The sequence below is a fragment of the Coregonus clupeaformis genome, unplaced genomic scaffold (assembly GCF_020615455.1).
Source record: "Coregonus clupeaformis isolate EN_2021a unplaced genomic scaffold, ASM2061545v1 scaf0722, whole genome shotgun sequence".
NCBI lineage: Eukaryota > Metazoa > Chordata > Actinopteri > Salmoniformes > Salmonidae > Coregonus > Coregonus clupeaformis.
Window position 1 is genome coordinate 134,694 of NW_025534177.1, and position 72,089 is coordinate 206,782.

Genomic DNA, 72,089 nt, shown 5'->3' on the forward strand with positions numbered 1-72,089 from the left:
GGAGGACACAGCGGAGTTGTCAACCGTGATGGCGAGATCATGGAACGGGCAGTCCTTCCCCGGGAGGAAGAGCAGCTCCGTCTTGCCAGGGTTCAGCTTGAGGTGGTGATCCGTCATCCATACTGATATGTCTGCCAGACATGCAGAGATGCGATTCGCCACCTGGTTATCAGAAGGGGGAAAGGAGACGATTAGTTGTGTATCGTCAGCGTAGCAATGATAGGAGAGGCCATGTGAGGATATGACAGAGCCAAGTGACTTGGTGTATAGGGAGAAAAGGAGAGGGCCTAGAACTGAGCCCTGGGGGACACCAGTGGTGAGAGCACGTGGTGCGGAGACAGCTTCTCGCCACGCCACTTGGTAGGAGCGACCGGTCAGGTAGGACGCAATCCAGGAGTGAGCCGCGCCGGAGATGCCCAGCTCGGAGAGGGTGGAGAGGAGGATCTGATGGTTCACAGTATCAAAGGCAGCAGACAGGTCTAGAAGGACAAGAGCAGAGGAGAGAGAGTTAGCTTTAGCAGTGCGGAGAGCCTCCGTGACACAGAGAAGAGCAGTCTCAGTTGAATGACCAGTCCTGAAACCTGACTGGTTTGGATCAAGAAGGTCATTCTGAGAGAGATAGCAAGAGAGTTGGCTAAAGACGGCACGCTCAATAGTTTTGGAAAGAAAAGAAAGAAGGGATACTGGTCTGTAGTTGTTGACATCAGTGGGATCGAGTGTTGGTTTTTTGAGAAGGGGAGCAACTCTCGCTCTCTTGAAGACGGAAGGGACATGGCCAGCGGTCAAGGATGAGTTGATCAGCGAGGTGAGGTAGGGGAGAAGGTCACCGGAGATGGTCTGGAGAAGAGAGGAGGGGATGGGGTCAAGCGGGCAGGTTGTTGGGCGGCCTGCAGTCACAAGTCGTAGGATTTTATCTGGAGAGAGAGGGGAGAAAGAAGTCAAAGCATAGGGTAGGGCAGTGTGAGTAGGACCAGCAGTGTCATTAGACTTAACAAACGAGGATCGAATGTCGTCAACCTTCTTTTCAAAGTGGTTGACGAAGTCATCCACAGAGAGAGAGGAGGGGGGCGGGGGGGGAGGATTCAGGAGGGAGGAAAATGTGGCAAAGAGCTTCCTAGGGTTAGAGGCAGATGCTTGGAATTTAGAGTGGTAGAAAGTGGCCTTAGCAGCAGAAACAGATGAAGAAAATGTAGAGAGGAGGGAGTGAAAAGATGCCAGGTCGGCAGGGAGTTTAGTTTTCTTCCATTTCCGCTCCGCTGCCCGGAGCTCTGTTCTGTGAGCTCGCAATGAGTCATTAAGCCACGGAGCTGGAGGGGAGGACCGAGCCGGCCGGGAGGATAGGGGACACAGAGAGTCAAAGGATGCAGAAAGGGAGGAGAGGAGGGTTGAGGAGGCAGAATCAGGAGATTGGAGGGAGAAGGATTGAGCAGAGGGAAGAGATGATAGGATGGAAGAGGAGAGAGTAGTGGGAGAGAGAGAGCGAAGGTTGCGGCGGCGCATTACCATCTGTGAAGGGGCAGAGTGAGTAGTGTGGGAGGAGAGCGAGAGAGAAAAGGAAACAAAGTAGTGGTCGGAGACATGGAGGGGAGTTGCAGTGAGATTAGTAGAAGAGCAGCATCTAGTAAAGATGAGGTCAAGCGTATTGCCTGCCTTGTGAGTAGGGGGGGACGGTGAGAGGGTGAGGTCAAAAGAGGAGAGAAGTGGAAAGAAGGAGGGAGAGAGAAATGAGTCAAATGTGGACATAGGGAGGTTGAAATCCCCCAAAACTGTGAGGGGTGAGCCATCCTCAGGAAAGGAACTTATCAAGGCGTCAAGCTCATTGATGAACTCTCCAAGGGAACCTGGAGGGCGATAGATGACAAGGATATTAAGCTTAAATGGGCTAGTGACTGTGACAGCATGGAATTCAAATGAGGAGATAGACAGATGGGTTAGGGGAAAAATTGAGAATGTCCACTTGGGAGAGATGAGGATTCCTGTGCCACCACCCCTCTGACCAGATGCTCTCGGGGTATGCGAGAACACATGGTCAGACGAGGAGAGAGCAGTAGGAGTAGCAGTGTTTTCAGTGGTAATCCATGTTTCCGTCAGCGCCAGGAAGTCGAGGGACTGGAGATTAGCATAGGCTGGGATGAAGTCAGCTTTGTTGGCAGCAGAACGGCAGTTCCAGAGGCTGCCTGAGACCTGGAACTCCAGGTGTGGGGTGCGTGCAGGGACCACCAGGTTAGAGAGGCAGCAGCCACGCGGTGTGGGGCGTTTGTGTAGCCTGTGCAGAGAGGAGAGAACAGGGATAGGCAGAGGCATAGTTGACAGGCTGTAGCAAATGGCTACAATAATGCAGAGGAGATCGGAATGAAATGAACTAAACATCTGGGAGAGTAAGGGTTATGGTATGGGCAGGCATAAGCTATGGAGAAGGAACAAAATTGCATTTTATCAATGGAAAATGTAATGCACAGAGATACCATGACAATATCCTGAGGCCCATTGTCCTGCCGACATCACGTCATGTTTCAGCATGATAATGCAGGGCCCAATGTCACAAGGATCTGTACACAATTCCTGGAGGCTGAAAATGTCCCAGTTCTTCCTTGTCCTGCATACTCACCAGACATGTCACCCATTGAGCATGTTTGGGAGGGCTGGATCGACGTGTACCACAGCTTGTTCCAGTTCCCGTCAATATACAGCAACTTCGCACAGCCACTGAAGAGGAATGAGACAACATTCCACAGGCTCCCGAGTGGCTCAGCGGTCTAAAGCACTGCATCTCAGTGCTTGAGATGCAGTGCCTTAGATTCCAGGCTATCACAACCGGCCGTGATTGGGAGTCCCATAGGCCGGCGCACAATTGGCCCAGCGTCGTCCGGGTTTGGCCGGTGTAGGCCGTCATTGTAAATAAGAATTTGTTCTTAACGGACTTGCCTAGTTAAATAAAGGTAAAAAAAAAAGAAAAAGAAAAACAATCAACAGCTCCATCAACTCTATGCAAAGTAGAAGTGTCCCGGATTAGGAAGCGGCATATACCCAGTTCTCATGTAATGGGGTAGGGCCCAGTGGTGCCAATTTAGCAATTTTGTTGCTAGATTTAGCAACTTTTCAGACTACCCAGGCAACTTTTTTTTTCAAACAGCACCTAGCAACAAATGTAACTACTTTTAAAAACTTATTTGGAACTTTTTGCAACTTTTGAAAAGTGACTCAAACGCTAAAATGCACACATTTTCTCTCTAAATGACACAAAAACAATTTTCTCTGTCACACACTCAGCTCGTGCACAGGCAGCAGCAGGCCAGCCAAGCAGCACAACAACCTGGAGAGATCTGGAGAGAGATGCCTAGCGCACATATCATTATTTGAGTTAAGTTGCTTGTTCAATAAGATAGCATATATACCTTGTTATTAGCTTGTACCTATAATTGTTGATCAGTCAGGTAGCATGTTAACTAACTACCAATACACTGCTTGAAACTATAATTGTTCAGAATGTGTAGGTTTACTAGTTAATAAGAAAATCAAATATAATTGTTCAATAATGTGTAATGTGTAATTGTTCAATAATTCAATGTGCTATGTTTAAAAATAAAAATATCTGATCATACAAAATGTTGTGTGTTTATATTACTTTTACAAATACAAATATGTGATAATAAACAAACAAATCTAAACTAACAAATGTGAAATCATATTTGTCGATGAGACGCCAGTCAATTTGAGTAACGTTATTGTGTATTCTACGTAATGTCGTCATTTTACGTTATTACGTAATGTCTTCATCACGCGCACAATTCTTCTCAATAAAGAAAGCTCTGTTGTCAAGAAGATAACCTTTGTGTCCGTTTCTATTTATTACTAGAGGTATGTAATAGCACGTTTAAACTTTCTAATGTTGAAAGAACATGTCATAACATGCTAGTTAACACATCCGTTAAGGTATTATCACGTTTGGTAAAGGTTTGATGTGTTATTTTTGTGTCAAACCGAGTGAGTGAAAGAACGTGATAAAAACGATTTTACAAGTCACATAGCTAGAGATTTTGGGTTTGTCTGAGTGAATGTACATAATTTTCTCATGTTAGTTTAATAAATAATCAATTTATTTGAGATGTCTGAGTTCGTTTAGCATATTATTGTTTTTGTGTAAAATTCCCAAGCTGGTAAAATGGCGGCGTCCTCTCGGTCAGCGTCAACGGACTTCAGTGAGGACAGTGCGGGTGCATCAGAGAGACAATTTCACGGTCGCACTACTGTTTTACATTTTAGTCATTTAGCAGACGCTCTTATCCAGAGCGACTTACAGTTAGTGAGTGTATACATTTTTTTTTCATACCCCCTGTGGGAATCAAACCCACAACCCTGACTTTGCAAACACCATGCTCTATCAACTGAGCTACATCCCTGCCGGCCATTCCCTCCCCTACCCTGGACGACGCTGGGCCAATTGCGCGCCGCCCCATGGGTCTCCCGGTTTTGAAGCTGAATGTAATGATTATCGGTTTTCTACATGTGTACTAATATTCAGATACATTCTGTTGTTTCTGTCTTTATCAATACATGTTGCTATGATGTGAACAGGAAATACAATTGGTTTTTGATTGAAGTAAAACAGTGAAGGCAAGGTTATTCAGGAAAATAGCACACAGTGCTGTCTAAAACAAACTGTAACCCTGTACTAAATGGTTTTTGAGTCATTTATGCATTTATCTACTATAGGTTAGGTATTAGCTCAAAAGTATTGTGGAGCTCCTGCACCTTAATATAAACAGTACCGGCACCCAAAATGAGTATTGGCACTGAATTAGATAATTGAACAAGAAAAAAGTGAAAATATTTTTAGAGAATAAAGAAAGTGCCAGAACTGTCAACACTAACTTTAGTGTCTGTGCTCTCTATATTACTACTGGCCGATTCAGTCTGAGGCCGGTAACATCGACAGTGAGGACAAACCCAGCCTGCCTCTCTCCTTCCACACTGAGTCCAAACCTACAGTCACTGGGTCCTGATTGTGACAGTGGAGCCCAGTTTGCATTGCAATATCCAGAGATGGCATCAGTGAAGCTGGAAGACTGCAGTCAAACACTGGAGCTGAATGTCAACATTAAAGATGAAGAAGAGGAGGAGAAGATTGGGAAATCTGTTTCTCAGGGTAAGAGCAGGTTCTATCTAACTAATTTTGTTGGACATGATTTGGAAAGGCACACACCAGTCTTTATACAGTGCATTTGGAAAGTATTCAGACCCCTGGACTTTTTTGATATTTTGTTTCGTTTCAGCCTTATTGTAAAATAGATTAAATTGTTTTTTTCCCTCATCAATCTACTCACAATACCCCACAATGATAAAGCAAAAACTGTTTTTTGTTCAATTGTTGCAAAAACAACATCTGAACGGTCACATTTCCAAAATGTCTTTCTACTCTGCGAGTGTCTAAACCATGATCCCCTTGATCATAGGACTGTTTCAGCCTAGTTAAGATGTTTGCTGCCTTTGAGGTGGGAAGTTCTTCATACTGAGCTTTAAGACCAAATCATTCCTTGTTTACTTCTACTGAGTTATCCAAAAAAGATTCCCTCTCCAATTCTCTGATTTTGCTGTCCATCTCTCTCCTGTTCTGATTTATTTTATGTGAAACTGGTAAAACGTATAATTTGCCCCCAAATATGTGCTTTGAAAGCCTCCCATCTGGTACTCGCTGACGTTTGGTCAGTGTTCAATGTCAAATAAACATCTATATGCACTCCAACGTAATGTAAGAAGTCTGGGTCCTGTAACCATCTGGGATGCAAACGCCATCTAGAGGATCCTTTTACTAGTTTTGTATCCCTATAGAATAATCACACAAGGGAATGGTCATTCAAAACAATAGTATCATATCCATTTCCTGCTATATTGGGAAGCAAGAAACTAAAAAGTAGTCTACATGAGAATATGATTTAAATGTTGACGAGTAACATGAATACTCCCTTTTACTCGGGTTCTGAGTCCTCCAAGGTTAATTTTTATTCATTTTAGAAACACTTAAAATAAGGGCTGTGTTTTGTGTAGGCTTACCCTGGCGTGACTTTTAGCAACATATTCGGCTCTATTTCCACTCAGATTATAAAACACAAATTATCATCAATGTAGACATCATGCAAAACAACAAATCACTGCAATCTCCTGCACGTCATCTCTAGCTGACACCTTTGCTAACAGGTATTGTGTCAATTAAAAACTTGCACAAGACAGTTCACAGAATTGACCATTTAAATAAATGTAGCCTATTTATTCATTACTAAATTTAGCTAACATTAGATAGTTAACCCAGAGATCCTTACCTTTGACTCGATTCAGCAATTTCGTCCAGATTATAATAGCATTTGTAGTTCTTTATGATAGCCACAATAGCAGCTAATTACCATTTCATTTTTATAGGGGTAAATACAGGCAAATATTTTGATAAAAGTCACCTTGTCCTAGAGAGATTTACACAGTTATAAAATCAATAAAAAAAGTAGAATGGGGGATTGCAGTGGGGGATGCACAAACCTTCTGTAAGATCTGATGAAGGAGAAGATGGTGGACATGGACAAAGGAGAAAAGTGGAATATGTTTTGAGTGAATATGGAATGGAAGATCACACAGAACTTTTAGAAGAGCTACAGGAGGAAAGTGAACGTGACGAGAGTGAGGATGAATTAACTGTGGTGGCAGGTGCAATGATGACCGCTGAGAAGGAGCTGAGTTTAGAGGGAAGCAGTGTGGTGAGGGAGGTTATCGTCTAGTGTATAAAGAGGGATACGTCCTCCAGTAGCTTCAGAGATGGAACCTGGTGAGACTGAGGATGAATTACCTGCGGTGAGGAACTCCGAGTTCGGGCCTCGTTCCAAGGATGATAAGGATGATTCTGGCCCAGTGGGAGTGAGATTTGTAGTGAGTGGTATCGGTGGAGAAAGTTCTGTGTGTTAGTTGTGGGGGTGCTAACGGGCTGGAGATCTGAGGTGTCAAGTGAGAGAAAGGCAGATTGAGGTTGCCAGGGTTACAGTAGTACAGAAAGTGTTGTATGCCGAAGCAGTGAAGAGAGTTGTAGAGGAAGATGGGTACATGGTGACGATTCCTTTGAGTAGGCAGAGACCAAGAGAGAGTGATGGGAAGAATATGTGCTTCAGTAAGGTGGGCTTTTTAGCATTTATAGCAATGGTTGTCAATTGTACTGCAGAAATGGGTCGAAAGTCCCAGAAAATAGAGGCTGTGGTGGCAGCGGCAGAGAAGTACTTGGGATCGCGACGATTTACTGCAGAACAGCTGCAGGGGGTGTTGAGTTGTAGTTGTCTGGCGTAGGACTAGATGGTGTTAAATAGTGGAATGGGGTGGTGGGTTTTTGTCGTGGAAGTTCATCACGAAGGGACTCAAAGTCAAACTTAAATGAATAATTGTTTTTTATCAGCATGCTGGAGAGGTTCCAACAAACTTAAAAGCACCATAGTACACGTCGGTTGGGAGCTCTGCCGGGGAAGTCCCGTTAGTTGTCCTATATTCTGCTTACAGAGAAGTTATATTTGCATGGTTTATCTTATTAATTATTAATTCATCATTAACATTTGGTTCCTGCATCTGACCGACCAATAGCTCACAAGGCTTCTTCTCTCCAAGCTGAGACCTTGAAACTGAGATATCCCTTTTGGTTCCCAGAACAATGTTCTGGGCGTACTGCCAATTGGTCTGAGGAGGTCAGTCACCTGCACAAACCTTTTCCCTCACATTTTTAGAGCGGGCAAATGTTGTACGTCAATCAAGTGATCTGGATACACTTATTTTGAAGGTGGATTTTTTTGTATTTACAGCCACAGTTATTAATTGTACTGCACAAGAAGTCCAAGAAGCTAGACATCATATCTGCAGATGAGAAGTTTTTGGGCCTCCAAGACTTCACGGCAGAAGCCCTGCGAGGACTACTGTAGCCAGAAAATGTTCCGCCCTCACAGGATCCTTCTGAGCCTGTGAAGGGACCTGATTAGAACAGAAAAGCAGGCTGATTTAGTTCAAATAAAGTTTCATTATTGATAGCTTGTATGATTTTTTTTAGAAATACTGTATACACTGAACAACCATATAAACGCAACATGTCAAGTGTTGGTCCCATGTTTCATGAGGTGAATTAAAAGATCCCAGAAATGTTCCAGACACAAACTTATTTCTAAAATGTTGTGCATAAATTTGTTTACATCCCAGTTAGTGAGCATTTCTCCTTTGCCAAGATAACCCATCCACCTGACAGGTGTGGCATATCAAGAAGCTCATTAAATAGCATGATCATCATTACACAGATGCACCTTGTGCTGGGGACAAGAGTAGCTGAGTAGGTGATTGGCAGCATCTAATGGGGATCCTTAACAAATACAAAAATGCCACTCTAAAATGTGCAGTTTTTTCACACAACACAATGCCACAGATGTCTCAAGTTTTGAGGGAGCATGCAATTGGCCTGCTGACTGCAGGAATGTTCACCAGAGCTGTTGCCAGAGAATGTTAGGTTAATTTCTCTACCATTAGCTGCCTCCAATGTTGTTTTAGAGAATTGTGCAGTATGCCCAACCAGCCTCACAACTGCTGACCACCGTGTACGGCGTTGTGTGGGCGTGCGGTTTGCTGATGTCAATGTTGTGAACAGAGTGCCCCATGATGGTATCGGGGTTATGGTATGGGATGCCATAAGCTACAGACAACTAACACAATTGCATTTTATCGATGGCAGTTTGAATGCACAGAGATGCCATGACAAGATCCTGAGGCCCATTGTCCTGCCATTCATCCACCTCCATCACCTCGTGTTTCAGCATGATAATGCACGGCCCCATGTCGCAAGGATCTGCACACAATTGAACATGCTGAAAATGTCCCAATTCTTCCATGGCCTGTATACTCACGAGACATGTCACCCTTTGAGCATGTTTGGGATGGTTTGGATCGACGTCTACCACAGCTTCTTCCAGTTCCCACCAATATCCAGGAATTTCGCACAGCCATTGAAGAGGAGTGGGACAACATTCTACAGGCCACAATCAACAGCCTGATTAACTTTATGCAAAGGAGAAGTGTCCCGGAGGAGGCAGCGGCAGCTACCCACTTCTCCAGTGCTTCATTTGTAAATTGGGCGGTGCCGGAACCAAAAGTGAGCCCGAGAGGGGGGTGACCTGGGGGGCTCTGAGGTACCAGAACGGATAAAAACAAACAACCTTTATAACAAAGCATTGCATGCATTATCATGGCTTTCGCGTACAGGCATAGAGCAGTGGTGTGGAGCCGCTTGCAGAAGTTACACATTTTTTGTAGCCTAGAGTCCGGGAAAAATGTGTTCTTTTTATAAATGGATTTCATGCAATTCTACATCATTTTAGATGACTGGAGACTTTCACATAATCTTTTTTAATACCTCACAAATGACCAAAATGACAGGCTACTTTGACACTGAGAATCTGAGATCAATAAAAACGACCTTGTCTTGAATCCATCAATAGCCGAGGCCCCTAAGTGTGCAGAGAAACACATTGTACAATATGAGGAGGAAGATATAGTCCTAAAAAAGCTTTCCGGTTTCACTGACTCACCCAATGATGAGCAGCTCACTCACCGGCCAAAAGCTTATCTCTCTCTTGCTTTACTTTTTTAAACAATGCTGTTCGCTCAATAGGCCTATTTGGAAGTTGTTAACTTAGTAACATACAGACATTAGTATTTTATTTTCAGCAGGATCCATTTGCTTTACAACCTGTGTTTTCCAGCGATTGTATTATAAATATTTGCGAAAGGCCTGTTTTGGCTGCATGCTGTTAACTGACAGATTTGCCACACGTTAGGCATGCCTTGTTTTTTTAGGGGGCATGACAATTACAGAGGAATCTAAATGTAATTTCTCTGATTGCTTTTATTAGGATTTATACATTGCAAACAGTGGAAAATATTTTTCATGCCACAAGAGGTAGGCTACCTGATCCTGGCAAATGGGTTCCGGAACGAACGACTACAAAACTGAGAGGTACCGGAGGATCCTGCTCAAATTAAGCACTGCCCTTCTCATATAATGGGATAGGGCCATCCCAAGGATCCCTGAACGTACCAAATTTTTTTTATAACTAAACCAAGATAGACCACAGCTGGTCGTTTCCAATGGGAACAGATGAGTCATAGTGGGCAGAGCCAAGCACGAGCTAGCGAGATCCAATTGGCGTGTTCTAGCAAACATCTGCATATTTCTGTTAGGGATTGCCTCCTCTGTGAAGCGCTCGTGTGCAATAACTCAATTCGCCGTTGCGTTCCTTCTAAATAACGTGATTTAAAAAAATATTTGCAACAGGTAAGTCCACAAAACTTAGTCCACTCTGTGCATAACATATTTTAGTTTTTGGAACAGAACTGTATTAAGATCAGATGTTTCATCGATTAGAACATTTGCATAATGTCGGCCAAAATCCATCTCCTTCCATCTTCTCCCACTGCCGGCCAGTGGGCTTCCTCTCACTACCATATTTGGTAGTGAGTGGAAACGCCAAGCGGATGCTTCACAATTATACATCCAGTGAAATATCTGTCTCATTGTTCTATCTGTGGCTGCACTGTGGTAGTGGGGGAACAGGAAGTTCCAGGCAGGCACGCACCATTCCTCAGTATAAAGAAAGCTAATTCTTAGTTTATATAATGATTTTCCGAGCTAATTCCATCCAACAGTTGCCAACCATTATTGAGTGTCACTCCTCGCCACATATAGGATCACCCTATATGGTATCGTGTTGCACCCTAGTCAGGATATTCCATCACATACTCCTTCTAAGATTAGCACCAGTGGCCCCCCAGCTATCTTGGCCCGCATACCTTCTGGCACCCACCAGTGACAGAAATAAATACATGGAATGTATGTCATCCTCCAAATCCTTATGCAGCTCTCAATATTCCAAACATTAACTAACACTTTATAAAATATGTAATATCAGTATGTAATAGCACGTTTAATCGTTCTAATATCGAAAGAACATGTCATACAATGCTAGGTAACAAATCCGTTAAGGTATTATCACGTTTGGTGTGTTATTTTTATGTCAAACTGAGTAAACCTGGTAACTATTTTACAAGTCACATAGCTAGATACTTTGGGTTTGTCTGAATGGATGTACATAATTTCCTCAAGGTGATTTCATAAAGAATCAAATTATTTTAGATTTCCGAGTTTGTTTAGCATTTTTGGTTTTGTGTCAAATTAACGAGCTGGTAAAATGGCGCCACCCACTCGGTCAGCATCAACGGATTTCAGTGCAGCAGAGAGACTATTTCACGGTTGCACTACTGTTTTGAAGCTGAATGTAATGATTATCAGTTTTCTACGTGTACTAATATTCAGACACATTCAGTTGTTTCTGTATTTATCGATAAATGTTACTATTGTGTGAACGGAAAATACAATTGGTTTTTGATTGAAGTAATACAGTGAAGACAAGGTTATTCAGGACAATAGTACATAGTGCTGCCTAAAACAAACAGTGACCTTGTACTAAATGGCTTTTGTCATTTATGCATTTACAGTACCAGTCAAAAGTTTGGACACACCTACTCATTCAAGGGTTTTTCTTAATTTTTTACTATTTTCTACATTGTAGAATAATAGTGAAGACATCTAAAGTATGAAATAACACATATGGAGTCATGTAGTAACCATAAAGGTGTTAAACAAATCAAATATATTTTAGATTTTAGATTCTTCAAAGTAGCCATCCTTTGCCATGATGACAGCTTTGTAGAATCTTTGTAATCTACAATGTAGAAAATAGTAAAAATAAAGAATTTGGGAAAATCTGCTATAGATTAAGTTCCGGCACCTCAAATATCTAGCGCTTGAGCTCCTGTTCCTCTTATAGAATGTTAGCTCAACAGTATTGTGGAGCTCCTGCACCTAAATATAAACAGTACCGGCACCCAAAATGAGTACTGGCACCTGTTTCAGTCCAAGTCAAGCACTGAATTAGATAATATAACAAGAAGAAATATAATATATTTTTAGAGAATAAAGAAAGTGCAAGAACTGTCAAGACACTAACTTTTTGTGTCTGTTTCTCAATTTTACTACAGGACGACTAGAATTAAATCTGATGCCGGTAACATCAATAGTGAGGACAAACCCAGCCAGCCTCTCTCCTTCCACACTGAGTCCAAACCTACAGTCATTGGGTCCTGATTATGACAGTGGAGCCCAGTTTGCACCGCAGGATCCAGAGATGGCATCAGTGAAGCTGGAAGACTGCAGTCAAACACTGGAGCTGAACGTCATCATTAAAGATGAAGAAGAGGAAGAGGAGGAGAAGATTGGGAAATCTGTTTCTCATGGTAAGAGCAGGTTCTATCTATCTAAGTTTGTGTTATTCATTCCAACTTCTCACTGTGCATGAAAAGTTGCAGTAGAACTGTTTCATGATGAACTATTTCAATGAGAAGGTAGATATTATTTCATGCTACTGACACTTACATGGTTTGACACCAGTATTGCCAGCATTTGTTTTATTCACTGGGCTATCTGGAGTGATCAGAGAGTAGACTAAAGAAGTGAAGTAGACAAACTGCCAATGTTTTAAAGTTCTATTAAAAGAGTCAGTGTAGTTACTAACCCTTGTGATAGTGAGTGGAGGATGATATGGCTTCTACATCTGCATTGCTTGCTCTTTGGGGTTTTAGGCTGGGTTGCTATAAAGGCACTTTGTGACAAGTTCTGATGTAAAAAGGGCTTCATAAAATACATTTGATTGACATGTATATCACACCAACTGACTGGTTCTTCTGATGTTGTTCACACAGGAGACCATGTTGAAACATTCTCTACATCCAGAGAGCAACAGCAGGAAGATCACAGAGCTAAGAGGTCTCACCACTGCCCACATTGTGAGGCGAGTTTCTCAATTCTATCAAAGTTAAAAATACACTTACAAAAACACACAGGAGAGAATCTGTATTCCTGTACTGACTGTGGGAAGAATTTCACTACATCAAAGACTCTGACGGTTCATCAGAGAGTGCACACAGGAGAGAAGTCTTACTCCTGCTCTGACTGTGTAAAGCGCTTCAAAACATCAACTGAGCTAAAAGTTCATCAGAGAACACACACAGGAGGGAAGCCTTACTCCTGCTCTGACTGTGGGGCAAGTTTCTCTCATCAGAGCACCTTTAAACAACATAAACGTATACATACAGGAGAAAAGCCTTACTCCTGCTCTGACTGTGGGGCAAGTTTCTCTCAACCTGGTACCTTAAAACAACATGAACGTATACACACAGGAGAAAAGCCTTACTCCTGCTCTGACTGTGGGGCAAGTTTCTCTCAACCTGGTACCTTAAAACAACATGAACGTATACACACAGGAGAGAAGCCTTACTTCTGCTGTGACTGTGGGGCAAGTTTCTCTCAACTGGGCCACTTTAAAATACATGAACGTATACATACAGGAGAGAAGCCTTACTCCTGCTCTGACTGTGTAAAGTGCTTCACAACATCAACTGATCTAAAAATTCATCAGAGAACACACACAGGAGAGAAGCCTTACTCCTGCTCTGATTGTGTAAAATGCTTCACAACATCAACTGAGCTAAAACTTCATCAGAAAACACACACAGGAGAGAAGCCTTACTCCTGCTCTGACTGTGGGAAGAGTTTCTCTCGACTGAGCAGCTTAAAAAAACATGAACGTATACACACAGGAAAGAAGCCTTACTCCTGCTCTGAATGTGGGGCAAGTTTCTCTCAACTGGGCACCTTAAAACAACATGAACCTATACATACAGGACAAAAGCCTTACTCCTGCTCTGACTGTGTAAAATGCTTCACAAGATCAGCTGAGTTAAAAATTCATCAGAGAACACACACAGGAGAGAAGCCTTACTCCTGCTCTGATTGTGGGAAGAGTTTCTCTCGACTGGGCAACTTAAAAACACATGAACGTATACACACAGGAGAGAAGCCTTACTGCTGCTCTGAATGTGGGACAAGTTTCTCTCAACTCAGCACCTTAAAACAACATGAACGTATACACACAGGAGAGAAGCCTTACTGCTGCTCTGAATGTGGGACAAGTTTCTCTCAACTCGGCTCCTTAAAACAACATGAATGTATACACACAGGAGAGAAGATTGGGCAATTTAAAAAGACACCAACGCATACATAAGAAGTGGTAGTGGATTGGATCAAATGAAGAAAGCATAGAACACTATTGTAATCCTATTGTTTCTCACTGTTACAGAACTGTGCAGAGGAAAGGGAGCGTTATAGAATGTTAGCATCTCTTTACTTTACTGATTAGTGTTGCACCTGGTGAGTTTTGCTGTGCTTAGATAGCTTCTACTGTATAGATATTGAGATGACCTTGGATTTGCCCTTAGGGTTGAATATCCTCTTTGAGGCGTCTCACAATGGAGTCTGATGGTTGACTGGGTGGTACTGCTTCCCTCTGCAGTTTTCTGTGGGAATGAGCTATTAGACACAACATACACTGAGTGTACAAAACATTAAGGACACCTGCTCTTTCCATGACATAGACTGACCAGGTGAACCCAGGTGAAAGCTATGATCCTTAATGATGTAGTTGTGGTGTATTTATTATGGATCACCATTAGCTTTCAGCAGAAAACAAGAAACTGCAGTTGCAGTGGGCTAAGGAATGAAAACACTGGACACTGGAGAATTTGAAAAACATTGCCTGGTCTGATGAATCCCGGTTCCTGCTGTTTCACGCTGATGGGAGGACTAGGGTATGGAGAAAACCACGTACAGTGGGGGAAAAAAGTATTTAGTCAGCCACCAATTGTGCAAGTTCTCCCACTTAAAAAGATGAGAGAGGCCTGTAAATTTCATCATAGGTACATGTCAACTATGACAGACAAATTGAGAATTATGGTGGAAAATAAGTATTTGGTCACCTACAAACAAGCAGGATTTCTGGCTCTCACAGACCTGTAACTTCTTCTTTAAGAGGCTCCTCTGTCCTCCACTCGTTACCTGTATTAATGGCACCTGTTTGAACTTGTTATCAGTATAAAAGACACCTGTCCACAACCTCAAACAGTCACACTCCAAACTCCACTATGGCCAAGACCTAAGAGCTGTCAAAGGACACCAGAAACAAAATTGTAGACCTGCACCAGGCTGGGAAGACTGAATCTGCAATAGGTAAGCAGCTTGGTTTGAAGAAATCAACTGTGGGAGCAATTATTAGGAAATGGAAGACATACAAGACCACTGATAATCTCCCTTGATCTGGGGCTCCACGCAAGATCTCACCACGTGGGGTCAAAATGATCACAAGAACGGTGAGCAAAATTCCCAGAACCATACGGGTGGGACCTAGTGAATGACCTGCAGAGAGCTGGGACCAAAGTAACAAAGCCTACCATCAGTAACACACTACGCCGCCAGGGACTCAAATCCTGCAGTGCAAGACGTGTCCCCCAGCTTAAGCCAGTACATGTCCAGGCCCGTCTGAAGTTTGCTAGAGTGCATTTGGATGATCCAGAAGAGGATTGGGAGAATGTCATATGGTCAGATGAAACCAAAATAGAACTTTTTTGGTAAAAACTCAACTCGTCGTGTTTGGAGGACAAAGACTGCTGAATTGCATCCAAAGAACACCATACCTACTCTGAAGCAAGGGGGTGGAAACATCATGCTTTGGGGCTGTTTTTCTGCAAAGGGACCAGGACGACTGATCCGTGTAAAGGAAAGAATGAATGGGGCCATGTATCGTGAGATTTTGAGTGAAAACCTCCTTCCATCAGCAAGGGCATTGAAGATGAAACGTGGCTGGGTCTTTCAGCATGACAATGATCCCAAACACACTGCCCGGGCAACGAAGGAGTGGCTTCGTAAGAAGCATTTCAAGGTCCTGGAGTGGCCTAGCCAGTCTCCAGATCTCAACCCAATAGAACATCTTTGGAGGGAGTTGAAAGTCTGTGTTGCCCAGCGACAGCCCCAAAACATCACTGCTCTAGAGGAGATCTGCATGGAGGAATGGGCCAAAATACCAGCAACAGTGTGTGAAAACCTTGTGAAGACTTACAGAAAACGTTTGACCTGTGTCATTGCCAACAAAGGGTATATAACAAAGGATTGAGAAACTTTTGTTATTGACCAAATACTTATTTTCCACCATAATTTGCAAATAAATTCATTAAAAATCCTACAATGTGATTTTCTGGAGAAAAAAATTATAATTTTGTCTGTCATAGTTGACGTTTACCTATGATGAAAATTACAGGCCTCTCTCATCTTTTTAAGTGGGAGAACTTGCACAATTTGGTGGCTGACTAAATACTTTTTTCCCCACTGTACATGCATCCATGCCGTGTGTCAGCATTGCAGGCTGGTGGTGGTGGTGGTGTGGGGTGTGTTTTCATGGCACACATTGGGCCACTTGATGAAGGTGGAGCAACGTTTGAATGCCACAGGATATCTAAACATCATTGCCAATCAGGTGCATCCCTTCATGGCAGCAGTGTATCCATCTGCAAACATATTTTTTTCAGCAGGATTATGCCCCATGCAACAAGGCTTGTCCAGGAATGGTTCCAAGAACATGCCACTGTAGTGACCAAAAGAACATGATAGTACAATGGTATTTATTTCATGGTACTACCATGTCAGGAACACACCATGGTAGTTGCACCAGTACCATGGTATTTTCCTGACATGGTAGTACCATGGTATTCTTTAGAAACATAGAGAGAAGATACGGACAGATCTGTCATAACAGCCTGGAAGTAAAGCCAGATTGAATTTACAATATAGGGGGGTTGGCAACTAGGTTTGGCCTCCAGTCAATGTGTTGCTGAGCTTGTAGCTAGTCTGCGGGCCAGAACATAATTAGCCTATTAACAAATAGCCTATAGCTGCCCAATTCATAGTCCTACACAGTGAAGCTACACTACACATTTAACACGTGGTTAGTGGGCTAATCAATTCAATGACCATAACATAATAATGTCCCTCTGATTACAGTGGTAAAATCACCAATGTCTATATTAATAGTCCTACCTGTTCTATTCAAATATATTTATCATATTTCTCCAGTATCAAACCAGTGTGTCTTGTTTGCAACGAAACTGTCACTGTTTGGGAAGAGTTCAATCTGAGATGTTATTATGAATCTAAGCATGGTACTTTCAGAAGTAGATTCAGAAGTCTGACGCAGAAAGGAAGGTAGGCCTAAGGAGTGAACACCCTATGTGTTTTACAGTGTCCATTTTTTATTATGTGCATATTTTATTATTATTGAACCTTTATTTAACTAGGCGGTTCATATCGAATTACACAAATCCACAAGGAGTCAGTAGAAACCATATTTGTTTAAGCAAGTCAGCCATATCAGCTATGTTTTTTTAAGGCAGTAAATGAGGCTGAATAAACTTTTTCGCTGCCAGACTAAGCTCCGGTGGCTGATAGCCAGGTGTAGCAGTGGTAAGGATTCACTCCATGGTGTTGAAAGGAAAGCTCAAACTTTATGCTGGGCTAACAATAATTATGTTACAAATGGTTTAAGCGTTACGATATTGTCACTAATCTGTATTTAGACAGTCTGCTACTTCAGGTCTAAATAGGGGTATAATCTATACCTTGTGACAATGTAGGACTACTGAAACCATTGTAAGACAGACTTTTTGTTAGCCTTTAAAGCGTCAGCATGTTTCCCAGCCGAAACAGTTCGGGAGAGTTTGTGCATATATTATGACTTTTTGTTTTCGTTTTGGACTTTTGGTAAGGTTTTTTTCAGCTGTTCTGGCACACAACATTTTTTCCTCGAGTCAAGCCGAAGTCTGTAGCCGAAGGGGAAGGGGGTTATTGGTCAACAGTAGGTATTCTTCATTAATGTCTTTGTTAAAGTATTTCTCAGTTAAAAATCTGCATGAAAATGACTCGTCTCTCATTTAATGACAAACATCTTTGTTAAATGTAAAATTGCACGACTAAGATCTCCTCTGCAAAAACATCAACATTAAAGATGGATTTCTTGAGTTTTCTGACTATTTTGAGGAAGTGGCTATAGACCCTTTTCCAGTACATGACACACTGACGTCACAAACAGATGCGTGCGACTCTTGGCGGCAGTAGTCTAGATTTACATTTTTATTACTTCTAAACAAAATAATTTTTTGGGTTCTCATACACTTACAATTATGTTTTGATTCTTGCTTGAACAGTCGCTATGATTATATTTGGTTGTGTGTGATCTTTGCAAAATACCTTCGATGCAGCAGTTGTTAGCTAGAATGCTAACGATGATTGATATAGGCTATAGCAAAAGCTAGCCAAAGAGCCATTTTACTGGTTGAAGTGTTTTTTAAGTATAATGCAGTTGATTTGTGATGATGCCACAAACATTATATTAAGCAGGGCATTCATACGAGCCTTAAAATCCAATTATAATCCAAAGTAGTGTGAAATGCACTCATAAGCAACATGTAAATAGAGCCTTTTTTTTTGCTGGCGTTCTATAAGAACTCCCCCTTGTTCTGCCACCAACTCGCGCCCATCCCCCTCTTGCAGTCTCAAAATGGACAAACCGTACTACTGACGTTTTTTCTCGTTTTTCAAGCAAAGGTCTTTAAGGGAATATGCGAGCACAGTGTCTGCAACACCACTAAGCAAGGGGCACCACCAAGCAAGCGGCACCATGAAGACCAAGGAGCTCTCCAAACAGGTCAGCGACAAAGTTGTGGAAAAGTACAGATCAGTGTTGGGTTCTAAAAAAATATCAGAAACTTTGAAAATTCCACGGAGCACCATTAAATCCATTATTAAAAAATGCAAAGAATATGGCACCACAACAAACCTGTCAAGAGAGGGCCACCCACCAAAACTCACGGACCAGGCAAGGAGGGCATTAATCAGAGAGGCTGAATAGTTATGCACGCTCAAGTTCAGTTTTTTTTTCTTATTTCTTGTTTGTTTCACAAAAACATATTTTTTGCATCTTCAAAGTGGTAGGCATGTCGTGCAAATCAATTGATACAAACCCCCCAAAAATCAATTTTAATTCCAGGTTGTGAGGTAATAAAATAGGAAAAATGCCAAGGGGGGTGAATACTTTCACACGCCACTGAATGTAAGATTACTTGGTTTGTATTCAGGGGACTAGGTATGTTTTAGTAGTGGTTTGTTTGCAGCAATTCAACCATGAAGTTCTGATTCACGCAGTCTCCTCTGAACAGTTGATGTTGAGATGTCTCTGTTACTTGAACTCTGTGAAGCATATATTGGGGCTGCAATTTCTGAGGCTGGTAACTCTAATGAACTTATCCTCTGCAGCAGAGGTAACTCTGGGTCTTACTTTCCTGTGGCGGTCCTCATGAGGGCCAGTTTCATCATAGCACTTGATGGTTTTTGCGACTGCACTTGAAGAAACTTTAATAGAACTTCACATTTTCCGGATTGACTGACCTTCATGTCTTAAAGTAATGGACTGTCGTTTCTCTTTGATTATTTGAGCTGTTCTTGCCATAATATGGACTTGGTCTTTTACCAAAGAGGACTATCTTCTGTATACCACTCCTACCTTGTCACAACACAATTGATTGGCTCAAACACATAAAAAGGAAAGAAATTCCACAAATTAACTTTTAACAAGGCACACCTGTTAATTGAAATTCAATATTGTGCAAAGCTGTCATCAAGGCAAATGGTGGCTACTTTGTACAATCTCAAATATTAAATATATTTTGATTTGTTTAACACTTTTTTGATTACTACATGATTCCATGTGTTATTTCATAGTTTTGATGTCTTCACTGTTCTACAATATAGAAAATTGTAAAAAAAAAAAAAAAAAAAAACTTGAATGAGTAGGTGTCCAAACATTTGACTCGTACTGTATATATATATAAAAGCATTATCAATATTTCAAATAAATTATCAACACAGTAATAAATGGCTAGAAAATCTCATTCATAATCAAATATAAATCTAGAGGTATAAATACATTGTTCCTTTTGATAGTGGTAAATTGTAATTATCAATATTATTAACATAACATAATATTAAATAATTTCACCTTTCCAAATGATTGCCTACAACAGAATTTACATCCACTTGAGAAATAATAAAACAGTAGATAAACTGACTGAATATCTGAAGGATATTTTTGTACTTTTAAGGAAGGTGAGTATTGGCAAAGTGTGACACTTTCTGAAAATTGTCTTTTCTTGAACACCTTCCAGAATCATCCCATTGTCTTAACCCCTAACATGATACCATTCTAAACACTATGAACTAAAAAATAAATAAATATTAAAACACAGGATCAAAGACTCTTCTTAAAACACTAATTGTTCTGAGATCATTGAAATAGTCCAGGTAATCCATTTTCTCTCATTGCCAAGGTCAACCTGGGGGCCAACATCCATTAATCTGAAGTTAAACCTGCCTCTGGCCAGGTTTAATTTAAGCCTTCACTTAGATCCAGTGGCGAACCGTGACTATAGGACCAAGGCCTTCAGAGGGACCAAAAATCTAACAATACGTTGAATCAAAAAAGTATATCATGAAAAGAACAGAAAACATAGCATCACTTAATACGCCAGACATTATATATTCTGAAGTCGGGCCATTCTAGTTCTAGTGAATGAGGAGCAATGCTTTTTGATGACATTATGAATGAATCAAACAGGTCGCGCTTCGGGCTGCCGCGCACACAGACAGAACCCGCATGGGACACAACATGACACATAGAATTTTGAAGATGGCGCCGACAGATATGGCAGCTCTGCTTCTAGCTCCTAAGCAACTTTGCAGTATTTCTTACATTATTTGGCCAGTATTTTTTTTGTGTTATTACATTACAGCCGGAAATAACTTTTGGATATCAGAGCGGCAGGAACTCACCTGCCATCACTAGCCGGCTTCCACCCGGTTACGCAACCCTGCAGCTTAGAGGCTACTGCCCTACATATATAGACTTGGAATCAATGGCCACTTTAATAATGAAACATTAGTCACTTTAATAATGTTTACATATTTTTGCTTTACTCATCTCATATGTATATACTGTATTCTATTCTACTGTATTTTAGTTTATGCCACACCGACGTTGCTCATCCTAATATTTATATATTTCTTCAATCCATTCTTTTACTTTTAGATTTGAGTGTATTCTGTGTATTGTTGTGAATTGTTAGATACTACTGCACTGTTGGCGCTAGAAACACAAGCATTTCGCTACACCCGCAATAGCATCTGCTAAATATGTATATGTGACCAATACAATTTGATTTGATTTGAACATAATGCACTGTTTTCACATCTTATGGTAGCCAGCACCACTATCATACTATCACCAATAGAGACAACAACAGTGTCACATCAAATGTGAAAGGCTTGTGGTGCTGAAAGGACAGCAACCGTAATACCTGTGCACTCCATGGCGCTGAAGGAGAGACAGTTTTGATCAAACACAGAGACAGGGCTGATAGCCAGGAGACAGCAGTCTCACACAGCATCAAATAATGTTAGAGAATAAGCAGCCCATTCACTCCAGTAGGCCCCATGAAGTCAGAACAATACAATAGCACAACCATTTCATTTCCAAAATGAAATTAACAAACCAGCTATTACTTCCCATTGCAAATATATTTTATCACGTTCATCACACTAACTGGTGATACAAAGTTTAAATGCAACAATGTTTTACAGTCATTGTAAGTGAGGACCTGGTGGACCTATTGGGAAACCACACAATCATTTGGCCTTTTTTGGGGCTTGGGCTCATTAAATGTTGTTAATGTAGGGCTCATAAAATGCATTTAATATATGTCTGATCAGGCTCAGGTAGCATCAGGTTTGTGTTTTCATGCTGATCAAAGCTCTAATCAAATCCAGACATTTATAAGCGTTAAAATGATTTTGAATGACACTTCTGGTTTTGGCGGAAAATACCGGGTTACCCGGGAGAAGAGTGATTTATTCTCGGGATGGAACATTTGTAAAACACCGGGGAAATATTAAACCCTATTGGCATACCAGTTGATTCACAAGACACCAACTAAGTAACTTACATATACGGTATTATTAATAAAGACAGGCTGTTTTTATTGTTCATATTATTTGCGTTGATGATGTATTGAAGTGAAGTGGTTCAACATTCAAATGTAGTTGGATGGACCACACAGGACTGCTTGGAAAACCCGACGGTCGGTGGAACACTTGCGCCACCAAGTGGACAATTGCTTCAGTTCCCTTGTGGCATCAACGCTACCAGAGATATGTGATATAAGATCAAATGTTATGTCAATATTATTATCTCTAAATTGATTCCCCCACCCGTATTTCATATATTATTATTCCGATTTAGCTGTTAATCTGGATTTAATTTATAAACACTTTCTGTCATTTCCGATTGGAGGTCAGATGACCACGTGACTTCCGATCCTACCAATTTGTTACTTTGTAACAGTCAAAAGTGGTTATTCCCAACGTTGATCAACTCCCAATCTATGACACGATTTTCTTTAAATCATTATCTTTGATATTTGGCGGACAGTTTACAGAGCTACGTTTTGTGTAAACGTCATCGAATATGACGTGCCCGAGAACGGCACCTTCCTCCCGAAAGCATTGCGGTATCGCTTCTCGGCCTTTTGGCTAAGATCAAGTGTAGTATCTGTTCTTATCAGTTTAATATCTGATACGTCCCCTATCTGGGGACCATATATTAAATTGATTTTTGGAACAGGGAGATGGAATAGGGGCTTGCTCCGTCCACTCCACGCATCGACCTGGTATTGCAGTACCTCCAGGAACGGTGCACCCCCTGTCATTGTAAAGATAAATCAGGCAAAGACAACAGAATTGCTTTGTTATATTCCATTAGGATCACGATGTATTTTATATTTTCACGTTTGACAATCTTCATCTCAATGTCAATGATGGCTAGAAAGTGATGGTGAAGTCAGTCACTGTTATATTGACTATGATAGCTGATGTGAATGGTGCGTTAATCATCTAATCAAATCAATGTTTATTCGTCACATGCACAGGATACAGGGTGTAAATGGTACAGTGATAATGCTTTAAAGATAATGCTTTAAAAAAATCTTGGCAGAGATTGGGAGTTTATCAACGTTGGGAATAACCACTTTTGACTGTTACAAAGTAACACATTTGTAGGTTCGTAAGTCACGTGGTCATCTGCCCTCCAATCGGAAATGACAGAAAGCGTTTATAAATTAAATCCAGATTAACAGCTAAATCGGAATAATAATATATGAAATACGGGTGGGGGAATCAATTTGGAGATAATAATATTGACATAACATTTGATCTTATATCAAATATCTCTGGTAGCGTTGATGCCACAAGGGAACTGAGCAATTGTCCACTTGGTGGCGCAAGTGTTCCACTGACCGTCGCATTTGAATGTTGAACCACTTGACTTCAATACATCATCAACGCAAATAATATGAACAATAAAAATAGCCTGTTTTTATTTTACATGTCTGTAGAGCCTTGTACGATAAGACCACGGTGAAGAGGCCTTCATAAAGTTGCCGTCCTAAATTACTAGAGGCCAAACTTCAAAGATGTCCATGGCACTGGACTGCAGTAAGAGCTAGGCCTACAGTGCGGCCTACGGAGCGGTCCTGGTGTATGACCCTGGCTGCCTAAATGTTTCCTCCACATAATAAACTGTACAAACATGGCACTTTAGAGGGTTACTTTTACAATTAGCCTTACTGAGTCACTACAACAAACTTCCTATCATGGACATGAAATGCCATTAGGCCTAATGAAGATACTGTATATGTAAGTTACTTAGTTGGTATCTTGTGAATCAACTGGTATGCGCATCAGGGTTTAATATTTCCCCGGTGTTTTACAAATGTTCCATCCCGAGAATAAATCACTCTTCTCCCGGGTAACCCGGTATTTTCCGCCAAAACCGGAAGTGTCATTCAAAAGCATTATAATGCTTATAAATGTCTGGATTTGATTAGAGCTTTGATCAGCATGAAAATACAAACCTGATGCTACCTGAGCCTGATCAGACATATATTAAATACATTTTATAATACATTTTACAAATCCAAATCCCAGATGAAGAATAAGACACTATTTCAAAGCATAGTACATGTAATGTTAGCCAAGTACAATGTAATTACTAGTTGTTACACAGGATTTAGCTATTTAAAAAGAAGTGTATCTTTGGGAGTACTTGTAATTAATCTGTACAGTGCATTACCCATCCTGACAACCTGCCCCTCAATTTAAAGCTTGTGGAAGTGACATCCAAGTGGGAGAATAAATACACTAGTACACCACAGAGTATCTGTATAAGAAAATCATTCAGAGCACACTGTGCTGCCAATCACAGTGTAAGGTGCGACATTTTGCGGGTGTGGAGAGCTCGTTAGAGGATAGAGGAAGCTTGCCTTGAAGCGCTGGGCATCGTATTATGACCTGCATTATCTGAATTAGGCCCACAGAATTATACCTACAGAGGAGCGGCTTCTATGGAGGAACTTTGAATGTCTTTGAACTTCAGAGTTGGTTTAACGTTGGAACAGAGCAGATAATAGCTAGCTAACAACCTTGTTTGTGCCGTGCAGCACTATAATTAAAAACAGGTCGTACCTTTTTGTCGTTAATAAATCCAATGTGAAACGTGGTGACTATAGTATCCTTAACTAGCATTGAAAAAGTTCATCCATTCTTCTCAAATTAAACATATCTCCCTAATTTCTGAATCATGCTTGTAACGTTGTCAGTAGGATACAGTAACCTATGCTTCAGAGGGGAGGAGCAGGTAGTTTCCACACGCACACCCACTGGCAAAGGTTTCCATTCCAGCTGGAAGGCAGAAACTGGAATACGTTCCTAGAGTGAGCTTTCCCAGCTAACAAAATTACGTTCCAGGACGTGACCAAAGTTATTTTAGTCCCTAAATAAGTCATGATAACGTTATTGTGAAACGTTCCTTCTACGTAGCTGTGGTGTCTGCTGACATACAGTGAGGGAAAAAAGTATTTGATCCCCTGCTGATTTTGTACGTTTGCCCACTGACAAAGACATGATAAGTCTATAATTTTAATGGTAGGTTTATTTGAACAGTGAGAGACAGAATAACAACAACAAAAAATCCATAAAAACGCATGTCAAAAATGTTATAAATTGATTTGCATTTTAATGAGGGAAATAAGAATTTGACCCCTCTGCAAAACATGACTTAGTACTTGGTGGCAAAACCCTTGTTGGCAATCACAGAGGTCAGACGTTTCTTGTAGTTGGCCACCAGGTTTGCACACATCTCAGGAGGGATTTTGTCCCACTCCTCTTTGCAGATCTTCTACAAGTCATTAAGGTTTCGAGCCTGACGTTTGGCAACTCGAACCTTCAGCTCCCTCCACAGATTTTCTATGGGATTAAGGTCTGGAGACTGGCTAGGCCAATCCAGGACCTTAATGTGCTTCTTCTTGAGCCACTCCTTTGTTGCCTTGGCCGTGTGTTTTGGGTCATTGTCATGCTGGAATACCCATCCACGACCCATTTTCAATGCCCTGGCTGAGGGAAGGAGGTTCTCACCCAAGATTTTACGGTACATGGCCCCGTCCATCGTCCCTTTGATGCGGTGAAGTTGTCCTGTCCCCTTAGCAGAAAAACACCTCCAAAGCATAATGTTTCCACCTCCATGTTTGACGGTGGGGATGGTGTTCTTGGGGTCATAGGCAGCATTCCTCCTCCTCCAAACATGGTGAGTTGAGTTGATGCCAAAGAGCTCGATTTTGGTCTCATCTGACGACAACACTTTCACTCAGTTCTCCTCCGCCACACAAACACAAGAGGGTAGGGGCCGGGTGGGCATTCCGCCTCGGAGGCGGATCCGGCTCCGGGCGTGACCACCACCTTTTCTCCACCTCCCCGTTGCGCCCCTGGTCTGGTCCCGCTGACTGGAGCTGGACCCGACGACGGTGGACCAAACCTTACTGGCTCCGGACTGGAGCCGCTGGCCGGAGCTGGACTGGACACCGGTGGAGCGGATTGCTCTGGCTCGGAGTGGATCCGCTGACTGGAGTTGGACCGGACCCCGGTGGAGCGGATTGCTCTGACTCCGGAGTGGAACGGAGTGGAGTGGTGGAACAGGCACGCGACGTGCCGGACTGGACACACGCACCACTGGCTTGGCGCGGGGAGCAGGAACGGGCCGGACCGGGCTGACGACGCGCACCACTGGCTTGGTGCGGGGAGCAGGAACGGGCCGGACCGGGCTGACGATGCGCACCACAGGTTTGGTGCGGGGAGCAGGAATGGGCCGGACCGGGCTGGCGACGCACGCACCACTGGCTTGGTGCGGGGAGCAGGAACGGGCCGGACCGGGCTGACGACGCGCACCACTGGCTTGGTGCGGGAGCAGGAACGGGCCGGACTGGGCTGGCTACGCGCACCACTGCCTTGGTGCGAGGGACAGGAACAGGCCGGACCGGCTGGCGACGCGCACCACTGGCTTGGTGCGAGGGACAGGAACAGGCCGGACCGGGCTGGCGACGCGCACCACTGGCTTGGTGCGAGGGACAGGAACAGGCCGGACCGGGCTGGCGACGCGCACCACTGTCTTGGTGCGAGGGACAGGAACAGGCCGGACCGGGCTGGGAACACGCACCACTGGCTTGGTGCGGGGAGCAGGAACAGGCCGGGCTGGACTGGGAACACGCACCACTGGCTTGGTGCGGGGAGCCGGAACGGGCCGGGCCGGACTGTGAACACGCACCACTGGCTTGGAGTGGGGAGAAGGAACAGGCCGGGCTGGACTGGGAACACGCACCACTGGCTTGGTGCGGGGAGCCGGACTGTGGAGGCGGACTGGAGGTCTGGAGCGGAGAGCTTACACAACCCGCCCTGGCTGAATGCCTATTTCCACACAATATGTGTGAGGCATCAGCACAGGACGTACAGGGCTGTGCACTCGTACTGGCGCTACAGCACGTGGCACTGGCGCAGGATATACGGGACCGAGGAGGCGTACTGGAGGCCACGAGCATTGAGCCGGCACACCCCGTCCTGGCTGCATGCCCATCTTAGCACGACACGTGCGTGGTGCTAGCACCGGACGTACAGGACTGTGCCGGAACACTCGCGGCACAGTACGTGGCTCCGCATAACACGGAGCCTGCCCAGTCTCACGCTTCCTAGCCTGAGTATGGGGAGTTGGCTCTGCTCTAACTCTAGGCTCCGCCAACCACCCTTTTCGCCCCCCCAAACATTTTTCTTGGGGCTGTCTATCGGGCTTCCTCCTCGGCCGGTACCCTCTGTGTTGCCACTGCTCCTCTCTGTAGCGTGCCTCCACAGTCTCCTCCCAAGGACGGCGATCCATTCCGGCCTGAATCTCTTCCCAAGTCCAGGATCCCTTCCCGTCCAGGATCTCCTCCCAAGTCCAGGCTGTCTGTTCCTGGACACGCTGCTTGGTCCTCTTTAGGTGGGATCTTCTGTCACGCACGTTGACTGATGACTCGTGGAACCAAGGCGCAGCGTGATAAGCGTACATCTTTATTGATACACAACACATGAACAGAACAACAAAACGAAACGATACGTGAAGTCCTGAGGTTACATACACCAAACCTTTACGGATCAAGATCCCACAAACTAACTGGTGCCAACAGGCTGCCTAAGTATGGTCCCCAATCAGAGACAACGAGCTACAGCTGCCTCTGATTGGGAACCACCCTGGCCAACATAGATCTAAACGATCTAGAACAAAAAACATAGAAAACTAAACAAAGAAAAATCCACACCCTGGCTCAACATTTAAGAGTCCCCAGAGCCAGGGCGTGACATCATGGGCTAAAACTTGTGTAAACAGGCAGAGGGCTGATCGTTTCTTCTTAAGATAAGTTAAGTGTTAATTGGGAAATCAACCCAAACACTAAATAGGCATATGGCATATATGACAACTGCATTTCGTTGACATTAAGATATTTGGATTCAATAATTTTGCAGGTTGCAATTTTCTCTCAAATCTGGACGCATTCAAGGGGCTCTTGATAAACAGCTAACTTATTTTTGTCAATTGCTTTCAAAATACTTGAAATAGATTTCCCATTTTTTCCAAACAGATCCATTTTAAATGGCCATCCCTACCATTTCCCTTCGATAGTGGGAGTCTTTAAGTGTTTCACAGATATCCTTTAGTTCCTCATTTGATTCTGCAGGGTTTTGCAGCATTTCAAGTTGCCCCAAGGACTCTGACTCCTTTGGCTGCCGGGCCTCTATGGCCTCCATAACTTGGTTCAGAGCAGTCCTGAACTCTGTACGGATCATCTCCAGTTCCACCATTATCCTCTATGGCCTCCATAACTTGGTTCAGAGCAGTCCTGAACTCTGTACGGATAATCTCCAGTTTCACCATTATCCTCTATGGCCTCCATAACTTGGTTCAGAGCAGTCCTGAACTCTGTACGGATCATCTCCAGTTTCACCATTATCCTCTATGGCCTCCATAACTTCGTTCAGAGCAGTCCTGAACTCTGTACGGATCATCTCCAGTTCCACCATTATCCTCATCTCCACTGCTTGAAGATCTGCAAAATAATAAAGACTCAACAGTTTTGCTGCAAGTAGTGTGACAATACAAGCCATGAGTACCAGGCAGGACATGTATCAAGGCCATGTGAAATACCTCGATCAAAATATCCACCCTTCATATATATTAGTAGTATTGATAACCACGTATCTGCTGACAGCCAAACAATTTGGAATTGATGTTGACAATACAAGAGAAGCAACATGTTGTAACATATAGGCTAGCATAATATACCTTTAATGTATCCAGCAGGCATCTCAGAAGCCACAGGCTCATCAAGCAGGGATGGCAGCTCTTGGTCTAAAATATAAGAAAAAATCATGCTGTTATTGAAACTTTCTACATTTACGATTTCGAGATCAATATCTTGATGGCTAAAGAAACCTGATTCTGATGCTCTGTCTTGGCCAGCTTCTTCCTGGCTGCCACTTGGACTAACTGAGAAAACAGAAGGAAAAACATGAAGACATACTTTTCTTTTGAAACTGGCACAGAACCAAACGTGAAGGGATGTCAGTCAGGAGCTCAGTGGGAAGGTTAATGAATCCCAACAAAAATAAATGCTAAGCATAATTTATTTTATTTCATATTATGCTTTTAGTTTGATGGCAAATCCATACAGATATTTACAAACATGGCATCACACTTGTGTTTTACCCCAGAAGAATAGGGTGATTTCACTACTGTTGTACATACAAGTTTCACCCATACACAGCACCACAAGTATTTGGAAAGTTCTAACAGTATGCACAAAGTAGTAATATGACTTTAAATAACCTCATATGCAAAAATATGATGGTAATTGTATTCTATTGAGTGGCTTTAAAAGGTTTGTAAAGCTATAATACTTCATACAATTCAATTGTTTACCTTAAAACTAATTGTTTACCCTAAAACTACAACCAGACACTTACTGTCGCTCTGGCTTGAGGTGGCACATGGCCTCAAGTCGTCTGCATCTGCAACTTCAGAGAATATCAAAGATGTCAAACCATTACGACATTTATAGTACACACTTAACAGATTTTCCTGTTCATCCCATACAGTTGGTAGGAACAGAACTTTGAGAAAGTAGGCTTGTTTATCAGACTTGAAACATTATGTACCTTGTTGTAGGGTCTTTTCAAAGACACTGGCTCTTGAAGTTACTAAAAAAATAAAAAATAAAGAACTGTTACTCTTTTGGTCACTAAATAATCAAGTGTGTCAAGATCAGATGGGTGTCGTAATTTCTTGTCATATCAACTGTCATTAGGTCATGATTTCATGCCTTCTCAATTTAAGACTAGTACGATTGATTACCATCAACTTGCTGATTTTACATTCAATGACCTAGTAGCCTAATGCAGGATCTTACCACTAGGGGCTGGTGGAAGCTGTGGCACTGTACGCTGGGCTTGTCTGGGTTCATTTGTCTTTTTCTGGAGTGCTTCACTTCCATCATCATCTTACGAAGGACAATACAAAAAAAATACTCATTTATTTCATCTACTTCCTGATGCATGTAATACACACAATGGAATAAGAGCAGTTGAGAAATCCTCACCAGGTGGCTCTACATGGAATCTGATTGGTTTAGTCACCGCCCTCTTCGCTGGTTCCTCGTCAGATTCAACATTGGAGGTGTCAACCCCCGTTTGGCTCGTTGCTCTGCCACAGAGTAATTGTCTGTACGTGCAATAAACATTGTCATAAATAGTTTCCTATTAACACTGGCAAACCGGCTATTGAGTATTTGTAATTCACATAGTAATACTTTCAGCCAATACATATAGTACTTAAGAGGGGGAAGTTGCTGACTCTACTGACCAGGAGTGGGTTGCACCAGTTAGACGATAAGGTGTAAGAGATAAGTTGGACCTACCTACGCCCGACGTAATGATTTAGAAAATTGAACAAGATGCGACATGACTAGTCATTACATTTTAGTCATTTAGCAGACGCTCTTATCCAGAGCGACTTACAGTTAGTGAATACATTTATATATATATATATATATTTTTTTATACTGGCCCCCCGTGGGAATCAAACCCACAACGCTGGCGTTGCAAACGCCATGCTCTACCAACTGAGCTACATCCCTGCCGGCCATTCCCTCCCCTACCCTGGACGACGCTGGGCCAATTGTGCGCCGCTCATGAGTCTCCAGGTCACGGCCGGCTGCAACAGAGCCTGGATTCGAACCAGGATCTCTAGTGGCACAGTTAGCACTGCAAAGCAGTGCCTTAGACCACTGCGCCACTCAGGAGTCATGAAACACTTACCTTGGAAACTAGTTATAGATATATACTATACGTCTACCCCACATTACACTTAGTTTTTACACCCTGGCGTAGCAAAAGCTATTACTTACAACCAGGTGGTGACACAGGTTTACGCCTGGCTTAGAACATATTCTACGTTGTAACTAGCCTTACGTGTAGGAGTATGTTCAACTGATGCAACCTGCTCCAGAGCCACATAACCAAGCATACATGGCAATATAAACGGGAGTGGATGGACACAGTAAAATATTATTTTACCAGTTGATGAAAAAGATGGAAATTCTGTACTACTCCCATAATATTTTGTCAGGCCGGTCTCCTCTCTTAATGGCATTTCTTGGCAAGTAGCAACAAAGGACCTGCAAGATATGAGACACTGTTTAAAGTGAACTATTTATCCATCTCTTTGCCTAAAAAGGGTAAACCATTTAACTGATCAACTCACCCCATCTCTCTTCTCCACCCACTGCTCTGGTACAACTTCAACTTGGTCCTCCTCAAGTATAATAGCTTGCTTAACAAGACTGCTCTTTGCAATGAGATGCATTTGTGTGCTCCTCGTAGTGGTGCGGAAAGTCCAATACAGTCTTGAGTCACAAGGACTCAGCGTGTAAGATTCCAGATGCTGAAACACCCTGCAGAGGTAAGTATCAGAGGCATCTTCTTGGCTCACTACCTCACAGCATGACCTATCATTAAGTATGTAGGCATTGTTTGGCCGTCTCATGTTGATGACCTGTTGGCGGGGAGAAGCTCTAACTGTGCGTTCTTGCACAAGTGGCCGCCTCCCTGAACGGACCATCTTCTTTAGTTGTTGCAAGTAGTTCTCAAACTTGAAAGCACTACAGTTGTCAAGGCAGCCAAGTTCTTCAGCATCAGCAGTGAGGTGTAGGAGGGAGGGAACATTATACACGAGAAATGTGTCTCCATACAAAACCCTTCCCTGCTCCACAAAGAAGTTCAGTAAAGCATGAGCATAGGCACTGTGGATTGAAGAAAGTTGAGGAGAAACCAAAATGCACATGGCCCCACTGAAGGCCATGAAGTGTGTGTACTGTTCTTTAGACCAGATTCTTCTCAGCACTACTTTCCCAGTATAGAGTAGAAACTGTCTAAATTCTGTGGCCTTCCAACGGTCAAGGTCATCCAATCGCCGTTGTTTGCGAGCAAAGCAGTCTGGAATTGAATCCTTTAGTCGGTTTAGCTGTTGACTGACCTCCTTGACTTGCACCAACGCCAACCTGGCCCCAGTCTTTCCCCTAGTCCACATCATCAAGAGCTTCCGGGTTACTCCGAGGCAACAAAGGTGCATATAGTCAATTGGGAATGAATTCACCATATCAATGGGGAGGATGCAAAAAGGAGAGGTTTTCCCTTCATGGTGATGTTCTGGCTGTACCAATTCCCTAAAGGATTTGTCAGTTCTGAGACACAGGTTTTTTACCTGTGGGTACGTCATCCTCCCATCATACCTGCCTTTTTGTGTGCACCCGTCACAGCCATAGTAGCCAGAATACATCATTATGCATTTTACCATGGCTTTTGCAGGGGCATCACGTTACAGAACAAACTTTCACTTGCAGTGTTGTGTCTCCCCACTTCAAGCCGGTCTGCATCAACTCTTTAAGCTCCAGCAAAGTGTCATTGAGGAATTCCAGGGAGCTTGGTTTCCATGATGCCATTGCAAGTGACAGAGGAAACACTGTGGGTGGTGAGAGATTGATAGAGCACAAAAGTGGCCATAATGACATATTGGTACTTTTGAACAAAGGGAGACCATCCAGATTAAGGGATATTTCTAAAAGATTCAAATCTCCAACCACTGATTTAGGATAGATGCTTAGATGTTTCACTAACTCCACCTTCACTTTAAATCTGACAAACTCCACATTAGACTTGACTTCAACAAAAACATTGGTCGTTTCTAGGAGAGTTTTAGCAGTGGAAGGCAAATCTGGGTGACCATTAGACTGCAGCATCTTCAGAAGTGCATCAACAGCATTGTGTTTCACTTGGGAATCACTTATCCAGGTTGCCAGGTCCTCTCTGAAGGTAGAATATTTTTCAACATCATCATTGTCAGAGTCAGTTGTCTCCTGAATTGCACAACCAGCATTGACTTCAGTCTCTGAATCTATGTCACTGTGTGTTGGCAGTCTTGGAGGAGTACCACCTACTGCCTGGAGTTCACCATCTGACTCTTCCTCAGCGTGTGTTGGCAGTCTTGGAGGAGTACCTTCCACTGCCTCAATTTCACTGTCTGACTCAATTTTGCTGTCAGATTCAGTAGAACTGGTATCTTCACTCTTGGTGTCAGACTGGCTGATGGGACTAGATCCACTTTCATTGTCATTTACTTCCTTCTCTACCCTTTTTTTCTTAAGGTTGGTTTTCTCCCTTGACAATTTAGTCCAGATTCTATTGTATTCTCTCTTTCTTGAAGTACTCGACATTCGTATTACACCAGAAGATTTAACAGTCTGAAATTGATGAAACAATGATATGACAATGGCTCTACACATACAGTACAAAATGAAATTGGACTGCCTTACTTGTCCATTTAAAATGAATAACCAGTTAGACAACACATAGGTTTACCTTTTTTGAAGACATTTTCAATCTTTAGAACACTAAGTAAAGAAACGGAAAGAACATGAATCTCTACTACCCAAGACGTTATCCATAATATCCATCTTGAATCAGAACTTAAATGAGGAAAGAGATGACTACAGCTTCTCAGGCTACCGTGACACTGCAAGGCATTTGGAGAATGTTGGTGTTATAGAACGGATAAATTGTACTTCTTATTATCTGGATTGTTTAAATTTAGTCAGCCCTGTAGTAAAAGTGTATGTACTCAAGCCGTAGCATGCATTATATATTTTTACGTGCTTATGCTAGTAATAGACCGATGTTGTTCTTCATCAGGACCTAAGAACACGATTACTCAACCCTGTAACACAGGCAGTGGTTACACGCAGCACTATCCAAGTAACGTAGCTAGGCTAAACTATCTATTAGCCAACTGGCTAATTAGCTAACTGGCAAGCTTCCTCGCTAGTTAGATAGCCTGACATCATCAAAATGTCTTTATCTGGGGAGCTGGGAGTACACTAAGTTACTTGGTTTAAATAGTACACGCCGGATAACTTACCTTTCGTAAAAAATTCCAAGAGGTGAACTGTGTTCGGTCAGTCGGAGTCAATGGCGTCTTCGCTGTTCAGCTGTGTTGTTTCACTTTTACCAATTAGTATTGTAGCGACCCGCACAGACAGCTGTGTGTTATGTGTTAGGCTAGTAGATGGTTGTGTTGTACCTACCAGTACCGAGTGTTCGCGGGGTCCGACATGTCAATCAACCTCCTATCTGCCAATCACGGGAATGCCTGGAATGTTCTGATGCCGGGCATCCTGGCGGTTGGCGGAGTGGCGTGGAGGGGGTTGGGCAGGGGGATGGAGCATTGGAAGTTAAGACCAGGTTTAGCCTTTGTTCTCTCTCTTTTTACGTCTGGGCTTCACAAGAGAAGGTCACGATTGGCTTGTGGGTTATCTTTCATTTATTTGGCGTGGGCTACGGCCAAACAGTAGCCTGTGTAAAGTTGGTTTAATAAACCGTCCATTCGTAAACTCAATCCTCTGTCTGGACAGTTGTTCTTTTATGATCTAGTCAGGTCATTACATTGGTGTCAGAAGTAAAAACGTTGATAAAAGTTAGCCAGCTAGCTAGCTGACTTCTGTGGCTAGCTACCGTAGGTGAGAACGGGGGTTGAAGATGCTTCGAGGGAATCCGAAAGTGAAGGTGGAGGTAGGGGACGATTATGGCCAAGGAGGTGCGTGTGCATGGACGTCGGGGGTTCTGGCTGAAGAGATCGCCAGGGCATCGGAGCCCAGAGGCCGCTTGAGGGAGGACGTTAGAGTGATGGCGGCTGAAGCGGGCATGTGTGCTTCGTCGACTGTGTTTCGCGCGGATTCTGGTGGGCGGACCGAAGGGGTGACGTCGACGCGGCGGGACGAGGAATCTGGGGCTCAGGATGTAAACAAACATGGCGGCGCCCAGTTCCCGGCTGCGTCCGTATCCGTTAAGACCCCGAAGTATTCCGGTAAGGCGGATTGGGAAGCTTTTCATGCTCAGTTTGAACTGTTAGCTCATTTTAGGGGGTGGTCGGATGAAGATAGGGCACTGCAGTTGGCTTTATGCCTCACGGATGAAGCTCTGGCCTTTTTTATATTGATTAGCCCCGAGGACAGACGTGATTATGGTGCTTTAGTGGGAGCACTGAGGAGGCGCTATGGACAGTGTGTACAGCCCGGGCTACTGCGCTCCGAACTGAGTAATAGACGCAGGCAGCCTGGAGAGCCTCTACGGGTGCTAGCTAATGACATTGAGAGCCTCTCTCGGCGGGCATATGCTCACATGCCCCCCTCCGTGCAGAGCGAGCTAGCACAGGACCAGTTCATACAGGCGCTCTCTCCTACGGAGCTGCGCATACAGACCCAGCTGGCTCATCCTGAGTCATTGCAGGTAGCCTTGGAGATGGCTTTGGAGAGGGAGCTGGTGTGGGCTGGGGCTTCAGCTGGGGCTTTGGTGGGGGTGCAGGGAGACAGACCCTCTGTGCGAGCTGGGGGCAGAGCAGCCCGGAGCCGGAAAAGCCTGCATGGGTGGCTGAAATGACAGAACTCATTCGTGCTGTGTCGCTACAGGCGGCACGAAACACACGCCCTGGTCCCAGGGTCTGCTGGGGTTGTGGCCAGCCAGGCCATCTGCGCCGAGATTGCCCCATGTCCCCCAGAGCTCAGGGGAAACGGCTCGGGGTCCACATAGACCGGGTAGTGCGGACCCCTGGCTTTCTATCCCAACCACCATCTTCTTCAGGAGGAGCCCACCGGCACAGACGGGGAAGCAAGGCTCCACTTCCCCCAGAAGCAGACGAGGGCAAGCGGATGGAGCCTGTTGTTGTGGTGGGCCGGACCTGTGTTGGGGACTTTTGTCATGTCCCTGTCACTGTGGAGGGGGTGCCCTGCTCCGCCCTGGTGGACACTGGGTCCACAGTAACCCTGGTGAGGCCAGATATTGTGCCAGGTTGGACTCAGTGTGAGCCTACAACTGTGCAGCTCCGCACAGTCACAGGTGAGCTGGCACCCATGAAAGGGAAGGGAATAATGACTCTGACAGTAGGGGGCAGGACTGTGCGTCATCCTGTGTGGGTGGCGGCTGTGCAGGACCCTTGTATCCTGGGGTTGGACTTTCTTAGGAGCACAGGCTGCCAGTTAGACCTAAATAGGGGCACACTGAGCTTCCAGGGAGGGCCGGAGGTCACCATGGCCCCTAATGTCACATTCACTCAACCCAACAAACCCTTTACTCCAATAGTTAAAGCAGCAGAGACTCATGGCTGCCCCCCTCCCCCACATCTGGGTGTGACTTTTCCCCAGCCCCCTGTCACCTACGGCGTTGCGTTACATTCCCCACCTACCTCCACGACACAGTCCTCTGTGAGCCCGGGCCGCGCCCCCCAGCCCAGCTACCCCAGATGGGAGGGGAGAGGACACTGTCTGCAGTGAGGGAGATATGGGGGAGGAACTGTGTTGGTCTTGACCCCGAGCAGCAGGAACGGTTGAGGCAGTTGCTGTTTGAATTCAGAGACAGCTTTGCGCTGAGTGAGGAAGAGGTGGGTCAGACTCATCTGGTGCAGCATGAGATCGACACAGGTGATGCTCGACCTATCAAGATGCGTCCCCGCCGTATCCCGCTGGCACGCCAGGAGGCGGCAGACAAGGCTGTGTTGGAGATGCAGCGGGCAGACTTCATTGAGCCCTCAGACAGCCCCTGGCGGCGCCAGTCGTCATGGTTCCGAAGAAGGGGGGCAAGCTGAGGTTCTGTGCGGACTACAGGCGGCTGAATGAGGTAACCAGGAAGGACTCATACCCCATACCACGTATCGATGAGTCGCTGGACCTGGTTAGGGGGTCCTCCTGGTTCTCCTCACTAGACCTCCGCAGTGGCTACTGGCAGGTGCCCCTCTCCCCAGAGGCCAGAGCCAAAACTGCGTTCTCCACTAACAGAGGACACTGGCAGTTCAAGGTCCTGTGCTTTGGCCTGTGCAACGCTCCAGCTACTTTTGAGCGTTTGATGGACAGGGTGCTGGATGGCATCCCCCGACAGCAGTGTCTGGTATACCTCGATGACATCCTGGCCCATGGCAGCTCCTTCCAGTCAGCCCTGGGGGCGCTACGGTGTGTGCTGGAGAGGGTGGCTGCCGCAGGTCTGAAGCTCCACCCCGAGAAGTGCCACTTCATGAGGAGAGAGGTGTCCTTCTTGGGCCACCGAGTGGGGAAGGAGGGGATCAGCACCATGGAGGACAAGGTAGCGGCTGTCAGAGACTGGCCCACCCCCACCGACCAGCGTCAGCTGAAGAGCTTCCTGGGCCTGGCCTCGTACTACAGGAGGTTTGTACGGGGCTTCTCAAGCGTTGCTGCTCCACTGAACCGCCTGCTGCCGAAGGACAAGGCTTTCACTTGGACAGTGGAGTGTGAGGAGGCGTTCAACACCCTCAAACGTGCACTGATCGAGGCCCCCGTGCTCGCCCCCCTGACCTCACATTGCCCTTTATCCTGGACACAGACGCGAGCAATGTGGGCATGGGTGGGGTGCTGGCCCAGGTGGGGCCAGAGGGGGAGAGAGCGGTGGCGTACTTCAGCAAAACATTTGACAAACATGAGCGCCGCTACTGTGTCACCCGGCGGGAGCTCTTGGCTGTTGTGGCTTCCGTCAAACACTTCAAGTACTACCTGGGTGGTCTGCCCTTTACTGTAAGGACTGACCACTCTGCTCTCCAGTGGCTCATGTCTTTCAGAGAGCCAGAGGGGCAGGTGGCACGCTGGTTGGAGGAGCTTCAGCCGTATGACTTCACGGTGGTGCACAGGGCAGGGGCACGCCACTCCAACGCCGACGCCATGTCCCGTCGGCCCTGTACTGCAGACGACTGCCGCCACTGTGAACGGAGAGAGGGACGGGAGAGAGAGCTGTGTGCAGAGGAGGGGGTCTGTGCCACAGTGTGTCGGGCGAGCGGGCCTGTCTGCTGTGAGCTGCAGACTGTCGACGTGGCTGAATGGGGGCAGCAGCAGGGACGGGACACAGACCTACAGCCAGTGCTACAGTGGGTAAAGGCGCAGGTGAGGCCACCATGGGAAGAGGTGACAGCGCTCTCACTCGCGACCAAAGGGTTGTGGTCAAAGTTTGAGCGACTGCGGCTGGCTGATGGCGTGTTACAGCGGGCATGGAAGGAGTCAGCTACGGAGAGGTGGCAGGTGGTGGTCCCAAAAGCATTGCGGGAGGCTGTGCTCCAGAGTACTCATGGGGGGGTGGGGACTGGACACCTTGGGGTCACAAAAACACTGCGCTGCCTCCGTCAGGGCTTTTACTGGGGGCAGCACAAGAGGGATGTGGAAGACTTTTGCCGCCGCTGTGACAACTGCACAGCGAGAAAGGGCCCCCCAGGCCGCTCTCATGCTCAGCTCCAACAGTTCCCAGTGGGGGCTCCCATGGAGAGGTGGGAGTGGATGTAGTTGGGCCGTTCCCCACCACAGACAGTGGAAACCACTGGGTGCTCACGGCCATGGACTATTTCACAAAATGGCCCGAGGCCTATGCTCTGCCTGACCAGGAGGCAGAGACCATCGTCGATGCCCTGACAGCGGGGATGTTCAGCAGGTTTGGAGCTGCAGAGTCCATCCACAGCGACCAAGGCAGAAACTTTGAGTCCCGTGTGTTCGCCACCATGTGTGAGAGGCTGGGTATGCACAAGACCCGCACTACTCCTCTCCATCCTCAAAGTGATGGCCTTGTGGAGCGCTTCAACAAAACGCTTGGACAGCAGCTGGCCATCGTCTCTTCCAAACACCAGCATGACTGGGACAAGCACCTGCCTATGGTCAACATGGCATGCCGCTCCGCTGTCCAAGACTCCACCTCCTGCACGCCTGCCCTCCTCATGCTGGGGAGAGAGATCCGTACCCCTGCGGAGATGGCGTTTGGTCGGCCCCTGGATAGCCCTCATGTTTCCCCGGGGCCGGAGTATGCCCGGAGACTCCAGGACCGCCTGGAGACAGCCCACACCTTCGCCAGAGAGCAGCTGCTGAATGCAGGTGTGAGGCAGAAGTGGAGCTATGACGTGCACACCCGGGGAAGGCACTTTGTGGCTGGGGAGCTGGTCTGGGTCTACAGCCCGCTAAGGAAAAAAGGCAGATGCCCCAAGTTGGACAGTCACTGGGTGGGACCCTGCAGTGTCCTGGAGAGGGTAGGGGAGGTTGTTTACCGGGTGCAGCTTCCTCCCAGGGGGGAGAAAGGTGACACTGCACCGGGACAGGTTAGCCCCATATAGAGGGGCCTCTTCTCCCCAAACCCCAGGAACCCCCACAATTCCCCTCTCTGGCAATGACATTCTCCAGGCACCCACCCCCAGGTGCCGCAGACAAGGCTCCAGACAGCCCACTCCCCCTGTGTCACCGCGTGGTTCCCCAGAGCCACGGACTGTATTACCCGTTCCCGCTTCCTTGTCCCCCATGTCCTTGCCTTCATCCCCTGGTTCCCAGAGGGGCACTCTGCGGCCATCACAGCCACGCAGGCAAAGGAGACCTCCGGGTCGCTTCAGAGACTTTGTTTGTTCCCTCGGGGACGAGGGACTTTGTGGTGGGGGCTGTGTAGCGACCCGCACAGACAGCTGTGTGTTATGTGTTAGGCTAGTAGATGGTTGTGTTGTACCTACCAGTACCCAGTGTTCGCGGGGTCCGACATGTCAATCAACCTGCTATCTGCCAATCACGGGAATGCCTGGAATGTTCTGATGCCGGGCATCCTGGCGGTTGGCGGAGTGGCGTGGAGAGGGGGTTGGGCAGGGGGATGGAGCATTGGAAGTTAAGACCAGGTTTAGCCTTTGTTCTCTCTCTTTTTACATCTGGGCTTCACAAGAGAAGGTCACGATTGGCTTGTGGGTTATCTTTCATTTATTTGGCGTGGGCTACGTTTACGAACCGTCCATTCGTAAACTCAAACCTCTGTCTGGACAGTTGTTCTTTTATGATCTAGTCAGGTCATTACAGTATGGTAGGTGTTTCTTTCTGGCTCCAGCCTCAGTATTGTTAGTTGCCACACCCACTTCTATATTTGCAATGACGGATAATGGAGTCAAAAGGAATATTCAGGATGAACCGTCGTCATGCCACCACTACTGCTAGCTGCTTTATAAAAATTATTATAGGCTACATTCATAAATTAATATAATAACAAATATTATTTGTAGGTATCGTTCCCTCTTCCATAGGCCTATACTGAGGTCAAAATTACATTATTAATTTCCATACATTTATTACATCGGTAGAATTATGGAAAAATATATTGCGGAGGGGAAGAGCTGGATCCACTTCCTTTACTCAAAGCACAAGTATGCTGGCCCCAATATATTGGGATCTAAAGTACTTATTTAGAACCTAACAAATGTTCCTACACACTTAGAAAGACAACGTTACAAGTGTACCACCACTTGACTTACAGACGACGTTACAAAATGTATTTCTATCATTCTGATTGTAACGTTACATGAAGACAAAAACCATAGCTCTAAATGTAACGTTATGAAATGTTCCTAGGATATCTCCAAAATAACATGATATTCAGAACCTTTCATGGACTACCAAGGAACGTTTTTAAAGTTCCCATGATGTCCGTATAGCGACCAGATATTTATAACCTCTATAATACTTATTAGAAACGTTATGAATGTGCCTGTAATGTCCCAAACAGGCTATGACATTCACTACCTCTGGAAGACTTAAGGGGAATGTTACAAATGTCTCAGTTACGTTCCTTGTTACCTGGGTTGTTGCGATTTTTGTGGGACTGGAGAACAAAATGCCAGGAAAGTAAAATAAGGTTATTACCTGGATTCCATGCTTTTAAAATAACGGCTATTACTGAAAAGTATAGAACACTTTAGTTTCCGGTTCATTTTCGGGAGAACCGGTTCCAACCCTAGATTACAACACATGTAGAAAACTGCTGGACATTACATTCAGGCAGCTTCAAAATAGTAGTGCAACCGTCAACTTCTCTCTCTCTAATGCATCCGCACTGTCTGCAGTGAAGTATGTTGATTTAAACAAACTCAGAAATCTCAAATAAATTGATTATTTATTAAATTATCTTGACGAAATGATGTACATTCAATCACGCAGACAAACCCAAAGTCTCTAGTTAGCTATGTGACTTGTAAAATAGTTTTTATCACGTTCTTCACTCACTCGGTTTGACACAAAAATAACACATAGCTAAAACCTTTAACAAACTTGATAATACCTTGACGTATTTGTGACCTAGCATGTTATGAAATGTTCTTTCTACATTAGAAAGTTGAAAGGTGCTATTACATAACTGTAGTAATACATTTGAAACGGACACAACAGCTATTGTCTTGACAGCACAGTTTTAGCTCTTTTTTCTTTATCTGAAGAATGGTGCCCGCCTGACCACTGAGGTATAAGAGGTAGAGACTGTCTCCAAGATGGCCGACCGTTGTTTTCAACGTAATCTACTCACGTTCGCATCAGGCCAGGGTTCTGGTTGGGAAGTAGCCATCCTATGTACCTAGAGGAGACTGGCGGTAGGGTACTAGTGGGTAACTCGCCCCCCCTAAGAACAATGTCTAATTGCTGACACACACAAAAAAAGAAATCGTGGGGGGGGGGGGGATTATGTGGATGAAGGTCATGCTTAGGCTAATAAACTATAAAGGGAAATAAATTGCTACAGTTTACACTTTTTTAGTTATTTAATGAAATGTTGTTTTTAGAAAAGGGGCGTTTTTTTAAGTCGCAGGGTAAGTGCCCCCCTTGGGGCAGAAATCTTTCTGATTGAGAGGGGGTCAAATACTTATTTCCCTAGCCAGTCTCCAGACCTTAATCCCATAGAAAATCTGTGGAGGGAGCTGAAGGTTCGAGTTGCCAAACGTCAGCCTCGAAACCTTAATGACTGGGAGAAGATCTGCAAAGAAGATTGGAACAAAATCCCTCCTGAGATGTGTGCAAACCTGGTGGCCAACTACAAGAAACGTCTGACCTCTGATTGCCAACAAGGGTTTTGCCACCAATTACTAAGTCATGTTTTGCAGAGGGGTCAAATACTTATTTCCCTCATTAAAACGCAAATCAATTAATAACATTTTTGACATGCGTTTTTCTGGATTTCTTTGTTGTTATTCTGTCTCTCACTGTTCAAATAAACCTACCATTAAAATTATAGACTGATCATGTCTTTGTCAGTGGGCAAACGTACAAAACCAGCAGGGGATCAAATACTTTTTTCCCCTCACTGTATACCTTGTTATTAGCTTGTACCTATAATTGTTGATCAGTCAGGTAGCATGTTAACTAACTACCAATACACTGCTTGAAACTATAATTGTTCAGAATGTGTAAGTTTACTAGTTAATAAGAAAATAAATAAAATGTAATTGTTCAATAATGTGTAATGTGTAATTGTTCAATAATTCAATGTGTTGTGTTTAAAAATAAAAATATCTGATCATATAAATGTGTTGCATTTCAAATTACTTTTACAAATAAAAATATGTGATAATAAACAAACAAATCTAAACTAACAAATGTCAAATAATATTTGTAGGCAAGATGGCCAGTCAATTTGAATAGCGTTATTGTGTATTCTACGTAATGACGCAATTTTATGTTATAACGAAAAATGTATGCACTCACTAACTGTAAGTCGGTCTGGATAAGAGCGTCTGCTAAATGACTAAAATGTAAAAGTAATGATGTCATCACGCAATGACATCACAAAGTCATTTAGCAACTTTTAGCAACAAATTGACCTGCCTCTAACAACTTCCCCTGAAAATTAGTTGGCAACCCTGCAGGGGAGTTGCTCTTTCAACTTTCAAATTTCTCCAACATAATAATAGCCACATGGGCACATCAGGAAATATACCACACATTTTGTTTTACAGGAAATTCTACCCAGGACATACATTTTATTTCCAGTATGAGGGTGAAGAAAGAAATCCCCCTTGGTCATCACATTACAGTTCTCACAATGATTTGAGGGGAGGGTGGATAGGAAATGCTGAGGGGGAACATATTCATCTGCTCTTACTAGGCTGTCCTTTAGGTTTCTAGCATGTTTAAAAGAGAATTGAGAGATATTCTGAAAAGGCCAGCCCACAGAGGGATCCCAGTCCTAAATAGAAGTCAGAGATCAAACTCCTGGTTCTCCCCTGTTCCTTCCACACGCCCTCCCATTGTACTGTATGTATGAACACATTTTGAACAATGGCTGCCTAAAATGCTGTGGTGCTTACAAACACAACAGGAAAGGTTGTGGTAGACGTGGGCCATCACAGGTGACTTCACAGCTTTTACTCTGAGCATTCATATCAATGACTCACCCTCAGATGGACCATCAATGCCAGAGTTCTACAAGAATGTTTACATAATCAACTGGGCATTTCAACAGTCTGTCCCTCAATAATAATATAATATGCCATTTAGCAGACGCTTTTATCCAAAGCGACTTACAGTCATGCGTGCATACTTTTTTTTTTTTTTTTTTTTGTGTATGGGTGGTCCCAGGGATCGAACCCACTACCTTGGCGTTACAAGCGCCGTGCTCTACCAGCTGAGCTACAGAGGACTCAATATAGTCCTGGGCATATATTGTTTATCTTACTATTGTTATAACTGCTAACTTTTTAGCATTTGTGGCACAAATCCATTGCAAGTCAATGGTACGTACAGTGGGGAAAAAAAGTATTTAGTCAGCCACCAATTGTGCAAGTTCTCCCACTTAAAAAGATGAGAGAGGCCTGTAATTTTCATCATAGGTACACGTCAACTATGACAGACAAATTGAGATTTTTTTTCTCCAGAAAATCACATTGTAGGATTTGTTATGAATTTATTTGCAAATTATGGTGGAAAATAAGTATTTGGTCACCTACAAACAAGCAAGATTTCTGGCTCTCACAGACCTGTAACTTCTTCTTTAAGAGGCTCCTCTGTCCTCCACTCGTTACCTGTATTAATGGCACCTGTTTGAACTTGTTATCAGTATAAAAGACACCTGTCCACAACCTTAAACAGTCATATTCCAAACTCCACTATGGCCAAGACCAAAGAGCTGTCAATGGACACCAGAAACAAAATTGTAGACCTGCACCAGGCTGGGAAGACTGAATCTGCAATAGGTAAGCAGCTTGGTTTGAAGAAATCAACTGTGGGAGCAATTATTAGGAAATGGAAGACATACAAGACCACTGATAATCTCCCTCGATCTGGGGCTCCACGCAAGATCTCACCCCGTGGGGTCAAAATGATCACAAGAACGGTGAGCAAAAATCCCAGAACCACACGGGGGGACCTAGTGAATGACCTGCAGAGAGCTGGGACCAAAGTAACAAAGCCTACCATCAGTAACACACTACGCCGCCAGGGACTCAAATCCTGCAGTACCAGACGTGTCCCCCTGCTTAAGCCAGTACATGTCCAGGCCCGTCTGAAGTTTGCTAGAGTGCATTTGGATGATCCAGAAGAGGATTGGGAGAATTTCATATGGTCAGATGAAACCAAAATATAACTTTTTGGTAAAAACTCAACTCGTCGTGTTTGGAGGACAAATAATGCTGAGTTGCATCCAAAGAACACCATACCTACTGTGAAGCATGGGGGTGGAAACATCATGCTTTGGGGCTGTTTTTCTGCAAAGGGACCAGGACGACTGATCCGTGTAAAGGAAAGAATGAATGGGGCCATGTATCGTGAGATTTTGAGTGAAAACCTCCTTCCATCAGCAAGGGCATTGAAGATGAAACGTGGCTGGGTCTTTCAGCATGACAATGATCCCAAACACACCGCCCGGGCAACGAAGGAGTGGCTTCGTAAGAAGCATTTCAAGGTCCTGGAGTGGCCTAGCCAGTCTCCAGATCTCAACCACATAGAAAATCTTTGGAAGGAGTTGAAAGTCTGTGTTGCCCAGCGACAGCCCCAAAACATCACTGCTCTAGAGGAGATCTGCATGGAGGAATGGGCCAAAATACTAGCAACAGTGTGTGAAAACCTTGTGAAGACTTACAGAAAACGTTTGACCTGTGTCATTGCCAACAAAGGGTATATAACAAAGTATTGAGAAACTTTTGTTATTGACCAAATACTTATTTTCCACCATAATTTGCAAATAAATTCATTAAAAATCCTACAATGTGATGTTCTGGATTTTTCTTTCTCATTTTGTCTGTCATAGTTGACGTGTACCTATGATGAAAATTACAGGCCTCTCTCATCTTTTTAAGTGGGAGAACTTGCACAATTGGTGGCTGACTAAATACTTTTTTCCCCCACTGTATACAGTCACAGTGAAAGTCTACACACCCCTTTACATTTTGCTAGCTTAAATCTTAATAGGGATTAAATATTGTTTTTATCTTGCCAACATACAAAAACTATTTCACATTTTCAAAGTGTAAGAAAATTGTAGAACAATTTTCCTTCTACAGATAGTTTTGATTACATATATTTTCACACCCCATGAAACAGTTCTACAGCAAATGTACGTGTGTTGTAAGTCCCCTGTAGCTCAGTTGGTAGAACATGGCGCTTGCAATGCCAGGGTTGTGGGCTCGTTTCCCACGGGGGGCCAGTATGAAAATGTATGCACTGACTAACTGTAAGTCGCTCTGGATAAGATTTTCTGCTAAATGACTAAAATGTAAATGTTGTGGCTTGTAAGTAGCTAGCTAGCGGTTTAAGACATGGTTTGAACCCTAATCAACCCATCCAATGTGAGCACATGTTGAAGTACAGTAGATTAATAAAGCTACAGTACTGAAGCTGGTGACAAAGCTGCGTATATTGAAAAAGCTTGTTAGTGCATAGGTCAAATGTATCTTTGTGATGCTCATTTCAGGTATTTCTTCCAGCTTCAAACACTAAATATTTCACTTAAAACATCGTTTTTATGTATTTAATGATAGAGAAGAGTTTGACCAACACAGATTCATGTCCAATCTTTGAGGACATGTCTACATTGTTAGAGTGGTCACATGCCAATTTGTTCCATATAATAGACAGTCTTCAGGACAGTGGAAAGCTGCATGGCCCCTTGGTTGTTGCTAAGCATGCATTCTTCTTCTATGGTGTTTATTGGTGGTGTTCAGACCAACGTTAAAGGTGCATCACTGACACCTTCTAGGCTGGAGTGTGATAGAGACATGTGGTTCTGTCCTGGTGAGATCACAGGGTCAAAGAAAACTTGGTATGACTGTAATCACTCCAGGCACTCAGCCCATGAGAACCATTCATACTGTCAGATCTAATATGGAAGAACTGAATACAACCATAAGAACCATTCATACTGTCAGATCTAATATGGAAGAACTGAATACAACCATAAGAGCCATTCATACTGTCAGATCTTATATGGAAGAACTGAATACAAAAGAGAAGGAGAGGTTGACCAGTACATATTCATGTAAAAACGTTTTTTTTTCATTGGCAGATCAACGCAGTTTTCCAAACATATTCATCATCAGTTTTTTTGTAAGATTTTAACTAACTGAACACAAATATAAACACAACATTCAACAATTTTACAAGGGTACAGTTCATATAAGGAAATCAGTCAATTGAAATACATTCATTAGGCCCTAATCTATGGATTTCACATGACAGGGGCCCACCCATCAGCCAATAAGAATGGTTTTTCCCCACTTAAGGGCTTTATTACAGATAGAAATACTCCTCAGTTTCATCAGCTGTCCGGGTGGCTGGTCTCAGATGATCCTGCTGGTGAAGAAGCCAGATGTGGAGGTCCTGGGCTTGCACGGTTACACGTGGTCTGTGGCTGTGAAGCCAGTCGGACGTTCTGCCAAATTCTCGGTAGAGAAATGTACATTCAATTCTCTGGCAACAGCTCTTGTGAACATTCCTGCAGTCAGCATGCCAATTGTGCACTCCCTCAAAATGTAGACATCTGTGGCATTGTGTTGTGTGACAAAACTGCACATTTCAGAGTGGCCTTCTATTGTACCCAGCACAAGGTGCACCTGTGTAATGATCATGCTGTTTAAATCAGCTTCTTGATATGCCACAACTCGCAGGTGGATTGATTATCTTGGCAAAGGAGAAATGCTCACTAACAGAAATGGAAACAAATTTGTGCACCAAATTTGAGAGAAATAAGCTTTTTGTGCGTATGGAAAATATCCGGGATCTTTTATTTCAGCTCATGAAACATGGGACCAACACTTTACATGTCAAGTTTATATATTTTTTCAGTATAGTTTTAGAAGACAATTAACTAAATACGTAGTCATTTCATTTTGTCACATGTTTGGTAAACAACAGGTGTAGACTAACAGTGAAATGTTGACCAACAATGGAGAACACAATACAACAATTATAATAATAGGAAAAAGATTGTAGCACAAGGAATTAATACACGATGAGCAGTGGTAGCTTGGCTATATACATGGGGTGATTTGATGACCTGATCTGGTGCCTCGGAAGGCCACTGCAGTAACCTGAATTCACTGTCATGTTCGTGGAACCTTTTCTGGACAAGCCTTGTGGCATGGGGCATAATCCTGCTGAAAAAATATATTTGCAGATGGATAACTTCTGCCATGAAGGGATGCACCTGATTGACAATGATTTTTAGATATCCTGTGGCATTCAAACGTTGCTCCACTTTTATCAAGGGGCCCAATGTCTGCCATGAAAACACACCCCACACCACCACCACCATCCTGCAATGCTGACACACGGCATGGATGCATGTACTCGTGGTTTCCTCAATATCCCAGCCCTCTCATTATCTTTACAGTATGAGCTATCTAAGCACTACAAAACTGACAAGGTTTACACTGATCAGTTAAGAGATTCTAAAATTCTACAACTTTCCCGTACCTCTGCACAGTTCTCTCACAGTGAGAAACAATAGGATTACAATAGAGTGTATCCAATCCACTACCACTTCTTATGTATACGTTGGTGTCTTTTTAAAATGCCAGATATGTAGAATCTCATCTCACAGTCAGAGCAGGAGTATAGCTTCTCTCCTGTGTGTATCCGTTGGTGTGATTTCAAGCTTTCCTGCTGAGAGAAACCCTTCCCACAGTCAGAGCAGGAGTATGGCTTCTCTCCTGTATGTGTTCTCTGATGAAGTCTTAGCTTAGTTGATGTTGTGAAGCATTTTACACAGTCAGAACAGGAGTAAGGCTTCTCTCCTGTGTGTTCTCTGATGAAGTCTTAGCTTAGTTGATGTTGTGAAGCATTTTACACAGTCAGAGCAGGAGTAAGGCTTCTCTCCTGTGTGTATACGTTCATGTATTTTTAATTTGCCAGATTGAGAGAAACTTGACCCACAGTCAGAGCATGAGTAAGGCTTCTCTCCTGTGTGTATCCGTTGGTGTGATTTCAAGCTTTCCCGCTGAGAGAAACCCTTCCCACAGTCAGAGCAGGAGTAAGGCTTCTCTCCTGTGTGTGTTCTCTGATGAAGTCTTAGGTTACTTGATGTTGTGAAGCATTTTACACAGTCAGAGCAGGAGTAAGGCTTCTCTCCTGTGTGTATCCTTTGGTGTGATTTCAAGCTTCACTGCTGAGAGAAACCCTTCCCACAGTCAGAGCAGGAGTATGGCTTCTCTCCTGTATGTATACGTTCATGTATTTTAAAAGGGGCCCAGTCGAGAGAAACTTGCCCCACAGTCAGAGGAGGAGTAAGGCTTCTCTCCTGTATGTATATGTTCATGTGTTCGTGGTTTCCTCTATATCCTAGACCTCTCATTATCTTTACAGTAGGAGCTATCTGCAAAACTGACAAGGTGCACACTGATCAGTAAAGAGATTCTAACATTCTACAACTTCCCGTACCTCTGCACAGTTCTCTCACAGTGAGAAACAATAGGATTACAATAGAGTGTATCCAATCCACTACCACTTCTTATGTATACGTTGGTGTCTTTTTAAATTGCCAGATATGTAGAATCTCATCTCACAGACAGCTTCTCTCCTGTGTGTATACGTTCATGTATTTTTAAGGGGCCCAGTCGAGAGAAACTCTTCCCACAGTCAGAGCAGGAGTAAGGCTTCTCTCCTGCGTGTGTTCTCTGATGAACTTTTAGCTCAGTTGATGTTGTGAAGCATTTTACACAGTCAGAGCAGGAGTAAGGCTTCTCTCCTGTGTGTATACGTTCATGTGTTATTAATTTGCCAGATTGAGAGAAACTCAACCCACAGTCAGAGCAGGAGTAAGGCTTCTCTCCTGTGTGTATACGTTCATGTGTTTTTAATTTGCCAGATTGAGAGAAACTCTCCCCACAGTCAGAGCAGAAGTAAGGCTTCTCTCCTGTGTGTGTTCTCTGATGAACTTTTAGCCTGGTTGATGTTTTGAAGCGCTTTACACATTCAGAGCAGGAGTAAGGCTTCTCTCCTGTGTGTATACGTTCATGTTGTTTTAAGGTGTCCAGTCGAGTGAAACTCTTCCCACAGTGAGAGCAGGAGTAAGGCTTCTCTCCTGTGTGTATACGTTCATGTATTATTAATTTGCCAGATTGAGAGAAACTTAACCCACAGTCAGAGCAGGAGTAAGGCTTCTCTCCTGTGTGTATACGTTCATGTATTTTTAAGGGGCCCAGTTGAGAGAAACTCGACCCACAGTCAGAGCAGGAGTAAGGCTTCTCTCCTGTGTGTGTCCTCTGGTGAACTTTTAGCTCAGTTGATGTTTTGAAGCGCTTTACACAGTCAGAGCAGGAGTAAGGCTTCTCTCCTGTGTGTGTTCTCTGATGAACTTTTAGATCAGTTGATGTTTTGAAGCATTTTACACAGTCAGAGCAGGAGTAAGGCTTCTCTCCTGTGTGTATACGTTCATGTATTTTTAAGGGGCCCAGTTGAGAGAAACTTGACCCACAGTCAGAGCAGGAGTAAGGCTTCTCTCCTGTGTGTGTTCTCTGATGAACTTTTAGCGCAGTTGATGTTTTGAAGCGCTTTACACAGTCAGAGCAGCAGTAAGGCTTCTCTCCTGTGTGTATACGTTCATGTATTTTTAAGGGGCCCAGTTGAGAGAAACTCGACCCACAGTCAGAGCAGGAGTAAGGCTTCTCTCCTGTGTGTATACGTTCATGTCTTTTTAAGTTGCACAGTTGAGCGAAACTTGCCCCACAGTCAGAGCAGGAGTAAGGCTTCTCTCCTGTGTGTATACGTTCATGTGTTTTTAAGTTGCACAGTTGAGCGAAACTTGCCCCACAGTCAGAGCAGGAGTAAGGCTTCTCTCCTGTGTGTATACGTTCATGTTGTTTTAAGGTGTCCAGTCGAGTGAAACTCTTCCCACAGTCAGAGCAGGAGTAAGGCATCTCTCCTGTGTGTGTTCTCTGATGAACTGTCAGAGCCTTTGATATTGTGAAATTCTTCCCACAGTCAGTACAGGAATTCAGATTCTCTCCTGTGTGTATTTGTAGGTGTATTTTTAACTTTGATAGAATTGAGAAACTTGCCTCACAATGTGGGCAGTGGTGAGACCTCTTAGCTCTGTGATCTTCCTGCTGTTGCTCTCTGGATGTAGAGAATGTCTCAACATGGTCTCCTGTGTGAACACCATCAGAAGAACCAGTCAGTTGGTGTGATATACATGTCAATCAAATGTATTTTATGAAGCCCTTTTTACATCAGAAGTTGTCACAAAGTGCTTTATAGAAACCCAGCCTAAAACCCCAAAGAGCAAGCAATGCAGATGAAGAAGCCATATCATCCTCCACTCACTATCACAAGGGTTAGTAACTACACAGACTCATTTAATAGAACTTTAAAACATTGGCAGTTTGTCTACTTCACTTCTTTAGTCTACTCTCTGATCACTCTAGATAGCCCAGTGAATAAAACAAATGCTGGCAATACTGGTGTCAAACCATGTACAGTGAGGGAAAAAAGTATTTGATCCCCTGCTGATTTTGTACGTTTGCCCACTGACAAAGACATGATCAGTCTATAATTTTAATGGTAGGTTTATTTGAACAGTGAGAGACAGAATAACAACAAAGAAATCCAGAAAAACGCATGTCAAAAATGTTATTAATTGATTTGCGTTTTAATGAGGGAAATAAGTATTTGACCCCTCTGCAAAACATGACTTAGTAATTGGTGGCAAAACCCTTGTTGGCAATCAGAGGTCAGACGTTTCTTGTAGTTGGCCACCAGGTTTGCACACATCTCAGGAGGGATTTTGTTCCAATCTTCTTTGCAGATCTTCTCCCAGTCATTAAGGTTTCGAGGCTGACGTTTGGCAACTCGAACCTTCAGCTCCCTCCACAGATTTTCTATGGGATTATGGTCTGGAGACTGGCTAGGCCACTCCAGGACCTTAATGTGCTTCTACTTGAGCCACTCCTTTGTTGCTTTGGCCGTGTGTTTTGGGTCATTGCCATGCTGGAATACCGATCCACGACCCATTTTCAAACGCCCTGGCTGAGGGAAGGAGGTTCTCATCCAAGATTTGACGGTACATGGCCCCGTCCATCGTCCCTTTGATGTGGTGAAGTTGTCCTGTCCCCTTAGCAGAAAAACACCCCCAAAGCATAATGTTTCCACCTCCATGTTTGACGGTGGGGATGGTGTTCTTGGGGTCATAGGCAGCATTCCTCCTCCTCCAAACACGGCGAGTTGAGTTGATGCCAAAGAGCTCCATTTTGGTCTCATCTGACCACAACACTTTCACCCAGTTCTCATCTGAATCATTCAGATGTTCATTGGCAAACTTCAGACAGCCCTGTATATGTGCTTTCTTGAGCAGGGAGACCTTGCGGGCGCTGCAGGTTTTCAGTCCTTCACGGCGTAGTGTGTTACCAATTGTTTTCTTGGTGACTATGGTCCCAGCTGCCTTGAGATCATTGACAAGATCCTCCCGTGTAGTTCTGGGCTGATTCCTCACCGTTCTCATTATCATTGCAACTCCACGAGGTAAGATCTTGCATGGAGCCCCAGGCCGAGGGAGATTGAAAGTTATTTTGTGTTTCTTCCAGTTGCGAATAATCGCACCAACTGTTGTCACCTTCTCAACAAGCTGCTTGCCGATGGTCTTGTAGCCCATTTCAGCCTTGTGTAGGTCTACAATCTTGTCCCTGACATCATTGGAGAGCTCTTTGGTCTTGGCCATGGTGGAGAGTTTGGAATCTGATTGATTGATTGCTTCTGTGGACAGGTGTCTTTTATACAGGTAACAAACTGAGATTAGGAGCACTCCCTTTAAGAGTGTGCTTCTAATCTCAGCTCGTTACCTGTATAAAAGACACCTGGGAGCCAGAAATCTTTCTGATTGAGGGGGGGTCAAATACTTATTTCCCTCATTAAAATGCAAATCAATTTATAAAATTTTTGACATGCGTTTTTCTGGATTTTGTTGTTGTTATTCTGTCTCTCACTGTTCAAATAAACCTACCATTAAAATTATAGACTGATCATGTCTTTGTCAGTGGGCAAACATACAAAATCAGCAGGGGATCAAATACTTTTTTCCCCTCACTGTACATTAAATTCATTGATACGGTAATTAATACAAAATTGCAGTATTAGCCTGCTCTAAAAAATGTGAGGGTAAATGTTCTTGTTTCGTGCAGATGACTGACCTCCTCAGACCAATTGGCAGTACGCCCAGAACATTGTTCTGGGATCCAAAAGGGATATCTCAGTTTCAAGGTCTCAGCTTGAAGAGAAGAAGCCTTGTGAGGTATTGGTCGGTCACATGCAGGAACCAAATGTTAACAATTAATTAATTATGAATAAAGCTAAAATCATGCAAATATAACTTGTCTGTGTAAGCAGTATATAGGACAACTAACGGGACTGCCCCGGCAGAGCTCCCGACCGACGTGTACTATGGTGCTTTTACGTTTGTTGGAACCTCTCCAACAAGGGACTCATTTGACTTTGAGTCCCTTCGTGGCGATTTTCCACGACAAAAACCCACCACCCCATTCCACTATTTAACACCATCTAGTCCTACGCCAGACCACTACCACTCAACACCCCCTGCAGCTGTTCTGCAGTAAATCCTCGCAATCCCAAGTACTTCTCTGCCGCTGCCACCACAGCCTCTATTTTCTGGGACTTTCGACCCATTTCTGCAGTACAATTGACAACCATTACTATAAATGCTAAAAATCCCACCTTACTGAAGCACATATTCTTCCCATCACTCTCTCTTGGTCTCTGCCTACTCATAATAATAATAATAATAATAATAATAATAATAATAAGCCATTTAGCAGACGCTTTTATCCAAAGCAACTTACAGTCATGTGCGCATACATTTTTACGTATGGGTGGTCCCGGGGATCGAACCCACTACAAGTGCCATGCTCTACCAATTGAGCTACAGTTGAGCTATAGAGGACCACAATCTGCCTTTCTCTCACCTGACACCTCAGATCTCCAGCCCGTTAACACCCCCACAACTAACACACACAACTTTCTCCACCGATACCACACATTTCTTCATCTCATGCCCTCCTGCACACTTGTCACATCTAGGCATCTCACGCCTACACACTGCTGCAACAGGCCCATAAACTTCACCCCTAAAACACTGTAGTATTTACGGAACAAAATCGCTCACGGGATAACTGACACTTCCTACCTTGATCTTATCTGGCAGAGACTATGCATCAAAATCCAGCATGACAGATAATGTATTCTCTGTTTCCCCACGCTCTACACCGGATCTACGTCTCACCAAACGGAGGGTGTCACAGACACCTGGAATCTTCCATTTCAACTGCTCATCCTCAACACTTAAACCTAACCCTGTTATCACTCCTTTCAATGCCACACTGTTCCGGAGAGCAATTCAAGTCACAATTCCTGTCCCTAATCACGTAATCCGCAGTGCCCGCTCCCTCTGGGCAGAGGAGAAACAATAAATCATCACGAGTCCACTCAGTTACCTTCACCAACTCAACAGTCCCCAACCTCTTCTCCACCTAACCTGACACCACATATGTATCCATTCTCTCTACAAATGTCACTCCCACTGGGCCAGAATCATCCTTATCATCCTCGGAACGAGGCCCGAACTCGGAGTTCCTCACCGCAGGTAATTCATCCTCACTCTCGCCAGGTTCCATCTCTGAGCTACTGGAGGACGTATCCCTCTTTTTACACTAGACGATAACCTCCCTCAACACACTGCTTCTCTCTACACTCAGCTCCTTCTCGGCGTTCATCACTGCACCTGCCACCACAGTTAATTCGTTTTAAATTGACACAATACCTGTTATCAAAGGTTACAGCTAGAGATGACGTGCAGGAGCTTGCAGTGATTTGTTGTTTTGCATGATGTCTCCTTTGATGATAATTAGAGTTTTATAATATGAGAGGAAATAGAGCCGAATATTGCTAAAAGTCATACCAGGGTAAGCCTACACGAAACACAGCCATTATTTTAAGTGATTCTAAAATGAATAAAAAGGAAAAATGATTGGAACCATTTCCCTGTTTGACCGCTAGGTGTTATGACACCATTTTTGCAAAAATAATAAATAAATAAAAACTGTATTCAGACTTTACTCAGTACTTTGTTGAAGCTCCTTTGGCAGTGATTACAGCCTCGAGTCTTCTTGGGTATGACGCTACAAGCTTGGCATACCTGTATTTGGGGAGTTTCTCTGCAGATCCTCTCAAGCTTGTCAGGTAAGATGGGTAGTGTCGCCGCACAGCTATTTTCAGTTCTCTCTGTACTTTGCTCCGTTCATCTTTCCCTCGATCCTGACTAGTCTCCCAGTCCCTGCCACTGAAAAACATCCCCACAGCATGATGCTGCCACCACCATGCTTCACCGTTGGGATGGTGCCAGGATTCCTCCAGACGTGACGCTTGGCATTCAGGCCAAAGAGTTCCATTTTGGTTTCATCAGACCAGAGAATCTTGTTTCTCATGGTCTGAGAGTCCTTTAGGTGTCTTTTGGCAAACTCCCAGCGGGCAGTCATGTGCCTTTTCATGAGGAGTGGCTTCCGTCTGGCCACTCTACCATAAAGGCCTGATTGGTGGAGTGCTGCAGAGATGGCTGCCCTTCTGGAAGTTTCTCCCATCTCCAGAGGAACTCTGGAGCTCTGTCAGAGTGACCACCGGCTTCTTGGTGACCTCCCTGACCAAGGCCCTTCTCTCCGGATTGCTTAGTTTGTCCGGGCGGCCAGATCTAGAAAAAGTATTGGTGGTTCCAAACTTCTTCCATTTAAGAATGATGGAGGCCTTTTGATCATATCCTTGGACTAAAATGATTGACACACAGGTGCAGGCCTAACATCATGTGCAAAGGGCCTTTGGGTAACGTAGCACATATTCAATGATATCTCTTTTTCTCACGTAGGCTGTTCATTTCTGATCTTTGATACTTTTTCTGGTTTATAAACGTATCATGGTATACTACATTAACGCTATACGTATGGGCCATATTGTTACTTGGTAGCTACTAGCAGCAGACCCTGTGTTGTGGATCACCTACCACTATTTTGGACGGTCCATACTGTAACGTTAACGTTAGTCTCAGGCTTCACTAACTAGCGTTACTGTTTTAGGTGGAGCTATTCTTTACTACTTTTCAAACAAATACTACGTGATATTTCACATATCATCTTGCTAGAGAGGCCTTTTGTTTTGATTGTGAGAAGTAATGGCCGAGAGAAGGCAGGAGACACTTTGTTTTGTTTAGCGTCACTTAGGTTAGACTGCTCTCTTTAATGGATCAGTCGTCCACCAAGCTACACTCTACGATTAGGGGGAGGTGGGAGAGGAAGCGTTGGTTGTCTCGGTTAGGGAGACAGTGGAATGGAGTTCAGTGTTTTACTGTTAGGAAATATCTGTTTGTTTCAACAGATCTTTACATATTTTCCTCACTACAAAATATTCCTGCGGTCCTTGTGGTTACTAAACTGATTTTAGATATGCCTTTATGCTATAGCTTATTCCATGTTTACATCTTTGGTTAAATGACTTCAAATGCTAAACTTAAATGTACTTTGTGGAATGTCTGTGGAGTTTGTAAACTATCCAAGCTTAAAACAGGTTATTACTAGGCTTAAACAACTTCATTCATCTATTGTGTTCCTACAAGAAACTCACTTGTTGAAGGATGAGCTACTTAAAGTATGCAGGAGATGGCAAGGGCAAGTAGTAGCATCCTGTTTCTCCTCTCATTCTCATGGTGTTATGGTTTTAATTCACTAATCTGTTCCGTTTCAAGTGGATACTATTATAACTGATACAGCTGGTAGATACATTTTGATACAGGGAACTCTTTTGAATGAGCATATTAATCTGGTTAATGTTTATGGTCCTAATGATGATAATCCCAAATTCTTTGAGAATGTATTTTCCATTGATAGCCTCCATTCCTGGTAAAGTCCTAATGGCAGGGGACTTTAATTGCACTCTTGATCCTCATCTAGATCGCTCCTATGGTTTAGACACTTCCCACTCGCAGAGTAGAAAGAAATTACAGCATTTCATTAAGGACTTAAATCTATGTGAACCTTGGAGGACTCAGAACCCGAGTAAAAGGGAGTATTCATGTTACTCGTCAACATTTTAATAATATTCTCATGTAGACTACTTTTTAGCTTCTTGCTTCCCAATGTAGCAGGAAGTGGATATGATACTATTGTTTTGAATGACCATTCCCTTGTGTGATTATTCTATAGGGATACAAAACTAGTAAAAGGATCCTCTAGAAGGCGTTTGCATCCCAGATGGTTACAGGACCCAGACTTCTTACATTACGTTGGAGTGCATATAGATGTTTATTTGACATTGAACACTGACCAAACGTCAGCGAGTACCAGGTGGGAGGCTTTCAAAGCACATATTTGGGGGCAAATTATACGTTTTACCAGTTTAAAATCAAATAAATCCGAAAATGAGAACGATGGACAGCAAAATCAGAGAATTGGAGAGAAGCTTTTTTGGATAACTCAGTCGAAGTAAACAAGGAATGATTTGGTCTTAAAGCTCAGCATGAAGAACTTCCCACCTCTAAGGCTGAAAACAGCTTAACTAGGCTGAAACAGTCATATGATCAAGGTGAAAAACCTGGTAAATTGCTGGCCTGGCACATTAAGAAGTAAAATTCAGCCTTTAATGCAATTCATAATTTACAAGGACAATTATCAATGGATCCTGTAGAAATGAACCAAACATTTGCTTCCTACTACAACACACTTTACAACTCTGAATCTCCTGAGAACTGAACTAGTCAGGTCTTGATTTTCCCTCTACTTCAGAAGACACTAAATTGGATCTGGAAAAGGAATTGGATGGTGTTGAAATATCTGATGCTATTTTCGATATGAAGGGAGGTAAAGCGGAAGGTCCAGATGGGCTCCCAATAGATATTTAAGGACAAACTTCTAGGTCCACTTTTGGATATGTACAGTGCATTAGGAAAGTACTCAGACCCCTTGATTTTTTCCACAATTTGTTACGTTACAGCCTTCTTCTGAAATGAATTAAATAAAACAATTCCTCATCAATCTACACACAATACCCCATAATGAAAAAGTGAAAAGAAGTTCTTAGACATTTTTGCAAATGTATTAAAAACTACAAAAATATATTGTTTACATAAGTATTATAATAAACACCCTTTGCAATGAGACTGAGATGAATGAGATCAAGGTGATCATGGTTTAGACCAGAGTTCTTCAATTCCGGTCCTGGAGGGTCGAAACACTTCTGTTTTTTATTTCTACTTGGTAGTTAATTGGACTCACCTGGTGTCCAAGGTCTGAATTAGCCCCTGATTAGAAGGAGAGGATGAAAAACAGAGGTGTTTCGGCCCTCCAGGACCGGAATTGAAGAACCCTGGTTTAGACACTCGCAGAGTAGAAAGACATTTTGTAAATGTGATCGTTCAGATGTTATTTTTGCAACAATTGAACAAAAAACAGTTTTGGCTTTATCATTATGGGGAATTGTGAGTAGATTGATGAGGGAAAAAAACAATTTAATCTATTTTACAATAAGGCTGTAACGTAACAAAATCTCAAAAAAGTCAAGGGGTCTGAATACTTTCCGAATGCACTGTATATAGACAGGTGTGTGCCTTTCCAAATCATGTCCAACAAACTTAATTGGATAGAATCTGCTCTTACCCTGAGAAACAGATTTCCCAATCTTCTCCTCCTCTTCTTCATCTTTAATGTTGACATTAAGCTCCAGTGTTTGACTGCAATCTTCCAGCTTCACTGATGCCATCTCTGGATATTGCGATGCAAACTGGGCTCCACTGTCACAATCAGGACCCAGTGACTGTATGTTTGGACTTATCTGAATCTGCTAGTAGTAATATAGAGAGCACAGACACAAAAGTTAGTGTTGACAGTTCTGGCAATATCTTTATTCTCTAAAAATATTTTTTTCCTTGTTCAATTATCTAATTCAGTGCTGTACTTGGACTGAAATAGGTGCCAATTCTCATTTTGGGTGTCGGTACCGTTTATATTAAGGAGCAGGAGCTCCACAAAACTTTTGAGCTAATACCTAACCTATAGTAGATAAATGCATACATGACTCAAAATCCATTTAGTACAAGGTTACAGTTTGTTTTAGACAGCACTGTGTGCTAATTTCCTGAATAACCTTGTCTTCACTGTATTACTTCAATCAAAAAACAATTGTATTTCCTGTTCACACCATAGCAACATTTATTGATAAAGACAGAAACTAGTGAATGTGTCTGAATATTAGTACACATGTAGAAAACTGATAATCATTACATTCAGCTTCAAAACAGTAGTGCGACCGTGAAATTGTCTCTCTGATGCACCCGCACTGTCCTCACTTAAGTCCGTCGACGCTGACCGAGAGTAGCCGCCATTTTACCAGCATGGGAATTTTACACAAAAGTAATAATTTGCTAAACGAACTCAGTAATCTCAAATAAATTGATTATTTAATAAACTAAAATTAGAAAATTATGTACATTCACTCAGACAAACCCTAAATCTCTAGCTATGTGACTTGTAAAATAGTTTTTATCACGTTCTTTCACTTACTCGGTTTGACACAAAAATAACACATCAAACCTTTACCAAACGTGATAATACCTTAACGGATGTGTTACCAAACATGGTATGACATGTTCTTTCGACATTAGAAAGTTTAAACGTGCTATTACATACCTGTAGTAATACAATGAAACGGACACAAAGGTTATCTTCTTGACTGCACAGTTCTGGCGCTTTCTTTATTGTGAAGAACGTGGGATGGGCGCGCCTGCCGGAAATTCCTGTTTCCCCACTACTACTGTGCAACGGTCCGTGCATTTCGGGATCCTTGGGACGGCCCCACCAGTGTTGCCAACTCATTTTCAGCAGAAGTTGCTAGAGGCAGGTCGATTTGTTACTAAAAGTTGCTCAATAATTGTGATGTCTTTGCGTGATGAAGTCATTACGTAATAACGTAAAACTGCATCATTACATAGAATACACAATAACGTTAATCAAATTGACTGGCCATCTCGGTGACAAATATGATTTGACATTTGTTAGTTTAGATTTGTTTGTTTATTATCACATATTTGTATTTGTAAAAGTAATATAAACACATAACATTTATATGATCAGATATTTTTATTTATAAACACAACACATTGAATTATTAAACAATTACACATTACACATTATTGAACAATTACATTTGATTTATATTCTTATTAACTAGTAGTGTATTGGTAGTTAGTAAACATGCTACCTAACTGATCAACAATTATAGGTACAAGCTAATAACAAGGTATATATGCTATCTTATTGAACAAGCAACTTAACTCAAATAATGATGTGTGCGCTAGGCATCTCTCTCCAGCTCTCTCCAGGTTGTTGTGCTGCTTGGCTGGCCTGCTGCTGCCTGTGCACGAGCTGAGCGCCTGCTGCTGACGTCACTCACAATGCACTTTTGCAGCCAGCCATGTGTGTTGTGACTGAGTGTGTGACAGATAAAATCGTTTTAGTGTCATTTAGAGGTAAAATGTTTGCATTTTAGTCTTTGAGTCACTTTTCAAAAGTTGCTAAAAGTTCCAAATAAGTTTTTTAAAAGTAGCTACATTTGTTGCTAGGTGCTGTTTGAAAAAAAAAGTTGCCAGGGTAGTCTGAAAAGTTGCTAAATCTGGCAACAAAATAGCTAGCTAAGTTGGCATCACTGGGCCCTACCCCATTACATGAGAACGGGGTATCTGCCGCTGCCTCCTCCTCCTCCGGGACACTTCTACTTTGCATAGAGTTGATCAATCTGTTGATTGTGGCCTGTGGAATGTTGTCCCATTCCTCTTCAGTAGTTGTGCGAAGTTGTTATATATTGGTGGGAACTGGAACAAGCTGTGGTACACGTCGATCCAGCCCTCCCAAACATGCTCAATGGTTGACATGTCTTGTGAGTATGCAGGACATGGAAGAACTGGGACATTTTCAGCTTCCTGGAATTGTGTACAGATCCTTGCGACATTGGGCCATGCATTATCATGCTGAAACATGACGTGATGTCGGCAGGACAATGGGCCTCAGGATCTAGTCATGGTATCTCTGTGCATTAAATTTGCCATTAAGAAAATGCAATTTTGTTCCTTCTCTGTAGCTTATGCCTGCCCATACCATAACCCTGACATGAAAAGTCCTCAATAATCAACAATGTAATACTTATTACAGGTTAACTCTCTTGCTTTCTTTCAAGCACACTCAGTACTTCTATCCATTCCTCTCCAGGTGCTAGAGACAGAAAATTCCAAGGACCTCCAGAGCCTTCTGACCAATTACCTGCCATCTCTCCAGAGCACAGAGAAGTAGGCTCCATTTGTAATAGGATACTGATGCAATGTCACTAGTGCTGTCTGTGTGATATAGCAGATAATCAAGGTCTTCACTAGTGCTGTCTGTGTGATATAGCAGATAATCAAGGCCTTCACTAGTGCTGTCTGTGTGATATAGCAGATAATCAAGGTCTTCACTAGTGCTGTCTGTGTGATATAGCAGATAATCAAGGTCTTCACTAGTGCTGTCTGTGTGATATAGCAGATAATCAAGGCCTTCACTAGTGCTGTCTGTGTGATATAGCAGATAATCAAGGTCTTCACTAGTGCTGTCTGTGTGATATAGCAGATAATCAAGGTCTTCACTAGTGCTGTCTGTGTGATATAGCAGATAATCAAGGCCTTCACTAGTGCTGTCTGTGTGATATAGCAGATAATCAAGGTCTTCACTAGTGCTGTCTGTGTGATAGAGCAGATAATCAAGGCCTTCACTAGTGCTGTCTGTGTGATATAGCAGATAATCAAGGCCTTCACTAGTGCTGTCTGTGTGATATAGCAGATAATTCAGGGTCCCTGGTTGGGTTTACTGTACTTCAGAACTCATGTTCTCTCCCTCGAAAACTCTCCCAGACTTAAATAAAAACGTGTTCTTCCGCCTGTTCCCAGACAACACTTAGAGCTTATGATTCAAAAGTAAAAATTCATGTCTCATGTCCAGGGTGAATAACACTTTTATTAATGTATATTAAAAAAAATATATATATATATATATATATATAATAAATAATAATAATTATTATTATTATATTATATTATTATTATATTATATATTATATTATATATCACTTGCGTCGACTAAAATATACACTGAATGTACAAAACATTAGGAACAGCTGCTCTTTCCATGACAGACTGACCAGGTGAATGCTATGATGCCTTATTGATGTTACCTGTTAAATCCACTTTATATCAGTGTAGATGAAGGGGAAGAGACAGGTTAAATAAGGATTTTTAAGCCTTGAGACAATTGAGACATGGGTTGTGTATGTGTGCCATTCAGAGGGTGAACCGGCAAGAAAATATTTAAGTGCCTTTGAACTGGGTATGGCAGTAGGTGCCAGGCGCACCGGATTTGAGTGTGTCAAGAACTGCACCGCTGCTGGGTTGACGCTCAACAGTTTCCTGTGTGTATCAAGAATGGTCCACCACCCAAAGGACATCCAGCCAACTTGATACAACTGTGGGAAGCATTGGAGTCAACAATGGGCCAGCATCCCTGTGGAACGCTTTCGACACCTTGTAGAGTCCATGCCCCAACGAATTGAGGCTGTTCTGAGGGCAAAAGGGGGTGCAATGCAATATTAGGAAGGTGTTCCTAATGTTTTGTACACTTTGTATATCAAAGACCAGATTGAAGAATGGAACATAGATAAGTGAATATCAGTTCTTGCATTTGTATGAGTTTGTATGAATGAGTGCATAGACGTTCCAAACTGACAGAAGGGTGTTCACAATTTTGTTTAGCAATGACAAAGTCCCAACTGGACAATCAGAAATTAAAAATGTAAAAGTCCTTGAGGAACGGTCCATGGTCAACCCACGGCAGGCACACTCTGAGGGATCCAATCCAGTGTTTGCAGCAGGCCTCTCCTGGGTTGTGTTGTACTCAATGAAAGAGAGAGATTGTCAGATTGCGCCGTAGGGCCAAGTATAATAAACTGCAATACCTCTCCAAAAATTATGAAACTAAATCACAATGAAGCAACAAAAGAACTAAGGAAAGGAGTATAATCATATCAAAGCAAAAACAAACAATAATGGGCAAATCAATAAGGCTTGATACTGTCATTTCAACCTAAATAAATGGAGAAACAGGACAGTGGCTCAAGTAATGTTATCTGGTATCAACAAAGGTCAACGTCTATTCAGGAAAGTTCAGGTTCTCAATGGTCTCTGTCGTAAGAGCCAGTGGAGGGACACTAGTGACTCAAATAGTTCAGATGTGAGCTGGGAGTGAGTGTTCAGGCAGAAAAGTCTCTATAATCCACAATGACTTGTCGAAGTGCGATCCAAAGGAATTTGCCTCAGTTGTTAGTCTATAGTGGTGCGGATGGAAAGAAGGGTAGGCTACTTCACTTAGGGAATGGTGAATGTGCATTAACGAGTGTAGCATAAAGCAATAGAGAATGTTGGCAGATCTGATTCCTACACAGGCTCAAGGGACCCCTTGCAAGTCTTCAGTCCCAAAAACGTTTCTGCCGCAGCCACAATCATGTCCAGTTTCTTAGACGTCTTTGAGACTTGTGCTGTCCAATTTATAACTGTGGCAATGAACGCAAAAACAAATAAACATTTTTAACACACAGGGTATGTTTTGTCTGGCAGCAAATATTTACTACAGGCTGTGGTGTATCCACTACCATATCTTCCCTAGCATCACTCGTTTTCTCAATTATTTTAATCGCCTCCGAATAGGGAGATTCGATTGACCTCTAACCTTTGCCCCCCTCAATCTCCTTCACCCTTACAGGGCACTCTAGGAACTCAGGATCATCATCCCCACCACAATTACAACACCGTCGTCCTTCTACACACCGTTCTTCAGTATACTCTGTCCGTCTGCACACACTTGAAACACAGTCAAATTCTTACATTGCAGTGGTTTGGAGATGACAGCTCTTACAGCGTATCTTACATAACCAAGCTTCACATGTCATGAATCCCGCTTCCTGAGTCTGTTTCTGCCTGAGTTGTCTGTTTTCTGTCTTGGAGTCTGTTTCCTGAAGGTTCCTTAACGCACCCTGTCTGGTTGCCGGGCGATGAAGCTAGGCGGGAGATCTCTCGATTACCCGCACCTGCATCTCATCAGCTGTCTGCACACCTGGTCCTGATCATCACCTCTTCATGAGCTCTGACCTGACATCCGTTCCCTGCCGGATCGTTAGCCATGAACAGTATGTTGTGCCTGCGTATCAGCCTCAAGTTACTAAGAGTTAGTTTTGTTGTTTTTGTAAGAAACGTTTTCAACAAATTGGCGGAATGAATACACCCTGATCACACGTGAACACTTTCATAGCCAAACAGTTTGTTGTATTCCTTCTTGCATCTAAATGCTCTCCTCTCACATTTTTCCTTCATTTGTGAACAACACAAAAAACCTTTCCAAGCCAAACCATCATATCATAACCGCTACAAACAGCCTACATCGTTGTCACCATATTAGCTAAAGTAACATCCTAGTCAACATAGCTAATAGAACTAACATGTTAGTAAACCTGCTACAATCATACAGCACAGTGTACTGTCAGTAAGCAGTTTAGCAGTTATACCCAGCGGGCCCCGGTGGCAATAAATTAGTAAAAGCAAAAGCTTACCTTGACTTGGAAGAGTTCCAGTGTTGGATAGTCATAGCCAGCTAGCTAATATAGCATCCCTCTGTTTGAGCCGGGTATTTGAGTAGGCAAAACTAATCATTTGCATTTGCTAGCTAAGTAAGTGAAACTGAAAAAAATGACAAAATATCTCTCTCTCTTGCTCCTCCTTCATTTTTTGAAGAAATTAATTTGTTAAAAACTGTTAAACTATTGTCTTTCTCTCTCTTTGAGTCAACTACTCAATACATTTTATGCACTGCAGTGCTAGCTAGCTGTAGCTTATGCTTTCAGTACTAGATTCATTCTCTGATCCTTTGATTTGGTGGACAACATGTCAGTTCATGCTGCAAAAGGTTAGAGGATGTCCTGCGAAGTTGTCATAATTACTGTGTAAGTCTGTGGAAGGGGGTGAGGACCATGAGCCTCCTAGGTTTTGTATTGAAGTCAATGTACCCAGAGGTGGACGGAAGCTAGCTGTCATTGCAAAACAGTGTGTTTTAATCAATTATTTGGTGAAATATTAATGTAAACATTTTTTTTATAGTTGTATCTAAAAGGATCACTTTTTTTATGTTTCACTATTTTTATTTTTGTATGAAATTCACTGAGGAGTATGGTCCTCCCCTTCCTCCTCTAAGGAGTTTCCACTGATTGCAGGGAATACTGACTGGAGATGTTCCGCCCTCCAAGGCCCCTGAACCTGTGTAGGGATGTGATTTGGATTGGACTGTGATTTTTATTATTATTTATTTTTATTTTGTGTGATGTAGTTTGTCCTCCTTTTCCACAATGGACATTTATTTTTTCTCCAGTTTCCTAACCGAACAGTGGATGTAGTTAGTCCATCAGTCCAATAGATGTCGTTGTTGCACTGTGGTAGTGGGGGAACAGGAAGTTCCGGGTTAGCGCGCCCCATTGTTCTGAATAAAGAATGCGCCAGACATGTGCTGTCAAGACGACAACTTTGTGTCCGTTTCAAATGTATTACTACAGGTATGTAATAGCACGTTTAAACTTTCTAATATCGAAAGAACATGTCATAACATGCTAGGTAATAAATACGTCAAGGTATTCTCCCATTTGGTAAAGTTATTATGTGTCAAACCGAGTGAGTGAAAGAACGTGATAAAAACTATTTTACAAGTCACATAGCTAGAGATTTGCGATTTGTCTGAATGAATGTACATAATTTCGTCAATGTAATTTAATAAAGAATCAATTTGAGATTTCTGTGTTCGTTTTACATGTTGTTGGTTTTGTGTAAAAATGTATAATCTTACGAGCTGTTAAAATTGCGTCGTGCATTCTGATGTTCGTTTAATGTCCACGTAGAAGATAATGGCCCCTATCAGATATGTATGTAGTTGGTGCAGTATATTATTTTACTGTAGTAAATATACATTGGGTGGTCGGGTTTGTTCGAGCCCTGAATGCTGATTGGCTGAAAGCCGTGGTATATCAGAAGTACACCACAGGTATGACAATATATATATATATATATATATATATTTTTTACTGTTCTACATATGTTGGTAACCAGTTTATAATAGCAATTAGGCGACTCAGGCGTTGCATCGTGCCTAACAGCCCTTAGCCGTGGTATATTGGCCATATACCACACCTCCTCGGGCCTCTGGCCTGGTTCTGACTTGGAAAATAATTTATTAGCTTACAATTTATGCTCCCCGCATATAACCACGAAGACGGCCGGAAAGGCACTAAAGCAAGATCGTAAATGGTGAGTCTACTGTAGCCTACAGTCCATGGTAAACTGGTGCGCACCAAGTTGTATTATATGTTTTAGTATTTGATTTGGAGAACCTCAAACCCAACTTTTAGAACAATATTACAGTATTATAAAAATGGATTTATGAGTTTGTAATTTGTGAATGTTTTCTGGGGGTGCTCTAAGTTACTATTATATGCGCTTCAAGCATTGAGAAATAGCTGCTATGTGCCCTTTAACAGACTTCAGTGCAGTAGCTCTGAAAATCCCTTCTCCGTATGTAGTGGTCCTCTGTAGCTCAACTGGTAGAGCACGGCGCTTTAAACGCCAAGGTAGTGGGTTCGATCCCCGGGACCACCCATACACAAAAAAATTTATGCACGCATGACTGTAAGTCGCTTTGGATAAAAGCGTCTGCTAAATGGCATATTATTATTATTATTATTATTATTATAATAATAGAGTTTTCAGACATTACATTTGTCCACATTTGTAAACTACCATTCCGATGCTCTGTTTTAACATTGAGAAATGTCAATAATCATCGCTTTCACAAACGTATGCTAATATGCCTCTTATCTTTCATGTCAGCCAGAACTAATCTTTCAAATAAAGATACACTTACTGTAGCAGTTTTACACAGATCCATACACTGTGTGTGCCTCCAGTTGACAAACTACACTTCCTCCCCAGTTAGCTTACACACAGGTGTTGGGAGCACGCTAGATAGCTAATTAGCACAGGGCCTATGGCTTCCGTCTGTCTCCCGTAAACAAGTGCTGTAACATGGAGATAGGACCATGTGGGAACACTAACCCTATAAAGGTGTGTAGTAATTTAACCTTTTTGTGTTTTGAAAATTATATTTAGCTGATATGAAAGTTTCCAAAACGTACCGCAAGCGTGCGTGTTAATGTTGAGGCTCTTAACAAAACTCCCCGGTCAGAAGATACTATCGTCAAGAGGCACTAAAGCAGTTAGCGTCTATGAATGGGGGAGCAGTGCAGGTGCATTAGAGAGAGACAATTTCACGGTTGCACTACTGTTTTGAAGCTGAATGTAATGAATGGGTATTTTCCAGTTAAGCATAGGAAGCATAGTAAATTACATCATGACAAGCTAACAATGTATGGTTAAATAGTTAATCACAACATGAGAAGAAGAGGCCTGAAACAGAGCAAGGTAATAGCTCAGGGAACTATGAAACAGAGTCAGGAAATGGCTCTGTTAGTTTTAACCATATGATGAGGATTTTTCAGTGGACTATGGGATGGACATGGTTAATCAACAAACACAGAGCCAGGGTTAAACATTGATACATCTCTGTTGCTAGGCAAGAACGTAATTGGTTTCTCTCATTGGGTTTTGGCCTCCCGAGTGGCGCAGTGGTGTAAGGCACTGCATCACAGTGCTAGCTGTGCCACTAGAGATCCTGGTTCGAAGGCTCTGTCGTAGCGGCCGCGACCGGAGACCCATGGGGCGGCGCACAATTGGCCCAGCGTGCGTCCAGGGTAGGGGAGGGAATGGCCGGCAGGGATGTAGCTCAGTTGGTAGAGCATGGTGTATTGCAACATCAGGGTTGTGGGTTCGATTCCCACGGGGGGTATGTAAAACTAAAAAAATATGTATGCACTCACTAACTGTAAGTCGCTCTGGATAAGAGTTTCTGCTAAATGACTGAAATGTAAAAGTAAAAAGGCTTTGAAGTACTACTGAAGTCGTTTTGGGGGGATTTGTACTTTACTATTTATATGTTCTGGCAACTTTTACTCCACTACATTCCTAAAGAAAAGTTTTACTTTTTTCTCCCATACATTTTCCCTGACACCCAAAAGTACTCGTTACATTTATAATGCTCAGGCAGGACAGCAATATGGTCCAATTCACGCACCTATCAATATCACGCATTGTCACCCCTACTGCCCCTGATCTGGCGGACTCACTAAACACAAATACTGCGTTTGTAAATGACGTCTGAGTGTTGGAGTGTGTCCCTGGCAGTCCGTAAATATTTGTTTTGTTGTTGAGTGAAAAGAATACAGTGAAGATAAGGTTAATAGCTCATAGTGCTGCCTAAAACAAAACTTTAACATTGTACTAAATGGTTTTTGAGTCATTTATTCATTTCTGTGAATTTAGGAAATCTTCTATAGGTTAAGTGCACTTCCGTTGTGTGCACTTGTCTAATGTGAATTAATGTTTTGTTGTCAATGCTTAGCTACCTGATCTGTTGAAATTAGGTAATTGAACAAGAATAAATATAATATATTTTTTTGAGGATAAAGAAAGTTCCAGAACTGTCAAGACTGTTAATCATAGTTAACCACTCTATCTCATACAAGGATGGAAAACCTGACAAACTAAGTATGGTGCAAAGGAAGAGGCCTCCAACAAAGCCAGGAAATGACTCCGTTATTTGATTATGCCTATGGAGGAAATGGCCAATTAAATAATTAAAATGGAAACAGAGTCAGGAAATGGACCTGCTATTGGATTGAAGGGTTAAAACAGAGCCAGGAAATGGCTGTTATTTTTTACATAATAAGGTTTGGTTTCCCACTATTGTCTCCTAAAACTGAATGAATGGAATGAGGAGAAGCCAGATTGCGCCACTATTAAAGAATAAGGAAGTGAGCGGGGCGGTCAAGATGTTAAGATTGGAAACAATGGTGGAGTAAACTAATGAGGGAGGGATTCAGCTAAAAAGGCGCGTCCTATAAGCTGACAACTGAGGGTTGGAGAGTCGGTTGCTCTGCAGACCAGCTCGGCTCTATTGCTTGTGTAAAAAAGTCTATCTTGATTCTACAAAAACTCTGGAAGTTCTTTGTTTTTACTGAGGATAAGGACAATTCTCCACAACATTGTCCATTTCTCTCTATTGCTACAGGCCGAATAGGATTAAGTCTGAGGCCGGTAACATCAACAGTGAGGACAAACCCAGCCTGCCTCTCTCCTTCCACACTGAGTCCAAACCTACAGTCACTGGGTCCTGATTGTGACAGTGGAGCCCGGTTTACTGCAGGATCCAGAGATGGCATCAGTGAAGCTGGAAGACTGCAGTCAAACACTGGAGCTGAATGTCAACATTAAAGATGAAGAAGAGGAGGAGAAGATTGGGAAATCTGTTTCTCAAGGTAAGAGCAGGTTCGTTCCAACTTCCCACTGTGCATGAAAGGTTGCAGTAGAACTGTTTCATGATGAACTGTTTCAATGGGAAGGTAGATGTTATTTCATGGTACTGAGACTTGCATGGATGACACCAGTATAGTCTGTTTTGTAATGGGTGCGGCGGTAATAAACTGGCCCCGAACATCTAAAACTAAGAGCACTGTATTTGGTACAAATCATTTCCTAAGTTCTAGACCTCAGCTGAATCTGGTAATGAATGGTGTGGTTGTTGAACAAGTTGAGGGAGACTAAATTACTTGGCATTACCTTAGATTGTAAACTGTCATGGTCAAAACATATAGATTCAATGGTTTTAAAGATGGGGGAGAGGTCTGTCCGTAATAGATGCTCTGCTTTTTTAGACACCACACTCCAAAAGCAAGTTCTGCAGGCTCTAGATTTGTCTTATCTTGATTATTGTCCAGTCGTGTGGTCGAGTGCTGTAAGGAAAGACCTAGTTAAGTTAATAAGTATATAGGTTAAAGGTTAAGAACTTTTGTGAAAGAACAGTTTGAAAGATGTGGCATACAGAAGCAAACCGGATGGACATCATGAAAATGATCAGAGAGGTTGAGGGAGTAAAAAAACGTAGGCTACGTTGCCTTTTAAAATGTTTTTATGTAATGTTTCATGTTTTGTGTGGACCCCAGGAAGAGTAGCTGCTGCTTTTTGCGACAGCTTATGGGGATCCTAATACAATACCAAATTACCCAAATACCAGTATTGCCAGCATGTGTTTTATTAACTGGGCTATCTGGAGTGCTCAGAGAGTAGACTAAATAAGTGAAGTAGAAAAACTGCCAGTAATTAGAACTGGCGCAGTGGTCTAAGGCACTGCACCGCAGTGCTAACTGTGCCACTAGAGATCCTGGTTCGAATCCAGGCTCTGTCGCAGCCGGCCGTGACCGGGAGACTCATGGGCGGTGCACAATTGGCCCAGCGACGTCCAGGGTAGGGGAGGGAATGGCCAGCAGGGATGTAGCTCAGTTGATAGAGCATGGCGTTTGCAACGCCAGGGTTGTGGGTTCGATTTCCCACCGGGGCCAGTATAAAAAATTCAATTAAAATAATAATAATAATGTATTCACTAACTGTAAGTCACTCTGGATAAGAGCGTCTGCTAAATGACTAAAATGTAAATGTAAAATGTACTAGGCTTGGCGGTATACTGTATAGGAGGTTATTTGGAAAAAAGCCACTGGATGGGTTTCTCAATACAGCTGAATCTGTTTTCTTGAGTTTTTCTTGATTAATTTGAATATTTGTAGCTACTTTTTTAAGTAAATACCTGCAGTCAACTTGTGCAATACGTTACGAGATAAAGAACATTACGTCCCATTATTATGTAGCTTACGGTGAGTCCCCAGTCAACGAGAAGAGGCGAGCCTTGTGAGTCACTCTCTGTCCTGCAGCATGCGCCAGGGGATCTAATTACAGTATGGAATTCACAAATAAATGTTTGCCAGCTAGATATCTTATAACTATTAAGGTAACAGTTTACAATGTGCTAAATGCTCTGCAGTTGCCCATTTGGTTTGCTAATTTAGTAGTTAGTTAGCTGCCTAGCTAAGTGGTTAGCTTCTTTCCAAAATCAAGCATCCCCTTGCTAACAGCAGAGAATCCCCTCCTGGATCAAGACCCTTGCTGGCTAATATTAGTTTTGTGTGGGCAGCAAACTGTGAGAAGTGTTTGAGTTGCTTGTATTGTTGAGGTCAGAAACTGTACAAAATGTTTGCAATGCACTCGTTAGCATTTAGTTAGCGTTTCTCTATGATGATTCCTTAGTACTAGTTAGCATTTTGTTAGCATTCTGCTCAGTGACGTTTTTGGCCTTTGAATATTAGTACTTTTAAAATAAATACCTGTAGTCAAGTTGTTCGCTAGGTAATAGATAAAGCACATCGCGATCATAATTTCGCCTCGTTAGATAATTTTTCATTATGAAGCTTTCTGTTAGGTTCTGAACAAACAGAGTAAAAACTCAAACGGACATCTAGGAAAACCTCAATCCAAGTTCATTCATCCACAGGTTTCAATCAGCTGCAAAGACGAAGCATGATTACACAAGCACATATGTTTATAACCTCCTACTAGGCGGAGTCAACTCCTTACACATCTAGACAGCCAATACATCTCTGTTGCTAGTCAGGTTCCTCTCACTGGTGTAGTCATGGCCCTGCCTGATGCTAGAACCTTCGTGGGCGTGAGAGTGTATGCGTGTGAGATAGGACTGTAGTAGGAGGGTCGTTGTGGTGGGCCCCTCTGGCCCCCTCCCAGAGGTTTCTACTCACTTCATCTGTTGACATGACCTCGAGCCGGATTCCTTGCTCCTCCCTAGTTCCGCAACTGGCCTGCCTTATCAGGAACTGAAACTAGACTGTTGCCCTTTGCCTCCCTCCTTAAGAACAGAATATTTCTGCACTTCCCCTTGTCTCCCTCAGTAACTTTCCATGCACCAAGTTCCTATCCACCCTTTATTGACCCCAACATATACAGTGCCTTCGGAAAGTATTCAGACTCCTTTTACTTTTTCCATATTTTGTTGTGTTACAGCCTTATTCTAAATTGATTTAATTGTTTTCCCCCCTCATCAATCTACACACAGTACCCCATAATGACAGCAAAAACAGGTTTTTAGACATTTTAGCTAGATAAGAAAAATTTAAATATCACATTTACATAAGTATTCAGACCCCTTTACTCAGTACTTTGTTGAAGCACCTTTGACAGGGATTACATCATTGAATCTTCTTGGGTATGACGCTACAAGCTTGGCACACCTGTATTTGGGGAGTTTCTCCCATTCTTCTCTGCAGATCCTCTCAAACTCTGTCAGGTTGGATGGGGCGCGTCGCTGCACAGCTATTTTCAGGTCTCCAGAGATGTTCAATTGGGTTCAAGTCCGGGCTCTGGCTGGGCCACTCAAGGACATTCAGAGACTTGTACCGAAGCCACTCCTGCGTTGTCTTGGCTGTGTGCTTAGTGTCGTCCTGTTGGAAGGTGAACCTTTGCCCCAGTCTGAGGTCCCGAGTGCTCGGGAGCAGGTTTCATCAAGGATCTCTCTCTGTACTATGCTCAGTTAATCTTTGCCTCGATCCTAACTAGTCTACCAGTCCCTGACGCTGAAAAACATCCCCACAGCATGATGCTGCCA

General features: G+C 43.2%; 1 non-coding gene across 1 annotated transcript; it reads left to right on the plus strand.

The window, feature by feature from the left end:
- The first annotated feature begins 22,616 nt into the window (after nucleotides 1–22,616).
- On the plus strand, nucleotides 22,617–22,807 carry LOC123485544. The gene has a single exon (XR_006659045.1). It is a non-coding gene; the product is annotated as a U2 spliceosomal RNA (small nuclear RNA).
- Nucleotides 22,808–72,089: the final 49,282 nt, after the last annotated feature.